The sequence below is a fragment of the Myxine glutinosa genome, chromosome 5 (assembly GCF_964187855.1).
Source record: "Myxine glutinosa chromosome 5, kmMyxGlut1.1, whole genome shotgun sequence".
Taxonomy (NCBI): Eukaryota; Metazoa; Chordata; class Myxini; order Myxiniformes; family Myxinidae; genus Myxine; species Myxine glutinosa.
Genome location: NC_136265.1, coordinates 150,099,754 through 150,171,842, shown reverse-complemented (window position 1 = coordinate 150,171,842; position 72,089 = coordinate 150,099,754). Strand labels below are relative to the sequence as shown.

General features: G+C 42.8%; 5 protein-coding genes across 8 annotated transcripts in view; 2 read left to right on the top strand and 3 right to left on the bottom strand.

Moving 5' to 3' along the window:
- The window catches only part of TTL (tubulin tyrosine ligase), a 30,465-nt gene extending 7,560 nt beyond the window's left edge, over nt 1–22,905 (bottom strand). The window contains exons 1-3 of the mRNA XM_068115971.2: nt 22,291–22,905; nt 3,095–3,173; nt 1,940–2,172 (exon numbers count right to left, since the gene is read on the bottom strand). Of these exons, the coding sequence (XP_067972072.1) occupies nt 1,940–2,172; nt 3,095–3,173; nt 22,291–22,447 (469 nt within the window). The 5' untranslated portion in view covers nt 22,448–22,905. The remainder of the gene's footprint in view (nt 1–1,939; nt 2,173–3,094; nt 3,174–22,290) is intronic.
- Nucleotides 22,906–24,476: 1,571 nt separating this feature from the next.
- On the top strand, nt 24,477–27,341 carry GTF2H5 (general transcription factor IIH subunit 5). Its single transcript, XM_068115941.2, has 2 exons — nt 24,477–24,581; nt 26,997–27,341. Exons 1-2 carry the CDS (start codon nt 24,547–24,549, stop codon nt 27,175–27,177), a joined length of 216 nt encoding a protein of 71 aa, XP_067972042.1. The 5' UTR covers nt 24,477–24,546; the 3' UTR covers nt 27,178–27,341.
- A 7,531-nt stretch (nt 27,342–34,872) lies between these two features.
- LOC137426925 (cytochrome c oxidase subunit 7A2, mitochondrial) lies at nt 34,873–43,574 on the bottom strand. The gene is made up of 4 exons (XM_068115945.2): nt 43,444–43,574; nt 43,143–43,232; nt 35,396–35,480; nt 34,873–35,094 (listed from the first exon to the last, which is right to left on the bottom strand). The coding sequence occupies exons 1-4, from the start codon at nt 43,456–43,458 to the stop codon at nt 35,054–35,056; spliced, it is 231 nt and encodes a 76-aa protein (XP_067972046.2). The 5' UTR covers nt 43,459–43,574; the 3' UTR covers nt 34,873–35,053.
- Nucleotides 43,575–43,733: 159 nt separating this feature from the next.
- On the top strand, nt 43,734–62,626 carry LOC137426924 (uncharacterized). Of its 4 annotated transcripts, none has more exons than XM_078778856.1 (2): nt 43,734–44,127; nt 59,419–62,626. In XM_078778856.1, exon 2 carries the CDS (start codon nt 59,730–59,732, stop codon nt 60,681–60,683), a length of 954 nt encoding a protein of 317 aa, XP_078634982.1. In that variant the 5' UTR covers nt 43,734–44,127; nt 59,419–59,729; the 3' UTR covers nt 60,684–62,626. The 4 variants fall into 4 exon arrangements, with proteins under 4 accessions (XP_078634982.1, XP_078634983.1, XP_067972043.1 ...); XM_078778857.1 differs by lacking the exon at nt 59,419–62,626 and adding an exon at nt 44,908–46,273 and having other exon boundaries at nt 43,782–43,852; XM_068115942.2 differs by lacking the exon at nt 59,419–62,626 and adding an exon at nt 44,908–46,273 and having other exon boundaries at nt 43,791–44,127.
- Nucleotides 52,109–71,371, bottom strand: LOC137426926 (cytochrome c oxidase subunit 7A2, mitochondrial-like). The gene is made up of 4 exons (XM_068115946.2): nt 71,212–71,371; nt 70,904–70,993; nt 53,265–53,349; nt 52,109–52,981 (listed from the first exon to the last, which is right to left on the bottom strand). The coding sequence occupies exons 1-4, from the start codon at nt 71,224–71,226 to the stop codon at nt 52,941–52,943; spliced, it is 231 nt and encodes a 76-aa protein (XP_067972047.2). The 5' UTR covers nt 71,227–71,371; the 3' UTR covers nt 52,109–52,940.
- Nucleotides 71,372–72,089: the final 718 nt, after the last annotated feature.

The window sequence follows — 72,089 nt, the reverse complement described above, 5'->3', positions numbered from 1 at the left end:
ACTTTGTAATTACTGTCTAATATGCGGAATAAATAAAAACCAAGATAATGACTCTAGAATGGCAGCTTTTCACATCGGAACAAACAATTTCAATTTATGTAATTCAAACAGAAATCAAAGCCATAATGCAAAGCAAATTATTTCTAAGTATCGGTATGTTTGCCAATGACAGCATGTTCCTTCAGTACATCGACACTCACACTTGCTTTGTTGTTGTTTTTTTTATCCCTCCGCCGATGAAGTCACCGGAGGCATTATGTTTTCGGGTTGTCTGTCTGTCTGTCTGTCTGTCCGTCCATGATAGGTTTTCGTTACCACAATAACTTAAGAACGGCTGAAGGGATCAAAGTGAAAATTGGTACAAATATGTAGAATGATGTTTAGCTGAACCGATTATATTTTAGGGTCAAGAGGTCAAAGGTCAAAGTTCCCATTAAGTAAAAATTCTGTTATCAAGATAATTTGTAATGTTATCAAGATTACACATCTCCATTTATTTTCCGTGCTCAGTCACTTCCCCCTTAAGGCTGAAATGAACCACCACCCACAACCTCGAACCTACACCGTTCGACATGCCTCCATAAACTTCCTCCATATCCAAAGTGAGCCTTTCAAGGCAACCTGGGCCACCTTGTCACACATCCTCCTTCTTTCTCTTCCACACACTCCAAGCCGAGCAAGAAATGCAGAAAAGGAATTGCCAATATACCCTCCACACCCCACCTCAAATGGCTGAAAAGAAACTCGTCAACCCTTCTCCCAACACTCTGCCTCCAGCTCACTGTACTTTCCTCTCTTCCTCTCATGCACCTCCTCCATGTTCTCTTCCCAAGGTACAGACAATTCCCTTAAGATGACCTGTCTTGTTGCACCTGACCAGATGACAATGTCAGGCCGCAACCTTGTCACACAGATCTCCTCTGGGAATACCAATTGTGGCTTTAGGTCTGCCACCATCTGCCAATCGCAAGCATTTGACAGCCCTCTTGCCTTCCACCTACTCCTCCTCCTCTTTCCACCTCTTACCACTTGGCCCTCTGACAAACAACACCTCTCCCCCATTGGTCTCCTTCTCCACTCTTCTCTCTTCTCTCTCTCTCTCAGCACCTCTTGTTGCACCATCTGCACTACCACCACCAGCACCTGATCATGCTGCCACTTGTATTGTCCTGCTGCCAATGCTACTGAGCATGCACTCGGTGCATGCTGCACCGTTCCCAAACCTCCACACAAATAACATCTCTCCTCCTGCAACAACCCCCACAATCTCAAGTTTACTGGTGACGGAAGCACATCATACGTTGCCCACAACAGGAAACTCAACAATATTGGCTCCATCGTCCAAATCTCTTGCCACTTCAATGTCCTCACCCGCAATACATATATATATATATATATATATATGTACACACACACACACACACACACACACACACACACACAGGCATGGACACTGACACACAGGCATTGCAATAGTGTCTCACAACCCCTTGGGGCAAGACTGATAATGCAAAAATCGGGCCTCGTGCCCTGATTTTTGTATGGTTCCGATACAAAAATAATTTGGCAAGCTTATGCCCTGACATTATTGCATTTATGTGCCAAATATGAAAGAAATTTGTCGAGTCATTTTTGAGTAGAAGCTCCGGGCGGAAGCACGGACACAAGGACTGACAGCACTGACAGCACCCAAGCCCTCAGCCAGGCTGATGCTCGGACGGCGACTATGTAAGGGAGATGGCACAGTCACAAGGGCAATTGTGTGGTCACAAGAATAATAATAAAAAATAATAATAATAAAAACAGACCTACATATTTAGCACCTTCCATTAAAAATACTCAAACATGTACACTTCTTCTAAGTCAGTCAGTCTTGCTCAGCTTAGTTTATCGAGTTAAGTTAGAAATATGCAAAACAAATAAGTAACAAGCCACACACCCTTGGCTCCGCTCGAAGATTTGGCAATCCAGGCATTGCCACTGTCATCATGCTCAAGACGACGAAATGCTGTTAAAAAGGCCTCTCGTTCGTCTGGCAACCCCTCAGCCGTGGCTCCGTGCAGTTCTGCAGGTAATGAAGGTGGTGGCTGGCGCAGACCCGACGGGCATAAAACATACGATTCAGGCAGCCATGGAGAAGATGTTGATAGTTCCGGGAATGCTTTTGCCAATCTGTGTTGTGCAGGAGAGATTGACAAGACCCAGGCAAACAAGATACAGTACGGTGTTGACAATTAGATCAACAATAGTTGATGTTCTGAACAGGACTGGATCTTGCAACCTTTGAATTTAATAATAATATAACTGTCGACATTACATGGTTCAGGCGTTAGCTATTCAAGTTGTCAATTTCCATCAAACTCCATGTTCTTGCACAGCATTGACACAAAGTCAAAACCCTAAGGTTTCTAATTCAATCGATCTGAACCCAGCAGATGGATGAACTCCAAACTTGTTTATTTGAAAGTAAAATAAAAGCATAAACACAAAACTCCAGTGTGGGGTGGTACACAACAAAGCAACTTTTTACTGCCTGTTCTCCTTTTGGCACTGCTTCCCGTTTATACATCATCAGAGAAAGAACATTCACGAAAGACCCTCCCTCTAGAAACTGCTTGTACTTACTATACGAATCTATAACCGCAAATCTCTCACATCCTGGAGATCTGTCCACACAAGTTAAAGATAACTTCACAGTTACAACTTGTTACCCTGTTATGCAAATCAACCTTCAGAATAACCATCCTATCTCAACAAGCAATACACAGTCAAATATAAGCAATTTTTTTTTTTTAATCAAATCTCAAGTGTACGTGCGTCAATGTCATACTGCACCAATATATCGCCTAATATACATGAGTTAAAAAATAAAAATAATTGACAAGCACAATATCAGGCTGTAGAAACCGTTTTGCGGTTGCCCAGATCAAGATCAATACAAATCAAATTGTGGGTTCCTGCCTGCACCAACAGCATGTAGAAAGCCATCAACAATGGAGGAAACCATTTCATCCTATTACCACAATAAATAATAGAGAAACACACAAACTTGATATTGCACTTTGAAACTTTTTGCACGCTGCATGCCACTTACTTTACAAGTGATGCTTTGCGGCAAAGTTTATCCGATCCCCTGAAATAGTTCACCAGCTGCAGAAAACCTGGCTCATGGCCTGGAAGGAAAGAAGGCAAATAATGCAGGTGTACCTTCACAAAAATCATATAACAGCAAATAATTGTCAGGGCTCAAGTACACATTATGATAATACTACATAATTTTCCATGAGGGAACGTTTTGTTACCTCCATCCACCTTTTTCACCCCTGTTTGTGTGTCTGTCTGTTTGTTTGTGAACAGGATATCACAAAAAGTTGTGGACGGATTCGGACGAAACTTGATGGGCAGGTTTAGTGTGTGACGAGAAAGAGTCGGTGGAATTTTGGTGCAGATCAGAATACGGAAACGAGAATCTTATGAATAAAAACAAGAAAAAAACAACAACTGTTCGTGATGAAATCCAGATCCCGAGAGAGATGTATATGCGGCCGTTCGTAAAGCCTGCCCCAGTGCAAAAGCGATAATGAATCCGACCGCGCATGATGAAATCCCAACGCAAGAGAGTCGTATCTGTGACCGTTCGTCACCAAGCCAGACCCAAGAGGGCAAAATGTCGGGACTCCAGTCTTTTGTTCCTTGTGTTCTTACGTCATCCGACGACATCCCCACGCATGCTCCTATCAGCGAGTCCCATCTCATCGTTCCATGACCGTCCTAACCAATCACTGCTCTTCGGGGTGTGGCCTCACGGACCTGCCTGCTTTTGTGATGGTGTTCGGTGGTATCATTGGTGGTGCTCAAGTCCTGTTCCGGTTACTTTTATTTAGTGTTTATTTTAGGTGTGCAGTGCATGGCGGGTGTGGTGTGTGTCATAAGGAACAAGGTCAAAAGTACAGAGGCAATTTACATACAGGGAATTTACCATTAATCCCAAACTAATTAACATAACCCCACCCCTCGTCATGGACACAAAGATACACTCTTACGCGACATCCGGTCTAATGGATCCCCTACTTATGGTACATAGGGGTGCTTCTTCTTCATCGCGACATTCGGAGCACACTATACGATACAATTCTACCTGGACTAAGGTATTGCATTGCGTACCCCCCATAAATGTAACAATATGTATACTCTCTCGTATTGTCATTGTGCCAAGTTTGACCAAAATCAGTCCATGCTTGTCCGAGAAATGGTTGGGGGCAAGTTTAAGTAACAAAATGGCCACCAGTAACAGAATGGCCGCCAGTTGGCCATCTTGATTCTGATTTCGAGAAAAAAAATGACGTGCATATATAACCTATCATTCATTTTCTGTATGTCAAGTTTAAACAACATCGGTAAATGCATGTCTGAGAAATGGTTGAGGACGTGTTCAACATGGGTTTTTTTTTTTTACAACCAACATCTTTTTGCATCGCAAAACAAAATGATGTGCATATGTATACCGTCATGCATTGTCTTTTTGCCAAATATGAACAAAATCTGTCCATAAATATCTGAGATATAGTTGCGGTATGAGACTAAATCAACAACCACAACATTTTCTGGGGGGCAGAACCACCTGAGGAGATCACTGAGAGGTACCTAAAAGGGACTAAGGTCACATGCTTCTGCGCCTTTCATGCCAGATGGGGAATGCGAGGGCCTTACTGGTTTGAGAATGACAATAGCAGGACGGTGACGATCAATGGTGAGAGCTACAAGGGCCGTGCTCCAGAAGTTCCATAATGATCTAGCCCAAAAGGTCACCCCAAACCAGCTCAGCATGACCTGTTTCATGCAGAATGGTCCACCCCCACAAACAACTGGTGACACCATCAATTTCCTGCAGCAGCTCTTCAGAAACCGCTTCATTGCCCTGGGTACCGCTCTGTCTACGGCAACTGCTCTGCCACACTGGATGATCTGAAGCAGGTGTCAGACTACCTCCAGGCAGTGCCACATGAGACCTACAGGAAAGTTGGACAGGACTTTGGAGTCAGGATCAATGCCTGTCTGAACCATGGAGGGACACACATCGAGAACGTCAATTACAGGGATTTTGCGTAAATGACAATTTCAGACGTTTGCCTCTCACTAACTCGAGCAGTGACTTACTGCAATAGCAATCAGTGATAGAAAATACCATGTCATAAGCTTTCAAGAAATGTTTGGTTCACATTCCTGTGGTTTCTGTTTCTTTGTAAATAAACATTTAAAGTTGTATCACTCTTTTTGAAACACCCTGTATAAAGCCGAGTTTGTATCTGTGGGTCATAAGCGCCGCCCGTTCTACAGGAACTCCTAGTGAGGGGGACAAATTAAGTCGCTACAACCTTTTCCGTATGGCCCATAGTACCCTTGGCAAGTTTAGTTGGTTGAGATTGCATAATGACAAGTAACAAATGAATACATCAATACAACAACACAACAACATGCATTTTAAAGGCCATTTTCCCTGCTAGAGCGGGGGTTAGCCTTGCGGTCGCCATGACAATCTTCTCCATTTTGCCCTATTTTCTGCATCTCTCCTTGTTAACCCCCTTGCCCGCATTTCTTCTTCCACCATCTTTAGCCAAGTCTTTCTCGGTCTTCCCCGTCCTCTGCTTCCTTCTACATTCATTTCCATCACTCTTCTCAACCAGTCACTTTCATCCTTCCTCAACACATGACCAAACCATCTCAACCTGTTCATCTTCACAGCATCAATCACAGGCTCTATTCCCATCATCTTTCGCAATTCATCATTTGTCTTCCTCTCTCTCAACGATACTCCGCACATCCGTCGAACCATTCGCATTTCCACCCTTTCCAACCTTCGTTGCTGCTCTACGTTCATTACCCATGTCTCGCTCCCATAAATCATAACACTTCTCACACATGCAGCATACACCTTTCCCTTCAGCTTCAACGACACTCCCCTCACCATCAGCACGCCACTCAGTTCCCGAAACTTCTTCCATGCACATCTCACTCGAGCAACCGTTGCCGAGTCTGATCCACCTTCTCCATTCAGCACGTCTCCGAGGTAGCAAAATGTTTTCACACCTTCCAGCTTCACGCCGCCTCCAAGATCCAACTCAACATTTCCTCCATCTGCAGCTCCCTCTGTGCACACCTTACATTTGAATGTAGCTGCCACACTGGTTAATGACCCTCTCAGACCACTACATTTTTGATGAACCCACTCAGCGCACATTGTACATTGAATGGAGTTCACTCCGACACCCTTCCTACACACAGCACAGGGCCACTTCCCAGTTCTTTCCACCTCACCACATGCTTTATCACTTGCCATCACCTTCGTCTTTCCGATATTCACCTTCAGACCTTTTGTCTCCATACATTCCTTCCACGTGTTCATCTTTTCCTTCAGTCCATCCATACTTTCCGCAATCAACACCAGATCATCTGCATACAACAACTCCCACGGTAAACCCTCCTTTACGTTCTGAGCCAGCACCTCCATCACAGCTACAAATAGTAGTGGACTTAGTACCGACCCCTGATGCACTCCCACCTTCACCTCAAACTCACCACTGTTCCCGTCCTTCGTCCTTACAGCTGTGCGCGCTCTTTTGTACATTGCCATCACTACTCTGATCAACCATTCCTCCACTCCTAACTTCCTCAATGCCCATGTCAATACTTTGCGTGGTACCCTATCGAATGCTTTCTCCAGATCAACAAACCCAAGAAACAACTTCTTCCTCTTCTCCATGTACTTCTCCTGCAACTGCCTCACAATGAAAAGCGCGTCTGTCGTTCCTCTTCCTGGCATGAATCCAAACTGCATTTCGTCGATCTTCACTTTCTTCCTTATCCTCCTCTCCAACACCCTTTCCAATACCTTCATTCCATGCTCCAATAACTTTATCGCTCGGTACGAGCCACACTCCAGAGGGTCACCTTTCCCCTTGTATAGAGGGCCGAGGGTACTCAGTTCCCAATCCACTGGAATGCGGCCTTCTTTCACCACCAGATTACAGATCTCTGTCATTCTCTTCACACCCCAACTTCCTGCTGCTTTCAACATATCTCCCACAACTCCCGTTGGCCCTCCCGCTTTTCTACCCTTCATTGCTTTTATCGCTTCCTCAACTTCCTTCTCAGTTATCTTCTCTGCCGGTCCTAAAACTGGTTTACTCTCTATGTTGCCATCCCATTCATTCTCTGTATTCAACAGCATTTCCATATATCTTTTCCATCTTCCTTTAATTCCATCTGGGTCGACAACGATTTGTCCCACTTCATCCTTCAAGCAACTCACCCCCATCACATCACACCTCTCTTTCGCTATCTGCTTTACAATCCTGAATACTGCTTTCTGACCCTCTTCCGAATCCAAGCGTTCTCCGAACATTTTCCTACATGCCTCCTGCGCCTTTGCTACCTCTTTCTTTGCAGCCTTCCTGGCTGCCTTATAATTTTCATGCTCTGCTGTTTCTGCTCCCGTACCCTTCGCCTTCTGCCACTCCTTGAACTTCTTCCTCTTCTCGTCAATCCTCTTTCCAACTTCATCATCCCACCACCATGTTTCCGAGTGCCTCGGTGGTCCTTTTGTCCATCCACATACCTCACCAACGGCTCCCAACAGACTAGCTTTCATCGACATCCAACCACTTTCAAGCTCAACCACATCATCCTCGACCCTACTCAGCCTCTCTTTTAATGCCTCCCTTACTGTCACCTCTTTCAACCTCCACACCTTCACTCTCGGTTGGTACTTCATCCGCCGAGCTCTCCTCGCACCTTTCACCCTTACGTCACAGACAACCAAGTGGTGCTGTGAAACAGCATCTCGGAAACAGCAACTCGGAATACATTAATGAAGAAGATATTGTTACGGTTGCGGTTTAGATGTTACTTTGGGCCGAGCGGATGGTCCACCACAACCGTTACAGGATCCCCAATTGGCCCGACTCCCCCAACGTTGACCAGATCGCACCACAGATATTCAATTTGGAAACCTCTAAAGCGACCGAAAGAGAAGGAAAAGAGAAGAAGACAGAGTACGGAGGAAGAACAGATTTATTATACACACACAAGCAAAAAGAAGGAGCGACCAAAGTTATTTACAAGCAATGGATGGAAGAAGCAGTCACACAGTGAATCGTTAGCTTATACTATTCAATTTACTTAACCCCAGGACAACGATTAGGACAGACGACGTTCACACTTACACGGGGGAAATTGCAGGCAGGAATGGCGGAGGTGGGTTGCTGGAGAGGGAGGCAGGGTCAGGTCCCTGCAACCGGCAGGGCTGGAGGTAGCAGCTCCCAATTCTTCGCGTTTTTGGCGGGGAAACCCTCGGTCGCGTCGACGCTGCTGATGCTGTGGACGTCACGCGCTGGCTCGGTCACACCTGCTCCTCTCCTTCTGGTGGAGCCGTCTCCCTCCTCTCAGCGCGTCTCTCCAAAGCTTGTTTCCTCTCCAAGTACCTCTCCTTTTTGGTTTGGAGCGTCTCTCATCTCACAGCTCACAGCTCAGCTCATCTCTCCTCTCATCTCTCATGTCATCTCCCGAAGCAGTCCCTTCCAGTCGCTTTTATTACTCGGGGCGGAATCAAGCCGCCGGCTGCGAGGGCACGCCTACCGGGTCGCTAACCGCGGTGCTGGTTGGCTGTTAGGGCTGTCCGATTCCTCCTTTGATCATGACGACGTGCCACGCCTGTGAGTTGGCGGCTCCTACCCCCCTCTTCTCCGAGATGAGCACATGGGCAATGGCGGCTTGCGGGATTGAACACCACTCGCACCGCTTTTGAAAGGAACTTTGGAGAGCGGAGATGATTGGGGAAATTGAAAGGGGCCTACGCTTTATTTCGTTTGATGCAATGCAGAGTCAATCTAGTGGGAAACACATATTTAGCCTACATAGAATAAGGAAATAAACTATTTAAAAAGATATATCGTGGCCTGTGTGTAAGTTTCATGGAATTAACTAGGAGGACGGCTGCGACCATTATTTACATTACGAGGGTGTTACACACAACAAAACCATACTTTTCACATTCGTTACACTTTCTCCAAAATTGTTACACTTCTCAAAAACCGTTACACTTCTCAAATTCGTTACACTTCTCAAAACCGTTACAATATATTGAAGAATTTGACACAAGTGGCCACGAGGGCCACCCAGGACAAGGTTTTGCTGACCCGATAGTTTTGGTGGCATTTGGCACCGTTTATTTAGAACCCTGTATAACCTCTCCCTTTATTTATTTCTGTGCCATTTTAACTCCCCTGTTGCTTCCGTGTTTGTTTTAATCACTGCTTTTAATTCCACCTGCTCCTTCCTAAGTTATTCTACCCCTGTTTTTAACCCAGCTACTTCTCTTTTCAACCCACCTATTTTCCCTCCTAATTTAGCCTGACTGGTCACCATCTGTCGCACAATCGCCACATCCACTACCCTTCACCATGCACAGCTCCTCTTTTACTGTGACAACACTCGCCTCTGGCCGGATCTTGGCAACCAGGGTCGGTTTACCATAATTACGAGATGAAATAAGCAGATGGGTAACCATGCCAGCGACAATGTGGCGGCTACTTAATTTGGCGAGCGAACCTACGCCACATGTTGCATTTGATGGGCTACCATTACAATTATGTATTCATACCAATCTTCCCAGTAGTGCTATTCCAAATCAAACCAAACAGGATAAGTCAGGACATGGTATAGAACTTTCATACATTTTATTATAACACAAGCAATTAAGCAGGAAATAACAGGAAGAATGGCGGTTGGGAGAATTAGAATGGGCAAAATGGCAAGGGGGGCAAAGTACAGCATATTCAAATATCTACAGCACGTATACATTCCCACATTGGCGATGTACAAGCACAACCTCATTCGCTTCCTTTTTTTTTTTTTGTTAAATGCAGTCGGTGCATAGGCACATAACGCTGGCTTGATTGCTTGATTCTTCGATAAAATAACAAGATGGGTTATGTTATGAAGCCAAAACATTGCTATTGCATATGTGCTTATATAACACATCGTGTTTATATAGCTTAGAATGATTCCAATTCCACTGAGCCATAAAGGAATTATCCTATAGACAGGAAGGCTTAAAGCAGACGTAAAATGTGGGCCTCTGAACACGTGGCACCAATGAGCTGCAACCTTTCGACATTTGATGCTGCTTTTAATAGTTGTTTTTGGTATTTTTCACATTGATGAGAAAAGTTATGGGGAACTCATGGCGATTGTGAATATATAACACTTCTGTTTGGAGTTGTTTAACTTCATGTACCATGGAGCGTATCATTTATTTATATATTGCGCTTTAAAAAATTGTTTTTCCGAATTATTTTCCCGATTTCTAGATTGTAACATAATGTCGTGCGATTACCCTCTCGGTTAAGACCGGACAATCGGATGGAAACGAGCTTAATGAGGTGACGATCAATGGCGGATTTCACTATACATATGCGTGGGGGAGGAAATAAAGAGGAAGAAGAAGCGGCGAGATTTATCTCACAGTCCGCACGTGCCAGCGTCTTCACCCTGTGGAAATTAACTCACACAAACACGGAATTTAGAAACGAAAAGAAAATAATAAAAGGGTTTATTTACAATAACTATCGGGACAAGGAACAGGACGATAAAAACTAAACCTAGGTTGGGATCCCACTCACAGACTTCAAATACAAGACAATGGAAGGATGAATAAAATAAATCGTTGTGTGCGCGTTTGTGCTGACTTATCTGTCTGGATTTCAGGAATCGTTCGGCCATTCAGGCTCCATCAGGCTCCGGTGTTGGCGGGAAGCAGGCCATCCCCGTGCCCCCGTTCACCAGGCCTCGAAGTGCCCTCGTTCGTGCCAGTCTCACCCGCTCAGCGGCAAACCTCGCTCGCACGTGACCGCCAGGGAGGAGAATCATTAGCGCTCCGTCTCTCCACAGTCTTTCGAACTCCTCGTTCCTCCACCAAAGTCCGAAGGCAAGAGAAGGTCCAACGCAAAGGGACAGTCCAAAGCAAGAGGGCAAAGGGAAGAGTCAAACGCCGGCGAGCAAGAGGTTTTACTGTCCGTCTTGTGACGTCAGCTCTCTTCCCCTCCAACCAGCGCATCGCCCCTTGACCTCTCAAATGTTCCGATCGCGTCCGTCCCCTTTCATTGGCCAAGCGCCTATGCCCTTCGTGTCATGCCATCGGTCGGTGGCCAATCAGTGTGTCACTCCTTCCACCAATCACGGGGAGGCTTTCTGCCCCTCCCCTGACCAATCACACGTCCTTCGCTACTCTCCAATCAGCAACCTGCTGATCCCCTCCTCCCCCCCCCCCCCACCCCCCACCCGTCAATCAAGAGTCTTTCTGGGCGTGGCTATTGCCTGCCTGGTCGATGTGTGTTTGCCATGGTGCCGTAGTGCATGGTTGCTTCCTGTTGGTTCTTCCGGTCAGTCCTTGTGAGAGGGGAGTATTTATTAATGTGTGCACTAATGGGGGTAACTAATGTATGTGATGTATTGCCATAAAGGACACCGGAATGATCACAGAGGGGTCGATACACTGGGGAATTAGCATAAACCCTAGAACTATTTAACATGCCCCATTCCTCGTAATGGGGACGAAGATACACCTTAATCCGAACAAACCGCCAAAACAGGTCCCTGACTTACTGTACATCGAGATGGTTCTTCTTCTTCCCGACACTGGAGCACCTACCTATGCAGATCTACCTAAATCTATATATGCCCCTAACCAAAATTCATAACAATAATTATAAGGGCCATGAGTTCCGATCGTAAAAATATTGAATCAGATTTCAAATATCAGCTTTTTTAATAAACCGATACGACAATCTTGTCAGGAGCCAATCAAAGTGCACCTAGCCTCACACATCCACTCAGCACTACCGTGAGCGGATGAACAGACAACCATCCTCGTCTTGTAATTATAGATGGTAAACTCGAGTAATTTACACAATTGTACCCTCTCTAGTCATTTACCCGATTGTACCCTTTCTAGTCATTTTCCCGATTGTACCCTTTCTAGTCATTTACACGATTGTTCTCTCTCTAGTCATTTATACGATTGTTCCCTCTCTAGTCATTAATACGATTGTTCCCTCTCTCGTCATTTACACGATTGTTCGCTCTCTAGTCATTTATACGATTGTTCCCTCTCTAGTCATTAATACGATTGTTCCCTCTCTAGTCATTTACACAATTGTACCCTCTCGAGTCATTTATACTATTGTTCCCTCTCGTCATTTATACGATTGTACCCTCTCTAGTCATTTATACGATTGTTCCCTCTCTAGTCATTTATACGATTGTTCTCTCTCTAGTCATTTACACGATTGTACCCTCTCTAGTCATTTACACGATTGTACCCTCTCTAGTCATTTACACGATTGTTCTCTCTCTAGTCATTTATACGATTGTACCCTCTCTAGTCATTTATACGATTGTTCCCTCTCTTGTCATTCATACGATTGTTCCCTCTCTAGTCATTTACACGATTGTTCCCTCTCTAGTCATTTATACGATTGTTCCCTCTCCAGTCATTTACACGATTGTTCCCTCTCTAGTCATTTATATTACTAGGACGTGCCCGTACGTGGGTGCCCGTTCCTTGCCAAAAAAAAAAAAAAAAAAGTCTTCGCCCATGCATGCATGGGCGTGCCCATGGGCCCATGGGCGTGCCCGTAAGTGCGTGATGTGACCGTACAATGAATGTATCGTCCCGACGCCGCAGCTCGGATGGCGCTGCAGTTAATCGGGCCTGTATCGGCAGAGTTATTATAAACGTGTACTACAATCGATCGTACCTTACAGCGTCTGCTCGCCACGTTCAGCATCAGTACGTCGTCACTATGACTATCCGTAAGTCCGGAAGTGACGTCCTCATTTGACTGTCCGGAAGGTCGCATATCGCAGTTACGATGAATCGCAAATTAGTTTTAATTAGTTTTAAAACATAGTTAAACGCCAACATAGCGCCAACATAGTTTGCCAATGTGAAATAAATGAATACGCTCTCAAATGTGCCGTCCGAGGCAGAGTCTGTTCGCCACGTTCGGCACACGTGATAGCTCGCTGCTCTCTGATTGGTTGAATCGTTTTTTGGACATAGCTCGGTAACTACTTCTCCGATTAATATGAAACCTTGAAAAGGCACATCCTCAGGTCCCCAGCAATATACCTGGCAAGTTTCAAGTATATCGGACCCGTGGTTGTCGAGAAACAGCGGTCACAGACACACATACACACACACATACACACACACATACACACACACATACACACAGAGATTACTGGAATTATAGATAGATACGATTGTTCCCTCTCTAGTCATTTCCATGATTGTTCCCTCTCTTGTCATTCATACGATTGTTCCCTCTCTAGTCATTTACACGATTGTTCCCTCTCTAGTCATTTATACAATTGTTCCCTCTCTAGTCATTTATACAATTGTTCCCTCTCCAGTCATTTACACGATTGTTCCCTCTCTAGTCATTTATACGATTGTTCCCTCTCGAGTCGTTTATACGATTGTTCCCTCTCTAGTCGTTTATACGATTGTTCCCTCTCTAGTCCTTTACACGATTGTTCCTTCTCTAGTCATTTATACGATTGTTCCCTCTCTAGTCATTTATACGATTGTTCCCTCTCTAGTCATTTATATGATTGTTCCCTCTCTAGTCATTTATACGATTGTTCCCTCTCTAGTCATTTACACGATTGTACCCTCTCTAGTCATTTATACGATTGTTCGCTCTCTAGTCATTTACATGATTGTTCCCTCTCTAGTCATTTACATGATTGTTCCCTCTCTAGTCATTTACATGATTATTCCCTCTCTAGTCATTTACATGATTGTTCCCTCTCTAGTCATTTATAGGATTGTTCCCTCTCTAGTCATTTATACGATTGTTCCCTCTCTAGTCATTTATACGATTGTACCCTCTCTAGTCATTTATACGATTGTACCCTCTCTCGTCATTTATAGGATTGTTCCCTCTCGTCATTTGCACGATTGTTCCCTCTCTAGTCATTTACACGATTGTTCCCTCTCTAGTCATTTCTACAATTGTTCCCTCTCTAGTCATTTCTACGATTGTTCCCTCTCTAGTCATTTATACGATTGGACCCTCTCTAGTCATTTATACGATTGTTCCCTCTCTAGTCATTCACACGATTGTACCCTCTCTAGTCATTTATAGGATTGTTCCCTCTCTAGTCATTTATACGATTGTACCCTCTCTCGTCATTTATACGATTGTACCCTCTCTAGTCATTTATAGGATTGTTCCCTCTCTAGTCATTTATACGATTGTACCCTCTCTCGTCATTTATAGGATTGTTCCCTCTCTTGTCATTTATACGATTGTTCCCTCTCTAGTCATTTACACGATTGTACCCTCTCTAGTCATTTATAGGATTGTTCCCTCTCTAGTCATTTATACGATTGTACCCTCTCTAGTCATTTATACGATTGTTCCCTCTCTAGTCATTTATACGATTGTACCCTCTCTCGTCATTTATAGGATTGTTCCCTCTCGTCATTTGCACGATTGTTCCCTCTCTAGTCATTTACACGATTGTTCCCTCTCTAGTCATTTATACGATTGTTCCCTCTCTAGTCATTTATACGATTGTTCCCTCTCTAGTCATTTATACGATTGGACCCTCTCTAGTCATTTATACGATTGTTCCCTCTCTAGTCATTTACACGATTGTACCCTCTCTAGTCATTTATAGGATTGTTCCCTCTCTAATCATTTATACGATTGTACCCTCTCTCGTCATTTATACGATTGTACCCTCTCTAGTCATTTATAGGATTGTTCCCTCTCTAGTCATTTATACGATTGTACCCTCTCTCGTCATTTATAGGATTGTTCCCTCTCTAGTCATTTATACGATTGTTCCCTCTCTAGTCATTTATACGATTGTTCCCTCTCTAGTCATTTATACGATTGTTCCCTCTCTAGTCATTTATACGATTGTTCCCTCTCTAGTCATTTATACGATTGTTCCCTCTCTAGTCATTTATACGATTGTTCCCTCTCTAGTCATTTACACGATTGTACCCTCTCTAGTCATTTATAGGATTGTTCCCTCTCTAGTCATTTATACGATTGTACCCTCTCTCGTCATTTACACGATTGTTCCCTCTCTAGTCATTTATAGGATTGTTCCCTCTCTAGTCATTTACATGATTGTTCCCTCTCTAGTCATTTACATGATTGTTCCCTCTCTAGTCATTTATACGATTGTTCCCTCTCTAGTCATTTATACGATTGTTCCCTCTCTAGTCATTTATACGATTGTTCCCTCTCTAGTCATTTATACGATTGTTCCCTCTCTAGTCATTTATACGATTGTTCCCTCTCTAGTCATTTACACGATTGTACCCTCTCTAGTCATTTATAGGATTGTTCCCTCTCTAGTCATTTATACGATTGTACCCTCTCTCGTCATTTACACGATTGTTCCCTCTCTAGTCATTTATAGGATTGTTCCCTCTCTAGTCATTTATACGATTGTACCCTCTCTCGTCATTTACACGATTGTTCCCTCTCTAGTCATTTATACGATTGTACCCTCTCTCGTCATTTATAGGATTGTTCCCTCTCCAGTCATTTATACGATTGTTCCCTCTCTAGTCATTTATACGATTGTTCCCTCTCTAGTCATTTATACGATTGTTCCCTCTCTAGTCATTTATACGATTGTTCCCTCTCTAGTCATTTATACGATTGTACCCTCTCTCGTCATTTATAGGATTGTTCCCTCTCTAGTCATTTATACGATTGTTCCCTCTCTAGTCATTTATACGATTGTACCCTCTCTCGTCATTTATAGGATTGTTCCCTCTCTAGTCATTTGTACGATTGTTCCCTCTCTAGTCATTTATACGATTGTTCCCTCTCTAGTCATTTATACGATTGTTCCCTCTCTAGTCATTTATACGATTGTTCCCTCTCTAGTCATTTATACGATTGTTCCCTCTCTAGTCATTTATACGATTGTTCCCTCTCTAGTCATTTATACGATTGTTCCCTCTCTAGTCATTTACACGATTGTTTCCTGTCTAGTCATTTACACGATTGTTTCCTGTCTAGTCATTTACACGATTGTTTCCTCTCTAGTCATTTACACGATTGTTTCCTCTCTAGTCATTTACACGATTGTTTCCTCTCTAGTCATTTATACGATTGTTCCCTCTCTAGTCATTTACACGATTGTTTCCTGTCTAGTCATTTACACGATTGTTCCCTCTCTAGTCATTTATACGATTGTTTCCTCTCTAGTCATTTATACGATTGTTTCCTCTCTAGTCATTTACACGATTGTTTCCTCTCTAGTCATTTACACGATTGTTTCCTCTCTAGTCATTTACACGATTGTTTCCTGTCTAGTCATTTACACGATTATTTCCTGTCTAGTCATTTACACGATTGTTCCCTCTCTAGTCATTTATACGATTGTTCCCTCTCTAGTCATTTATACGATTGTACCCTCTCTAGTCATTTATAGGATTGTTCCCTCTCTAGTCATTTATACGATTGTACCCTCTCTCGTCATTTATAGGATTGTTCCCTCTCTAGTCATTTACACGATTGTACCCTCTCTAGTCATTTATAGGATTGTTCCCTCTCTAGTCATTTGCACGATTGTTCCCTCTCTAGTCATTTACACGATTGTTCCCTCTCTAGTCATTTATACGATTGTTCCCTCTCTAGTCATTTATACGATTGTTCCCTCTCTAGTCATTTATACGATTGGACCCTCTCTAGTCATTTATACGATTATTCCCTCTCTAGTCATTTACACGATTGTACCCTCTCTAGTCATTTATAGGATTGTTCCCTCTCTAGTCATTTATACGATTGTACCCTCTCTCGTCATTTATACGATTGTACCCTCTCTAGTCATTTATAGGATTGTTCCCTCTCTCGTCATTTATACGATTGTACCCTCTCTCGTCATTTATAGGATTGTTCCCTCTCTAGTCATTAATACGATTGTTCCCTCTCTAGTCATTTATACGATTGTTCCCTCTCTAGTCATTTATACGATTGTTCCCTCTCTAGTCATTTATACGATTGTTCCCTCTCTAGTCATTTATACGATTGTTCCCTCTCTAGTCATTTACACGATTGTACCCTCTCTAGTCATTTATAGGATTGTTCCCTCTCTAGTCATTTATACGATTGTACCCTCTCTCGTCATTTACACGATTGTTCCCTCTCTAGTCATTTATAGGATTGTTCCCTCTCTAGTCATTTATACGATTGTTCCCTCTCTAGTCATTTATACGATTGTTCCCTCTCTAGTCATTTATACGATTGTTCCCTCTCTAGTCATTTACACGATTGTTTCCTGTCTAGTCATTTACACGATTGTTTCCTGTCTAGTCATTTACACGATTGTTTCCTCTCTAGTCATTTACACGATTGTTTCCTCTCTAGTCATTTACACGATTGTTTCCTCTCTAGTCATTTATACGATTGTTTCCTGTCTAGTCATTTACACGATTGTTCCCTCTCTAGTCATTTATACGATTGTTTCCTCTCTAGTCATTTATACGATTGTTTCCTCTCTAGTCATTTACACGATTGTTTCCTCTCTAGTCATTTACACGATTGTTTCCTGTCTAGTCATTTACAGGATTGTTTCCTCTCTAGTCATTTACACGATTGTTTCCTCTCTAGTCATTTATACGATTGTTTCCTCTCTAGTCATTTACACGATTGTTTCCTGTCTAGTCATTTACACGATTGTTTCCTGTCTAGTCATTTACACGATTGTTCCCTCTCTAGTCATTTACATGATTGTTTCCTCTCCAGTCATTTACACGATTGTTTCCTCTCTAGTCATTTACACGATTGTTTCCTGTCTAGTCATTTACACGATTGTTTCCTGTCTAGTCATTTACACGATTGTTTCCTGTCTAGTCATTTACACGATTGTTCCCTCTCTAGTCATTTACACGATTGTTCCCTCTCTAGTCATTTACACGATTGTTTCCTGTCTTGTCATTTATACGATTGTTTCCTCTCAAGTCATTTACACGATTGTTTCCTGTCTAGTCATTTACACGATTGTTTCCTCTCTAGTCATTTACACGATTGTTTCCTCTCTAGTCATTTATACGATTGTTCCCTCTCTAGTCATTTATACGATTGTTCCCTCTCTAGTCATTTATACGATTGTTCCCTCTCTAGTCATTTATACGATTGTTCCCTCTCTAGTCATTTACATGATTGTACCCTCTCTAGTCATTTATAGGATTGTTCCCTCTCTAGTCATTTATACGATTGTACCCTCTCTCGTCATTTACACGATTGTTCCCTCTCTAGTCATTTATACGATTGTTCCCTCTCTAGTCATTTACACGATTGTTTCCTGTCTAGTCATTGACACGATTGTTTCCTGTCTAGTCATTTACACGATTGTTTCCTCTCTAGTCATTTACACGATTGTTTCCTCTCTAGTCATTTACACGATTGTTTCCTCTCTAGTCATTTATACGATTGTTCCCTCTCTAGTCATTTACACGATTGTTTCCTGTCTCGTCATTTACACGATTGTTCCCTCTCTAGTCATTTAAACGATTGTTTCCTCTCTAGTCATTTATACGATTGTTTCCTCTCTAGTCACTTACACGATTGTTTCCTCTCTAGTCATTTACACGATTGTTTCCTGTCTAGTCATTTACACGATTGTTTCCTGTCTAGTCATTTATACGATTGTTTCCTCTCTAGTCACTTACACGATTGTTTCCTCTCTAGTCATTTTCACGATTGTTTCCTCTCTAGTCATTTATACGATTGTTTCCTCTCTAGTCATTTACACGATTGTTTCCTGTCTAGTCATTTACACGATTGTTTCCTGTCTAGTCATTTATACGATTGTTTCCTCTCTAGTCACTTACACGATTGTTTCCTCTCTAGTCATTTTCACGATTGTTTCCTCTCTAGTCATTTATACGATTGTTTCCTCTCTAGTCATTTACACGATTGTTTCCTCTCTAGTCATTTATACGATTGTTTCCTCTCTAGTCACTTACACGATTGTTTCCTCTCTAATCATTTTCACGATTGTTTCCTCTCTAGTCATTTATACGATTGTTTCCTCTCTAGTCATTTACACGATTGTTTCCTGTCTAGTCATTTACACGATTGTTTCCTGTCTAGTCATTTACACGATTGTTCCCTCTCTAGTCATTTACACGATTGTTTCCTCTCTAGTCATTTACACGATTGTTTCCTCTCTAGTCATTTACACGATTGTTTCCTCTCTAGTCATTTATACGATTGTTCCCTCTCTAGTCATTTACACGATTGTTTCCTGTCTAGTCATTTACACGATTGTTTCCTGTCTAGTCATTTACACGATTGTTTCCTGTCTAGTCATTTACACGATTGTTCCCTCTCTAGTCATTTACACGATTGTTCCCTCTCTAGTCATTTACACGATTGTTTCCTGTCTAGTCATTTATACGATTGTTTCCTCTCTAGTCATTTACACGATTGTTTCCTGTCTAGTCATTTACACGATTGTTTCCTCTCTAGTCATTTACACGATTGTTTCCTCTCTAGTCATTTATACGATTGTTCCCTCTCTAGTCATTTATACGATTGTTCCCTCTCTAGTCATTTATACGATTGTTTCCTCTCTAGTCATTTACACGATTGTTCCCTCTCTAGTCATTTATACGATTGTTTCCTCTCTAGTCATTTACACGATTGTTTCCTGTCTAGTCATTTACACGATTGTTCCCTCTCTCGTCATTTATACGATTGTTTCCTCTCTAGTCATTTATACGATTGTTCCCTCTCTAGTCATTTACACGATTGTTTCCTCTCTAGTCATTTACACGATTGTTTCCTGTCTAGTCATTTACACGATTGTTTCCTCTCTAGTCATTTACACGATTGTTTCCTCTCTAGTCATTTACACGATTGTTCCCTCTATAGTCATTTATACGATTGTTCCCTCTCTAGTCATTTATACGATTGTTCCCTCTCTAGTCATTTATACGATTGTTCCCTCTCTAGTCGTTTATACGATTGTTCCCTCTCTAGTCATTTATACGATTGTTCCCTCTCTAGTCATTTATACGATTGTTTCCTCTCTAGTCATTTACACGATTGTTTCCTGTCTAGTCATTTATACGATTGTTTCCTCTCTAGTCATTTACACGATTGTTTCCTCTCTAGTCATTTATACGATTGTTTCCTCTCTAGTCATTTACACGATTGTTTCCTCTCTAGTCATTTATACGATCGTTTCCTCTCTAGTCATTTACACGATTGTTTCCTCTCTAGTCATTTACACGATTGTTTCCTCTCTAGTCATTTACACGATTGTTTCCTCTCTAGTCATTTATACGATTGTTTCCTCTCTAGTCATTTATACGATTGTTCCCTCTCTAGTCATTTACACGATTGTTTCCTCTCTAGTCATTTACACGATTGTTTCCTCTCTAGTCATTTACACGATTGTTTCCTCTCTAGTCATTTACACGATTGTTTCCTCTCTAGTCATTTACACGATTGTTTCCTCTCTAGTCATTTACACGATTGTTTCCTCTCTAGTCATTTATACGATTGTTTCCTGTCTAGTCATTTACACGATTGTTTCCTCTCTAGTCATTTACACGATTGTTTCCTCTCTAGTCATTTACACGATTGTTCCCTCTCTAGTCATTTATACGATTGTTCCCTCTCTAGTCATTTATACGATTGTTTCCTCTCTAGTCATTTACACGATTGTTCCCTCTCTAGTCATTTACACGATTGTTCCCTCTCTAGTCATTTATACGATTGTTTCCTCTCTAGTCATTTACACGATTGTTCCCTCTCTAGTCATTTACACGATTGTTTCCTCTCTAGTCATTTATACGATTGTTTCCTCTCTAGTCATTTACACGATTGTTCCCTCTCTAGTCATTTACACGATTGTTTCCTCTCTAGTCATTTACACGATTGTTTCCTGTCTAGTCATTTACACGATTGTTTCCTCTCTAGTCATTTACACGATTGTTCCCTCTCTAGTCATTTACACGATTGTTCCCTCTCTAGTCATTTACACGATTGTTCCCTCTTTAGTCATTTACATGATTGTTCCCTCTCTAGTCATTTATACGATTGTTCCCTCTCTAGTCATTTATAGGATTGTTCCCTCTCTAGTCATTTATACGATTGTTCCCTCTCTAGTCATTTACACGATTGTTCCCTCTCTAGTCATTTATAGGATTGTTCCCTCTCTAGTCATTTATACGATTGTTTCCTCTCTAGTCATTTACACGATTGTTTCCTCTCTAGTCATTTACACGATTGTTTCCTGTCTAGTCATTTATACGATTGTTTCCTGTCTAGTCATTTACACGATTGTTTCCTCTCTAGTCATTTACACGATTGTTTCCTGTCTAGTCATTTATACGATTGTTTCCTCTCTAGTCATTTACACGATTGTTCCCTCTCTAGTCATTTATACGATTGTTCCCTCTCTAGTCATTTATACGATTGTTCCCTCTCTAGTCATTTACACGATTGTTCCCTCTCTAGTCATTTACACGATTGTTCCCTCTCTAGTCATTTACACGATTGTTCCCTCTCTAGTCATTTATACGATTGTTTCCTCTCTAGTCATTTACACGATTGTTCCCTCTCTAGTCATTTACACGATTGTTTCCTCTCTAGTCATTTATACGATTGTTTCCTCTCTAGTCATTTACACGATTGTTCCCCCTCTAGTCATTTACACGATTGTTCCCTCTCTAGTCATTTACACGATTGTTCCCTCTCTAGTCATTTATACGATTGTTTCCTCTCTAGTCATTTACACGATTGTTCCCTCTCTCGTCATTTACACGATTGTTTCCTCTCTAGTCATTTATACGATTGTTCCCTCTCTAGTCATTTACACGATTGTTCCCTCTCTAGTCATTTACACGATTGTTCCCTCTCTAGTCATTTACACGATTGTTCCCTCTCTAGTCATTTATACGATTGTTTCCTCTCTAGTCATTTACACGATTGTTCCCTCTCTAGTCATTTACACGATTGTTTCCTCTCTAGTCATTTATACGATTGTTCCCTCTCTAGTCATTTACACGATTGTTCCCTCTCTAGTCATTTACTATGTATAGTAAACTTTTTGAATCCGATAATCGTATTCGGTGGTTTCATTGATTATTTCCGCCAGTGAACACAAGATTACCGACGAGGACACACACGTGGTATGAAATCTCGGCTGTGACCGCTCGGGTGGGGTCGCACTCGTTACCCAAACGACTGTAAGGTAAGCGGTTCCTCTCGCCCAGCATGAGGTTGAAGCGAGTGGAATCCCTCTTGAGTCGCTTCCAGTGGCCGGTTCGCTGCAGCAATCGGGCCACGACCGCGTAAACGGAGCTCCGCTCGTCACGAACCACGAACGTGTACATGCTTCCAGGTTTCACCGAATCCAGTAGCGACTGCGATAAGCTATGCGTGTGGTGTAAATGGTCTTCGGGAGGGGTCTACTCAATCTTTCGGACCTCCTGTTTTGGGGCCGGCGGAATGAGCTTCCCCCCCTCCATTACCGCACACCTCGTCCCAATTGCTACTGCTTTGCCGCAATGACTGCGGTTCTTGGACCTGGATAGCTAAAGCTGGGGAGGGGTGGGTTGGGTTGAGGTTTGGGTAGGAGGAGGGGGAGGATCGGCATTGCAGTTACTGCGTCATGTAAGAAAACTACTTTGGCTTCGCGAGTTTTTCTAGTTCTTTTTCTCCCCGCTCTCTTTTCCGTGCAACTCCTGAAGCACCTCCAACACCCTTTAACTGCGTCAAGACATCGCTTCGACTCTCATTTTACTCAGGTGTTCCGAAGTCGAACAAAAATATTGCTTGAATTTTAAATTATAAAGCATTGAGGTATTCATGATCATCCACCATGGATGCTGCCAAACATTAATCAAAAAAACAAATAAATTAATTACTGTGAATCGAATCCGACAATTCGTGCACGCAATGATTTTGTTTATACACTTTCCAAAAGGTTTATTGCTAAAACTGCGATCTAAGCATGCTCAGCTTTAGCATTTTTGGTCACAATCAGTTGTTCCGAAAACAACCGCAGCAACAACGATGTTAAGATGCATGAATACAAAAAAAAACGAATTATTTTCTCATAAGGAAGAAAAACCACCGGAAGTTATTAATTTTAACGCAATAGCCATTCATCAATTATATACTTATACAGCAACCTATAAGTTTGTTTTTTTTAAATAATTCAAGAAAGGAAATAATAGGAGAAAACCAATACAATTGAGGGGAAGTTATTGGGCGATGCTTTATACGCTTTATTCATTCATCTGAATAGAAATAGTGATTAATTCCTGTGGAGATATGTATTGAAATTTGCTCCAAATGACAAGGTCCGATGTTTAGAGCTCACGGTGAACATGAAAAGGAGCATAAAGATTAACGGAACTGGTCAACCTGTGGCTCAAGGTAAACTGAAAACGGATGGGTGGATGTAACTTTGAGTTACTTCCGGTTAGCAACGGCCGTTCGCCATTTTAGCGCGGTGAAAACAATTCCCTAGCAACGATTTCAACGCGATTGGTTATGTGATCCTGTTCGTAATTTTTGTTGTGTAGTCCGCCCAAATGTCCTTCAATTAACTGGAATAATCTTCGTAACGATGCTAAACATAATTATGAGGTGAAATGGAATGTGATTGGGCTGGAAAAGTGTCCTTTTAACTACAAGCATCCTGTGTCACGTGGTAATTGAAAGACGCAGCGCGTACAGGACCGTACCTAACTCCGCGTCAACACTGCACTCCGTGGACACTTTTTATATGTGTATATAAGGACACTTTTTATATGTGTATATAAGGACACTTTTTATATCTGTATATATAAAGGACACTTTTTTTCTCATAACGCTGCTTCGACCAATCACATTAAATTTCATGTCGTAACGATGTTTAACATCATTACTAAGATTTTTAAGGTAATTGAACGACATTTGGGCAGACTACACAACAACAATTACGAACAGAATCACATAAACAATGACATTCGATGTGTTGCTGGGAGTTGTTTTCACCGCGGTAAAATGGCGGCGGTCGTTGCTAACCGGAAGTAACCCAACGGTGCGTCACGCATAGCATGATTCAGTAAATTGTCACCTTCCCCGTATTCGTTAATTCCTTTTTATGTCTGGTTTATGCAATTAACTCCAATAATAAAATTTGCAATTTTTATATTATAACATTGTTCAGGTTCTCTCGTGATAAAAGGTAAATGAATGTGATGATATTTTGTGGTGTACATCAACATAATATTTAAGCGGCGTTGGTTTCTTCTTTTTTTAATGCGTGGTGTTTCAAATAAAGTGAAATCTAAATACAGTTATAGTTTTTATTTCATAGGTTGTTGCTGAGATAAATTACTATGGATAAAATTAATTTTAATAGGCAAACGACGCTGCTTTGGGATTTTGTCACGAGCTTCGAAAAGGAAGGAACAGTCCAGTCCAGAACTGAAGCGCAAACATGGTGAATGTAATGAAAGGCACCATAGTGGAGTGGTAAGCTGTTACATTTGTTAATTTCAAAAATCATGATCATTTAACGCTTTTATGCCTTTACCACTTTACTTTTACTACGTGGAGGATGTAGATTGTAGGGGGTGAACAAGATGGATACAGAAGCAAGCTGTCAAAGGAAAAACTGGAAAAGATCATGCCTCATGGTTTTGGATTGGGGATGATCTGAGATGGTGAACAGCTGTCTTAAAGACTTGGAGGGAAGAACGAGATTGACGAGAGAAGTTTGTTCCACATGTGGGGAAAAGAGGAATGAATTAGTGGAAGTGAGCTGGAATTCTGAATTTAGGTAGTTTCACCGGGAGGGGGTTGTTGGAGGACCATGTGATTCCTGCAGAAACCTGGGAGTGGGTGGGGGGAGGAGAGGGACAAAGCACGGAAAGACGAGAGGATGCAAGACCGGAAAGGAGGCAGTAGAAGACAGAGAGACCACCAACCTGTCTGCAATGGTGAAGTGATAGACCCATAGACGCAGCTTCATCACGAAAAATTCCGATAATCCTAAAGACCTTGGTTTCTCTGGAATCAAGCTGAGCAAGATCCGAGACAAGAGAGCCAGCCATGAAGGGAAAGCAGTACTCCATCAATTTGTGGATGAAAGCCTCGTCGGTGATCAGGAGGAGGTCCTCGTATGAGGGCAGGTGTGCCAAGGAATGACTTTGCATGACAGAGGACTCCCAGTCGGCGACTGGCTTTGCACTGCAAAAGAGGCCATTAGGTCATTTGCATTTTTGCCGTCTCCATCTCGATCCCGTTTAGAATCCCGTGCGGGCGTGGACAACTTTCTGGTAGAGTTATTGCAGTATTGAGGCAAATGTGGAACCTCGGTATATTCAAGTTAACATGTTTGAATGAACGACACATGTTTTTCTCACTGAATCTCTGATTTAAAGTCTTCTCAAATTTGTGTCAAGCTTGCCTTGTTCATTTTGTGTGCAGTATGTGGCTGTTGATTGAATGATTTCTGGAAGTGTTGCTGTGCTGCTGACTCAGTGCCCCCTGTAGGTCAAAGCAGGAATTTGTCGTTCATTCAGGGTTCTGGTGGTGGGTGGTTCGTGTGCAGCCACCCGGCTGCTGGTTGCATCATTTTCAGTGGGCGCGTCTGCCGCTGATGCAATGCCTCTCTATAACCAGTATGTGGTGCTCATTTCGCCGACATCGGAAGGATGACAGGCTGAGTCAACCCCACCTGGCGTTAATTAAACGGGATTCAAACTCAGGACCTGAGGATCCCAAGCCCGCCACCCTAACCATTAGGCCAACACCAGGTATAGGGTTCTGGTGAAGCATGTAAAATATCCTTCATTAAAGACCGTGGGATCTTTAACGTCTACCGAGTGCTGGCAGACAACTCATCCGGTTGAATGTCCATCTGAGCGACGACACACACATTGATGAATCATCCTACCCTGTGAAACACCGATACGACAGTTTATATGAACCACCTTTAGAGGCCATTTTTCCCTGCAGAGCAGGGGTTGGCCTTTTTTGGGCACCGTGGTCCCCTTTTTGATGCAATGTTTTATGGCCAGATGCCATTCCTGCCGCCAACCCTGTTAGTCACCTCTTGCGACACACAGGGAATTACCAGTGAACTGGTACTCAATTTGCCGACCTCAGAAAGATGACAGGCAGAGTTAACCCCCCTGGCATTAATTCAGCGATCGACCGGGATTCGAACCCAGGATCCTAAGATCCCAAGCCGGCACCCTAACCACTAAGCCAACACCAGGGTCAAAATCAAATTTTATTAATTAATTTAATTTAATTTAATTTAATTTAAATCAAATTTATAGCTGGGTCAAAATTCAAACCCAGACTAGATAGCTCGAAAATGAGTGTGCGTACCTCCAGGTTATCCTGCTTATCCAACATGATCACAATGCGTGATGGCTTAACAGTTAACGTGGCTGCCTTAAGATATTGAGTTTGAGCCCCTGTCGTGCCGCTAAATAACACTAGGTGGGTTGACTCAGCCTGTCATCCTTCCGAGGTTGGCAAAATGAGTACCAGCTTATAGGTAAAAAGGGGCACTGCATCAGTGGTGCAGCCACATCCCCAGCAATGAAGCACCAGAGGCTGCTTACAAATCTATATTATAACATAATCAATCACATCAATGATTTCCCATGGTCCTGGGCACTGATTTGTGATCAGTCCTCTCTTTGAATAGCCCAATTCTTCTGATCTAGATCTAGTTATCTCTGACCATGAACTTACCTCATGTAGATGAGCACATCTGAAGGTAAAACAATCCGTGTCACTGTATCAAATGAGTCCCTCCCGACACCAAAACAAACCTAAAGGTCACCTGAGACATTTCACCCAATGAAAAGTGCTATTGCTTGATGTTGCTCGACGAACATTACAATCACTGTATTTTCCTCTTGTTTGCAGTGATCCAGCGATGAAGCAGTTCCTGCTTTTTCTGGACGAGACAAACGCTTTGGGAAGGAAGTTTGTCATTCAAGATTTGGACGACACCCACCTGTTTGTAGCTGCTGATGTCGTGCAAATTTTGCATGACAAGGTTGGAGAGCTCATGGAACTCAACTCGTTTCCCATCACGCACAAATGAGTGCTGGATGAAATGAAATGCCGGATCATGTTCCCGTTTGTGCTGTTCAAGCTGGGAGGAACGAAGTTAAAAGAGTTTCTGATGAACGCTGGGCCAGGATCTGAGTTTTGTACATTGATATTAGTGTATTTGCTTTCAATTGGAATAAAACAGCACAACAACAATGTAAATATTTTGGGTACTCTTTTTAAACTGATAGTCTGGAGGAGCAAGGGGGCTGGCAGGATGACCTAGAGGTAAGCACCCTCACCAGGGTGATTCATCAGTGTGTGCCGATGGACGGACGTTAAGCCTGCGTACTGTCTGCCGGCATTAGTTGGTGGACGCTAAAGATGCCACCTTGACTTTCACGAAGAGTGGGTGAGCTACTGCTGGTACCATGGCCAATTTAAAAATTCCTGCCATAACCTTAATCAAACGTCAGGCCTAACCAGCCAGTTCGTGAAAGACTTGGGAATGTTGGAATAATTATGGCAGTTAAGAGGTGTGTAGGAGCCAGGTAAATTTGAGATAACCACAAGGCTTCCCATACCTCCTCACCCTAAAAAGCAGATGGTTATTATAACATTCTGACCTTACTCTACCTAGTTACAAAAGGTAATATCTGTGCACGGCTATGTCTGCTGTTGGATTAGCAGCAACATTGTTGTAGAAAGTTCTCCTTGGAGCTACTTTCCCAAATCAATATGCTTAACTCTGTGGACCTCCTCTAGATTATATTGCAAATCAACCTCCAATAGACAGTTGTACTAACACTTCATTGGCTCTCAGCTGATATCGATGTTATGTTGGGAGGTGGGGTCATATTTGACCTCTGTACCATGGATGGAGGTGGAGCTATGCTAATTAGTTAGGGTATAATAACAATTCTCTGTATGTAGTTGCCTCTGTGGTTTTTCCCTTGTTCCTTATGACACACCACACCAGCCATGCACTCCGCACCTAAATTAATAGTACTAAGTAAACTAACTGGAACCAGGACATTCAAATACCACTGACCCCACCAGCCGAGTCATCGCAACACCAAGCAAGCAGGGCTGTGGGGCCCGCACCGAGAGGTGATGATTGATCGGGGCGATTGACTGCGACGATGGACTCTTTGATTGGAGCGTGCGGACGTCATCAGATGACGTTCAAGACCGGGGAACAAAAAGGCTGAGGACTGCCATTTTCTCTCTGGCCTGGCTGGCCTTCATAACGTGCAGTCGCACATTTTCTCCCTCTTGGCCGACATACAGTACAAACGGTCACATTTTATTTTTCCTCTCTTGGTTTTGACGTTTGTGGCAGGCGGTCGCAACTCGTGGACTTTGACGCTCTTGGTTCGTGGCTGGGACACTGGGTGGAAGCATCCTTCTCCTGGCTCACCTCGGTGCTTTGTAGAGCGAACGACGAGGAAGGAACGAGGGCCTGCTCGCTTCCTGTTCGGCGGCTGGGGTGAACACAGCTGCGCAACAAGGCGTGTGAGGCGACAAGACAAGGCGAACACAGCTGCGCGACACTCCCACTGACTCGAGGGCCGACGGGGTTTGAGGGCTGCTCAAAACCAAGTACACACAAACACTACGCATTTATTTTCATTTATCTCTCGCTGTGTCTGTTTTATGAGTCCGTGGGGGGAGGGCGCCCCCACTTAGGAATTAGTTTTACCGTGCCTTTCTTGTTGCCTGCATTTATTTTCATTAAATCTGTTTATTTGTTGAATTTCAATTTCTTGTCCTGTCCCGTTTATTTGTTGGTGGTTCGGAAAACCCGCTTCGCGCCCACCCGTCCAGGTAAGCTTCGCTACCCTCCACTACACCCTCACGCGTATAAGCAAGATCCGACATTATTTGATTGAACGCCTCAGAGTGTAAAGCTCGATTGGCCATTCGTCACCAGGGGTGTTAATCCCCGGGAACACGGCAATATTATGATGCAAAGATGAACGGATTAGATTTTAGCATGAAGAGGTCAGAGGTCATGACACGTAAAAATGTTAGAGGTTGGGATTTGAACGAAACCAAGTACATGTACAACCAGGCTTAACAGTTTGTTTTGTATCCCACTGATAGGCCAGATCTGGATTCGGACATGAACCAACATCTACTCGGCTTCTTCTTGTCACCAAAGCCAAGTTTAGTCATAACTCGTGCACAACTTTTATAAATATCATGTTATATATCACTTTTCGCCTGATCTCTGAATGATGAAAAATCACTTAGAAATTAAATAATTATCGTATACAACAACAACAACATGCATTTTAAGGCCATTTTCCCTGCAAGAGCGGGGGTTAGCCTTGCGGTCCCCATGACAATCTTCTCCATTTTGCCCTATTTTCTGCATCTCCCCTTGTTAACCCCCTTACCCGCATTTCTTCTTCGACCATCTTTAGCCAAGTCTTTCTCGGTCTTCCCCGTCCTCTACTTCCTTCTACATTCATTTCCATCACTATTCTCAACCAGTCACCTTCATCCTTCCTCAACACATGACCAAACCATCTCAAACTGTTCCTCTTCACAGCATCCATCACAGGCTCTATTCCCATCATCTTTCGCAATTCATCATTTGTCTTCCTCTCTCTCAATGATACTCCACACATCCACCGAACCATTCGCATTTCCACCCTTTCCAACTTTCGTTGCTGCTCAACATTCATTACCCATGTCTCGCTCCCATAAATCATAACACTTCTCACACATGCTGCAAACACCTTTCCCTTCAGCTTCAACGACACTCCCCTCCTTGTCAGCACGCTACTCAGTTCCCGAAACTTCTTCCATGCACATCTCACTCCAGCAACCGTTGCCGAGTCTGATCCACCTTCTCCATTCAGCATGTCTCCTAGGTAACAAAATGTTTTCACACCTTCCAGCTTCACGCCATCTCCAAGATCCAACTCAACATTTCCTCCATCTGCAGCTCCCTCTGTGCACACCTTACACTTGAATGTAGCTGCCACACTAGTTAATGACCCTCTCAAACCACTACATTTTTGATGAACCCACTCTGCGCACATTGTACATTGAATGGAATTCACTCCGACACCCTTCCTGCACAGCACACGGCCACTTCCCAGTTCTTTCCACCTCACCACATGCTTTACCACTTGCCATCACCTTCGTTTTTCTGATATTCACCTTCAGACCTTTTGTCTCCATACATTCCTTCCACTTGTTCATCTTCTCCTTCAGTCCATCCATACTTTCTGCAATCAACACCAGATCATCTGCAAACAACAACTCCCACAGTAAACCCTCCTTTACGTTCCGAGCCAGCACCTCCATCACAGCTACAAATAGCAGTGGACTTAGTACCGACCCCTGATGCACTCACACCTTCACCTCAAACTCACCACTGTTCCCGTCCTTCGTCCTTACAGCTGTGTGCGCTCTTTTGTACATTGCCATCACTACTTTGATCAACCATTCCTCCACTCCTAACTTCCTCAATGCCCACGTCACTACTTCACGTGGAACCCTATCGAATGCTTTCTCCAGATCAACAAACCCAAGAAACAACTTCTTCCTCTTCTCCATGTACTTCTCCTCCAACTGCCTCACAATAAAAAGCGCGTCTGTCGTTCCTCTTCCTGGCATAAATCCAAACTGCACTTCGTCAATCTTCACTTTCTTCCTTATCCTCCTCTCCAACACCCTTTCCAATACCTTCATTCCATGCTCCAATAACTTTATCGCTCGATACGAGCCACAGTCCAGAGGGTCAACTTTCCCCTTGTATAGAGGGATGAGGGTACTCGGTTCCCAATCCACTGGAACGCGGCCTTCTTTCACCACCAGATTGCAGATCTCTGTCATTCTCTTCACACCCCAATTTCCCACTGCCTTGAACATATCTCCCACAACTCCCATCGGCCATCCCGCTTTTGTACACCGCTCCTTTCCTATGCCATCTCCAGGCATTGCAAATCGTCATTGCTGGGCACCGAAGGGGGCTCGGCAGTGACGCACGCTGAAAGAGAGTACTCAGTTTTCACTCTGGTTGTTTGTTTGTTTGTTTGTTTTCTTTCTTGTTTTCTTTCTTTCTTGTTTGTTTGTTTGTTACTTTGTTTGTCCGGGCGATATCTCAGCCATCCTTTGAGCTAGGAAGCTGAAATTTCGGCACAATAGTGAGCAAGTCCTTTGTCAAAAACGCTATTTTTTTTTTTGATTAATCAATAAATTGAGGAGTTATTTAATTATTAGCGATGAATTAAGTACTTATTTAATTAATCAAATTTCCTTTCTCTTCTGACCATTAACTCAGGCACCTTTTGAGTTAGGAAGCTGATATTTGGACATGCCAATGACCAGGTGGTTTGGCTGCAAAGGATATTTTTGATTTATTAATTAATCAATTAATCGATTAATTATTTAATTATTCGATTAATGACAAAAAAATTTTTTTTTTTAAAGTTACAGATTCTGATGAAATAGTGGTAGTTTGTGTTCTCTGACCAAATTGATTAATAATTTAATTTTTTTATGATTATTATTTATTTATTTTCATTATTAATCATTTATTTATTTTCTTTCTCATTTGGCCAATATCTCAGGCACCTTTTGAGCTGGGAAGCTAATATTTGGACATGAGTGACCAAGTGATGTGGCTATCAAGGATATTTTTGATTTATTGATTAATCATTTCATCTATTAATTATTTATTGATTAATCGATTAATTATTTATTGAGTAATCAATTAATAATTTAATTTTTTATAAATGACTTATTTAATTAAATTTCTAAAAGATACATCTTCGGATGAAGCACTAGTGGTTTAGTTATGCGATTAGCCAATTGATTATGAAAATATTTTGTGATAATCTTTTATTGATTTTAATTATACAATTAATCAATCAATTAGTGTACACCTCTCCCTCCCAATGCAGCCTCAATGAGCTGCACTGCGGTATTGCCAGGCGCCGGAGGCGCCCCGGCAATGCCGCGCTGCAGCATATTTAATTAATTGGCATGGGGCGGTGTACTTTGAATGTATGTGTACTTGTTCTACTTTTCATTGCTTTTATCGCTTCCTCAACTTCCTTCTCAGTTATCAGATCTTCTCTGCCAGTCCTAAAACTGGGTTACTCTCGATGTTGCCATCCCATTCGTTCTCTGTATTCAACAGCATTTTCATATATCTTTTCCATCTTCCTTTAATTCCATTTGGGTCCACAACGATGTCCCACTTCATCCTTCAAGCAACTCACCCCCATCACATCACACCTCTCTTCCGCTATCTGCTTTGCAATCCTGAATACCGCTCTCTGAACCTCTTCCGAATCTAAGCGTTCTCCGAACATTTTCCTACATGCCTCCTGCGTCTTTGCTACCTCTTTCTTTGCAGCCTTCTTGGCTGCCTTACAACTTTCATGCTCTGCTTTTTCTGCTCCCGTACCCTTCGCCTTCTGCCACTCCTTGAACTTGTTCCTCTTCTCGTCAATCCTCTTTCCAACTTCATCATCCCACCACCATGTTTCCGAGTGCCTCAGTGGTCCTTTTGTCCATCCACATACCTCACCAACGGCTCCCAACAGACTAGCTTTCATTGACATCCAACCAGTTTCAAGCTCAACCACATCATCCTCTACCCTACTCAGCCTCTCTTTTAATGCCTCCCTTACTGTCACTTCTTTCAACCTCCACACCTTCATTCTCGGTTGGTACTTCAACCGCCGAGCTCTCCTCGCACCTTTCACCCTTATGTCTCAGACAACCAAGTGGTGCTGTGAAACAGCCTCCTCCCCCGGGATCACCTTTATGTCCCGGAGGTGCCCCCTATCTCGCCTACGCACCATCAGGTAGTCAACGGTCGTCGTCGACCCACCTGACGTGTGGGCTTGTTTTCCCACCTGACACGCTTGTTATCCCCTTTCTGGAACTGAGTATTACAAATCAACAAATCAGCTCTATCAGCAAATTCCAAAATCCTTTCACCTTCTCCATTTCTCACACCATATCCGTAACCCCCATGAACTCCCTCAAAACCGTCCATACTCCTTCCCACATGTCCATTTAGGTCTCCTCCTACCACAACAACTTCCTCATCTTTCACGTTTTCCATCAGCTTCTCTATCGCACACCAGAACTTGTCCTTCTCTTCATCACTCCGACCAACCTGCGGAGCATATCCCGAGATGACGTTCACCAAGAGCTTTCCAATCATCATTTTCACCATCAACCCATCACACTCTCCTCACACTCACCACACTGTCTACAAACTCAGAAATCAGGACACCAACACCATTCACACCCTCCGGGCACCCTTGCCACACAAACTTGTATTTCTGTCCCTGCCTACCCTTCACCATTCTCACAACACTTCCCTTCCATCTCCTCTCTTGCACACAACATATGTCCACTCTTCTTCTGACCAATACTTCCACCACTTCTCCTGATCTCCCTGTCATTGTCCCTACATTCCATGTCCCAAACCTCAAACTTCGGAAACCTCAGAAACTTCGATCTCCACTTCGGGCTGTACCCTGCCCCTATGTAGTTGTAATTGACATGGTACTCTTTTTGAGGCGATGTTTTTATGGCTGGATGCCCTTCCTGTCGCCAACCCTCTTAGTCACCTCTTACGACACGCAGGGACGCGGTGTACCTATTCTAACCAGGGTACACACCGGGATAAAGCTTTGAATAAAACCAAACGGGTTTTATTGACCCTAAACATACCAGTAAATCCACCAAGGAATGGCTGAAAAGAAAGAAATGGAGGGTTCTGGAATGGCCAAGTCAAAGCCCGGATCTAAATCCCATCGAGATGTTGTGGGGGGATTTGAAACGAGCTGTGCATGCAAGAGACCCCTCAAACATCGCACAGCTGAAAGAATTCTGCATGGAGGAGTGGGCAAAAATTTCTCCCAGTCGATGTCAGAGACTGGTGGACAGTTATAAGAAACGCCTACTTGAGGTTGTTTCTGCCAAAGGGAGCAATACCACCTATTAGAGCAAAGGGTGTACTTACTTTTTCCACATGCCAAATTTGCATTTTTTATTTTTTTTTGTATACAAGATCGAGGCTCATGAAATTATACAATTTAAACTGTTTATTTAAATTAGACAATGGACTACAAAATGTTAATGTTTCATGATATTTGTCATATTATATCACCTTTATCTGTCAATATTGTTGAAATGAAGATCAAATAGCTGTATGTTGAAATATGTTGAAAAAGTCAAAACTTTACATGGGGTGTACTTACTTTTTCACGTGACTGTAGCTGCACATGTTTGATGGACCTAATGGCCTCCTGCGTTGAGGTTGCCTTTTTGTGCACCCTGCCCACTCCCTCAGTCTCTCTCATCAGTTCACATAAATGGAAGCATAATCGACGGCCACATTCGCTCACCTCTGCTATAAACAGCGGCAATGAAAATACCCAATAGGTACTTTTCAAATTCCCCTCTAAAACACAAGACAGCATATTGTAATTTTTAGAGTTTCTTCACCATTGAGTGATAGGGCCACAAATGATATGCAGTATAGCACGATATCTCAAAAAGTCATGGACGGATTCGGATGAAACTTGGTGGACAGGTTGGGTGTGGGACAAGTACAAATTGATTAAATTTTGGTGAAGATCTGAATCCGGATCCGGAGGGGAGAATTTTTTGCCTCAAGACAGAAGGCCTACATCAAAACCAGAACCATGTTATTATGTAATCAGACATACTTGTCCACAAGCTATGCAGGCTGGCGAGAATATATGGTCATTTCAGAACTTTTATTGGATTATGTGGAAGACAAAAATGGGGAAAAAAGAAAATATAACAACGGATCCAGTTGCCACGGCCCTTGCTGTGTTAAAGGATCATCCGCAAAGGAGATCAGAGACGACCCAGGAGGTATTGAGATGACATTTCATTTTGAATAAACTTGTTTGACGTCACAACAACTGGTAAATGGCGTAAAAGACCCAGCCCACACCTGGAAAAGAACAAATAAATGGAGAATAAAAAAAATTAGTAAGTTTGAGCAATACCGCAAACTTCATGGGTAAACCTATTAAATAATTAAATATTAAAAGTACAGAACATATAATGAAACTACATCACGGGTTTAAAAACATTGCATTGCTGCCATATAGTCGCGAGGATCAATCAATCATTCCTCCAGTGGAGTGATCAGCATGGACGTTATATTCAAGCGAATCAATTTATGGCTACAGGGTCGTGATAGATGAGGCTCATCAAGCCGAAGGGGGTTCATTAAACTTCCCAACACTTACCCAGTACAGAGACACTCATCGTGGTGCCGTAGAGCAGGACGTCCTTTGGACCACCTTTGAGATGTACAGGGACATCATTATCTTTCTGCACACATGAATGTATCGATCAAACAGGTATCAATATAACAATGGTCACACTATGAAGAACCAGTTCAGCACCACAACAACTCAACTCGGGGTCAAATTGGTCAGAACCGAGAGATCCCAATGTCTTACACGATACAAGCAGCTACGTGTAAATGGAGTATAATTTGTTTTTAAGAGTTCAGGCTTTCATTTCTAATTTCCACCCTCCAAAAGGGGATCAATCACGGTGGGCGAGCACCATACCGTGGGCCAGCACGATGCCCAAGAGGTTTGCGCCATCTAGCCCGAGTTCAATCCCAGTTAAACTGTAAATGGTCACCCCGGTGTTTTGCAGGCCGGGAGAAGCATCAGTGCGCACGGTTCCACATATTGATGAGCCAGTTCCAGAAAGACTTGGGTCAGTATCATTCCTGGACAACCCAAAAACGTGGGAACATTTAGGGTGTTCAAGAAGAAGAGGCGGTGGTTTTCTCTGCCCGAAACTTCACTTGTGTTTTGATAAATTATTCATTTTGCCCTTTTAAAGGGATTTGAGTGGGGTGTTTAACCCTGATTACCCCACCCCTGCTTAAACATAATCCCTCCCCCTTCCAAATTTCCAGTTTTCCCTCCCGAGTTTCCTTCCCCCCCCTCTCTGCTGTTGCATCCTGATGTGTTCAGTGTACCAATACTCGCTGTTCCATGAGCCTCGACTATGTATCCAAAACATTAAAAAACCTAATACACGTCTCAATCCACTTAATCACGAGTATCGATTCTACATATTGCCTCGTGTCGCGTTTACATGATATATCAGGGCAGCCCATGAAGTGTTAGGTGAAACCAAAACGATGCAATTTGGTGCTGAATTTACAGGAATAAATACCTTGCATCTCTTTCCACACCTGCATTATTACTTCTCTCTGTGCTATTTGCTTTGCATCAACCATTTTGTCTTCCTGGCAACAACTTTGTCATTTTGGTATCCAGTTGTTGAGCGAACGCAGGAATGAGCTTCTCTTGCGTTTTGGACTTGGTCTTTTAAAATGTGATCGTCACCGTGACATTCTCCGACCCGACAATCTGTGTCTCGATATAATATGCAACTCAGGAATGCTCAACATCTTGACCTACCTCGGTGTAAGACTCAGAGATACAAGAATTCAACAATTCCTTTTTTGATTGAAATGCTTAATTCTGTTATGTAGGTGAATAAAATCAATTACATGCATTATATGTTTGTTGATCTTCTGAAGTTTTCTGCTATTTTAGGTTATTTTGTTGGTAGAATTATATATTTTTTATTGTTGTTTGATTATGTATGTTTGTTCATTCCTTTTTCTTGTTTTGATAATTTGATTTATGTAATTTTATATGATTATTATTATATACATTTTATATGATTATTATTATATTATTATATACAAGTTTTATGAAATACTTTTATTATTGTAAACTTGACAAATTTCAGTCTTCGAACTGCCTTGTCCAGTGTTTAATTGTTTCGATAAACCGAAATGAATGAATGAATATATGCTGATGAGAACAAGTCTGAAGGATGGAGTGCAAGACTGGCATTGAAGCATTATTTTACATACTCTTACTCACACTGTTACATTTGGTTGGTAGCTCCTTGTACTACCTGCCGGATTTATCCACTGTGCCTGCTCATCTCTCCATATCTTCCAATAAAAATCTTATTAGGGGCCAGAGATTTAGAAGGAGAAGCTATGGTCATCAGTCCGTGTCTGAGTGAGTGAATCCACATATCTACTGTAATCTACATTTCCCACTGAGGTTCTGCATTCTTAAATGGCAGCGTCTTATTTATTTATTATTAATACGTATGCCATTATAGCAGGAATTGACCAATCACCCTCTCCCACAAATCCTATAGGTTCTGGATCAAACTATCCCCTCCCTCAAAGGAAGCATCTATGATAGTGACTTGTACTTCTATATCCAACCCCCATCCCTTCCAGTAAACACCTTTGGACACGTTGCAAAAGATAACTCCCCCACCCTTCATTTAAGGAAAATACATTCTTGCTTTAAAATTACACACATGTTTGGAAGAAACTAGCTTATTCCCATGGTAAAAATATCACGATAGAAAAATAAAAATAGAAGGAAGCCTTTTATTTTTGTGCTGGTTGAAACAGAAAAATTGAGGCAGCATTGTAATTTTCCTGTAGGTTTGGATTAAATTGAAGCAACTTTTTGTGAATGTTATTTGTGATTCTGGGTGGGACAGACAGATGGCATCACCTTTACATTTTATATATATATATATATATATATATATATATATATATATATATATATATATATTGTTGCGGATATGGGATTTGCCCTCCATATCCGCTTGTAAATATTCCCCTATTTCCCCAATACTCCCCAACTATCCCCAATCCCCCATTCCCTAGTCCCATTGTCTGTAAACAACACTCTGTAGAACCGACCTTCCCCTTTTTCCCCCATTAAATGTCGTGCCCAGGTTCACCGCATCTCACGTAGACAACTATAGGACCTCTTGCTAGTTATTCTTAGTCTATGTCAGTTAAGGACTCGTTTCCATTAATTCTGACTCTTCGTTGCACCAGAATGTGATTGTATGGCACCAGTAGTGAGTTTAGGACCTCCCCATACCTCCTCCCATCTTCCCCATGAAACAACAACAACAACAACTACTACTACTACTACTACTACTACAACAACAACAACAACAACAACAACAACAACAACAACAACAACAACAACAGCGCGCGGGGAGTGTGCGTCCTCACTCCGGCTCGGTTAGTCGCCATTGCCCATGTGCGCCGACGGGGTTACCACGAAGGGGCTGCCTGTCAGCTCCTCGTCAAGGGCGGAGCCCGGTAACCCCCCCGCACCCAATAAGAAGCGGCGGGCCGATTCCATCTGGGGCGGACCTAACGAGCCGAGGGCGTGTCACTCCCCGCTGGATATACGCAGCCACTTACCGGACGTGACGTCAGATGCGCCCCGAGCTTGAAGTGAAGAGAACCAGACGCCACCTCCGAGCGCTGAGAGACCTCCCTGCATCTTTTGGGCCGCGCTATCCTGTCCCTCAGCACAAGGTGCACCTTGTGCTGTCCACCGACTACCTGCCCTTGCTTGCCATCAATCCCGGTGTGAGTCAGTCTTGTCCCGTTTATCTGTCGTCTGTCGGGGCTACTATAAGACCGTATTTAAGTGCCTACCTTCCTATGCTGTCTCTCTCGTCCTTGTAATCTAACGTTCCGAAATATTATAACCTCCTCCGGAGGTCTTGAGAACTGTACCCCTGGTGTCGTGTCATTTTAACCCAGCCGTTGTGTCCTTTCCTCAATTGATTTAGCGTAGCGCGACTCGGCCAACGTTCGAGTATAATCGGGTAAACTGTGCAGACGCGGTCATACCAAACCGCTCGGTAAACCAACATCCACAACCGCGTCTGTAACAATATATATATATATATATATATATATATATATATATATATATATATATATATATATATATATATATATATATATATATATATATATATATATATATATAAAGGAGAATCACCTGCTTGAAATCTAATTATTTCAAACAACTTCTAAAAGGAACCAATAATATTATCCGGGCCATTTTATGATTTCTGTGTGGAATAAGCTAAGATTTCGTATTTTTTCAGCTTTTTTGTTTTGTTCCACTGCAAACCAAAGAAATACGTGTGGATACCAAAATATTAATTAATTTCAACCATTTTCTGGCAGAAATGGTGCATTCGTTGAAAAAAGTGCAAGGGTGCCAATATTTTTGGCCATGACTGCACATACTATAGCTTTGCAAAATTGCCAATAGTCAGTCAACATCAAAAACTGACCCCTTCAAATCCAACTACATAGGTCAGGTTGATGGCAAGAACTTTCAATCTAACGAGCAAATTTTACTCCAAAGGTAAGATGGCATCATCATCCAGTTCCATCAGGTAGTTTCCGACTTCTGGTGACATTCATGATCAGATTTCTCCAAACATCCTGATGCTGCACCGCTTCCCAAAGCTCAGGAAGAAACGGCTTAGTTGCAGCCTTTACCCCATCCATCCAGCATATGCAAGGTCTGCCTCTTCCTCTTCTTCCCTCACCCAAACCCAGCATGGTTGATTTCTCCAGACTTTTGTTTTCTGTATGCATGGTGTGTCCAAAGTACGACAGTTTGTTTTAGCATCACCGCTTATACAGGTCCAATGTGGTCTAATCTCTTCAATCACAGGTTTGTTTGTTCTTGTAATCCATGGAATTTTTATTATCAGTCTCCAACACCACATTTCAAATCTGTCAATCTTCCTTTCTTTTTCAATGACCCTGATTCACATCCACAGCTAAGATCTCAAACACCAAATGGGAAAGGAAACAAGACAATACTCAGTATGAAAATCCTTAATGAGCATTAAAAGTCCCAACTCGAATGACACTCAGTAGAGAGCATACCTCCACCAGGCTGCCGTCAATAACTCACCTATTCTTCGTGAAAGACCCATGTTTCTCTGGCTTAATGTCCCTCTGGCAGATAGTATATACCTTGATGTGTCACCTGTATATGAAACAACAGGGTGAAAGTTTATAGCTGGGTCAAGATAGAACCCAGGTAGACAGCTCAATGCCTGGCGTTCGCTTTGTGGTTCAGGTGGCTGGCTTAAGATCTTCGGATCCTGAGTTTGAGCCCCTGTCTGCCGTTAAAATAACATCAGGTGGGTTGACTCAGCCTGTCATCCTTCCGATGTCAGTAAAATGAATACCAGATTGCTGGGAACAACGAGCCATTCAAGCATCCTGCACCGGCATGGCGACCCCTCCAGGATTGGGTGCCCTAGCTAGCCAATGGAAAACGGCTTTGGGTTTTTTCATCTTTGAGACAGCTCAGAGGAAAGAGCAAATTTATAACAACAAATGTAGACGAAGTTTCTAAGGTAGAAAAACAATTACTTCGAGCGTAACATAATGCACTGGGTTGTGATTCAAGCAAACTTTTTCATTTCATTTACATGAAATGATCAACTTCTGTATATTTTTTCCCCCCAAATATGGAACAAGAACATCACCCGGTCGAGCACATACCTCCACTAGGCTGCACAGTTTACATTTTGTGTCCCACCGATAAGCCGGATCTGGACCTGAAACAAATGTCAATCGGCTTGTTCTCATCACCTACCCAACTCATCCACCTAGTTTTGTCATAATCCGTAAATAACTTTTTGAAATATCATGCTATATGTCGTTTTTGGCAATATCTCTCAATGGTGAAGGATCACTAAAAAAAATTCTCCCCTCTGGATCCCGATTTGGATCTTCACCAAAATTTAATCAATTTGTCCTCGTCACACACCCAACCTGTGCACTAAGTTTCATCCGAATCCGTCCATGACTTTTTGAGATATCATGCTATACTCCATATCATTTGTGGCCCTATCACTCAATGGTGAAGACCCACTAAAAATTACAATATCCGGATCCAGATCTTCACCAAAATCGAATCATTCCGTCCTTGTCACACACCCAACCTCTCCACCAATTATCTAATACAAGACAAATAGACATGGATAAAAACATAACCTTTGTCCACCTTTGGTGATGGAGGTAATAAAATGGTCCTTTTCAAGATGACGCAAAATACTACAGGCTAAAAAAGGTTCTTTTTAAGGTTCACTGGTTTTCATCTACACATATTGCGCACAAAAATACTCTAACCCCTCACTTTTCCACTTCTTCCCCATTTCTGCTGTAATGGTACAAGTAATAACCAGACCGAGGGTCCAATAATGCAGAGCCTCTCCAGAGTATATAGATTACAGTTGAAGTGAGAATGGACTATCTATATAAACCCGTTTATATGCAACATGTAGACATTTTCAACAGAATGGATTGCGACAGAACGAGCGGTCACAGCCTGCGAGTAAAGAAGAGCAAGAATGGTAGCAAAGTAACGGTCTTTCACCCAGAGTAGTTATTACCTCCTCCACCAAAGGTGAATGGAGGTTATGTTTTCACCCCTATCTGTCTGTTTGTCTGTCCATCCGTTTGTGAACATGATATCTCAAAAAGTTGTGGACAGATTCGGACGAAATTTGGCAGAGAGGTAGCGTATGTGACAAGGACGAAATTATTAGATTTTGGTGACGATTCGGATTCGGCTACTCGAATTTTTAAAGTGATTCTTCACCATTGGGAGATAAGGCCAAAAACTATACATTGCAGGATATCTTTAAAATGTTGTGGACGGATTTGGATGAAACTTTGTGGACAAATTGTGTGTCTGACGAGGACAAATAGATTCGATTTTGGTGAAGATCTGGATTCGGATCCAGATAGTAGAATTTTTAAAGCAATTCTTCACCATTGGGAGATAGGGCCAAAAACGATATATAGCAGGATATGTCAAAGTGTGGACGGATGATTTTGATTCAATGTGATTCTGTATTGTGATTTTCTGGTCTACTCTGGGATACAAAACGTAAACCGTCCACCTGGCAAAGGTATGCTCTATCTACAGAGTGCCGTTCTAGTTAACGAGTGGAATGGTCTTCCTGAACGGTCTTGACAGCAGAAACGGTAGATAATATGGGATCGCAGAATGGACACACTAGATAAGATCTGATCATGGGATCGTCAAACGTACACACTGCTCTATATGGGATTGATCGTGGGATCGCTGAATGTACACACACTATATGGTATCTTATTGTGGGATTGCCAAACATACACACACTGCTCTATATGGGATCTGATGGTGGGATTGCTGAACGTACACACACTCCTCTATATGGGATCTGATGGTGGGATTGCTGAACGTGCACACACTCCTCTATATGGGATCTGATGGTGGGATTGCCAAACATACACACACTGCTCTATATGGGATCTGATGGTGGGATTGCTGAACGTACACACACTGCTCTATATGGGATCTGATGGTGGGATTGCTGAACGTGCACACACTCCTCTATATGGGATCTGATTGTGGGAATGCTGAACGTACACACTATATGGGATGATTGTAGGATTGCTGAACGGACACACAAGATGGGATCTGATCGTGGGATAAAATCACTGAACATCCACTCAGGAATTGGGCTGTGCTATGGCGGTGCTATGCAGAGAGGGAGGTGCTATACAGAGAGGGCGGTGCTATGCGGAGAGGGCGGTGCTATGCGGAGAGGTCGGTGCTATGTGGAGAGCATAGCACCGCCCAGGTTTATACCGGAACAAAGTAAGCATTGGGGATATAGGGATAATTTGGGCATTGGCAGGAATGGTTGGTAGGTAGCTTAGTTAGATAGGTGATTTGCATGATTACGATGTCTGTGAGAGGGTCTCAGCCAAAAGGTGAAAGTGCCGTCAGCGTTCATTCCTTATCCAACACCTGTACACCCCACCCCAAGCTTTTTTTTTTCTTCTTTAATCAATATATAATTATATATATCCATAATCACCATGATGTCATTATTTTATACACCTTTTACACCATTCTTTTACAAACATTATTTTGCACACCTTCTTTTTTTAAACATTCTTTTGCACACCATCCTGCACCTGAAAACACAGATATTTTACATTCAATCTCCTTTCCTCCACAACCCTTTCCTCGACAAGAGTGCGAAGACACCTGGCAGCGAAGACAGGCCCGGGCTCACCTGGAAAAGCTTTTGCAATTCAGGAACTTTGTTCCTCAGCGCCCTCCGTTGTGTGGTGCAGATACCACGGTGAGCAACTCGGCCCAGCATCTGATCAAATGGAAACAAGCACAATCCATCGCTACACGTGACGATCCAATCTCAAAGCAATACAGTACGAGTACAGATTCAACTCCTCTTGCATGATGACCTGGGGATCACCTTCACCCAGTTTAAAACACACACCTTACACTTACTAAGAGTACTCGACATTGTAAGAAAATACGTCGTTACTCTGTCAGGTTAAGGAGGGATATCTTACCATTAGAGCCCTCATGATCCCGCTAAACAGAGCTGCGACTTCCTGGAGGAGTTAACCGACAGAGGATATCAAGGACAAGCAAGGCCGACCCGGAAATGAGGAATTTGCTTCTTCTTCTTCTTGCTATTTAAATATAATGGCGTCGTCAGAGCCGCGCGACTCTACATACGCCACATTCTAAATAACATTTGTCAATAGGTAGGAAGCCAACCTCGGAAAACTTAGTAACTCTACACTTTGCTCCCAATTTAATTCATAAAATTAATCACGACTTTTCAGTCAAGGGCGCCGTCGTCCAATTGAAATGTAATATCCGGCAGGTTTGGCCAGCCAATCCCTGGTCTGGTAATCGTCAGTTGCGTCATCCTTTGTTTAAGATGGGTATTTAAGATGGGCCTACAGTGTATGGGTTTAGTCGGTACGTGACTATCAGCTGCTGAGTACCGCGGCGCTGTGGCACCACTACCTGTTCCGCCAGGGATCTCGGCTGTCTGCACAGCCCTCTATTACTATCGCTGCAGAGATCGTATTTGTTTTTCCAAGATGAACCGGAAATACTTATGACGTAGTTCAGATTTTCCCCTTTGACCTCGTCTTCCAACCTTTATTTTCCGACTTCGAGAAGTAGGTGAATTTATTGCCGCAAGTTTGGGTAGTCAAAACCATACACTGATTTTGACGAAGGTAAGTTTATATCGTTCTGAAACCAATTTATTTTGTTGGGTTATATATTAATCCACATCTAGTTTTAATATTTAGTTAATTTGAGCACCGAAACCTTGTTTTTGACCATAATAATAAAACGTGTCGTGGATGGAAATTCCAAAATATGTCGTCGCGGTGCATCGTGCGCTCGCAGCTCATGACATGCATGCAATCACACGTCTGTGTTGTTAATTAATTGAAGGCAAGTTTATATCGTTCTGAAACCAATTTAATGGATTAGTTAATATATTTATCCACACCTGGTTTTAATATTTAGTTAATTTGAGCACCGAAATCTTGTGTTTGACCATAATAAAAATCATAGTCGAAGCCAGAAGGGATGCTTCAGTTGGAATTCGCCGAGTTATGATAAGGCAGCTATCATCAATGAATGTTTATCATGTTAACATTGATAGCTCAGTGATAGTGATAGATTGTTGCCCTTGTAATTGTATGCTTTCAAATGCTTTTTATTTCATTGAGCTATGTCTAAAAACAAAGAAGTTACAACATGTAAATGTGCATTTCTCAAGAAAAAGTTGACAAAAGGTCACACATTTTTCCTTTGTTTCCATTTATTACAAAGGACCAAAATTGCGCGTAATTGGTAAATGTCAAAATGCTTTAACTCTCTTAATATTAGACCTAGGTCTGAGGCCAATGATCTGGGTATCATTTTAATGGTATTTTCATGCTCTTTCCAATGGTACCAGTGGCAAAGGAGTTCCTCGTTTTTGAAAATTTTTGTCACGTACCTAGGTTTAGAGACAGTCGGAGTCATTGAAAAGATGGTTCAACTTACGACTGAACAGCGGACCTTCGTGGTTACAACCTTTCACCAAACTGGAAGTTTGCAGCGAACTCGTGATGCGTTCAGGGAACGTTTCCCAGAACGGGAGCCTCCAGCAGCCAAAACCATCTGGGCGAATGTTAGAAAATACCAAGAGCATGGCACGAGCGTCAACCGCAACAAGGAGAATTCTGGTAGGAGGCGCACTGGGCGATCGGAAATAAACATTGCAGCAGTAAAGCAGCAACTTTTGGAGCATCCTCGGGATACCAGCGCAAGACGAAATGGGACGGGATTGCCTTCGGCAACATTCAACCGAATCACAAGACTGGACCTCCACCAACATCCATATCGGATTCACATCCGGCATCAACTTTCGCCAAGGCATTTTGCCAGGAGGCTGGTGCTTGCCAAATGGTTGATAGCACGTTGCGAAGCAGATGTCAATTTCCTGCGGTATCTCGTTATCGGTGACGAAGCCGATTTCGCCATTGACGGCAAGGTCAAAACCCATAATGTTCTTGAACATGCACCGACAGGACAATCCCCGGAATTTAATTTTGACACCAACATGAATCGACAAAAGTGGACTGTTTGGTTGGGACTTTGTGGAAGTGGTCAGGTGATCGGACCATTTTTCTTTCAAAGGAATGTCAATGGTAACAGGTATCTGCAGATGATCAATGATGACGTTTTACCACAGCTGGAGGAGAACTTTGAGCGACAGGTTGGTGGTGTCTTCAAATATCTCTGGTGGGCCCAAGACGGCGCCCCAGCACATCGTCTTACCGCTGTCCGAGATCGACTGAGGGAACTCTTTGGAGACCGAGTCATCGCCCTCAACCATGCAGTGGAATGGCCGCCAAGATCACCTGACCTCACACCATGTGGTTATTTCCTTTGGGGACATTTAAAGAACAAGGTGTTCGTAACTCCTCCCCGTGATCTTGACGAACTGCAGGGCCGTATTCGACATGAAGTGGATGCTTTGCGCAATGACCCGGCTCTGGTGAGACTGGCAGTTCAGGGCATGCTCCGCCGCTGTGAGCTTTGTGTTGAAAGGGGAGGTGGACATGTTGAAGGTGAGGGTGCATAAAGGCCAATCATTCCTGAGAAAAGTTCACATCTGACGGTCATTTTGCACCAATTATCCTGACTTGCATCGATTAGCCAAACTTGTAAAAATGCGATTTGAACTTGTCATTTTCAATGAACATGTACTCGGTCATGTGTGACAGCAATGATGCATGGAAAGTATTAATGGAAAGCAGTGGATCTCCTCTTAATTAGTAAACCACATGTAAATTGTCAAAATAAATAACCTTTGCATATTAACCCCTTGAATTTGGATTACCTTTTTTTTTTGATACGCACTGTATATATATATTATATATACACATACATACATACATACAAACATACACACACATTTGGGAGAAGTTTTCAGGAGCAGCACCTGGTTTTGGGAGTTTCAATTGCACACCAATTGTCATAGTTACGGGAAGTATAGCTTGGAGGTATGCACACTTGTCTTTGCACCATCTTGCCTGCCATTTTCAACACGCTTTCATCTCAACCAGCCTAGACTGTAATCCTGGTGTTTGGCAGGCTGGGTGACACGTAGGGCTGTGTGTGGTCCGTCAGAATGCCATGAAGCTGTTTGTCAACAATGCTCATTGGTGAACTTTAAATGTATTGGTGTCTATTTTGAAGAGTAGGCAAGTCGTCACTGGCGTGCTGAACAAATTGCTGCATTTGTAGTTTGATGTCAGGCCTGGCCAGCCTGTTGTATGAAGAATTAAATCAAAACTTTCCCTGGCACAACTACATTAGATGGGAACAGTTAGGACTGCTAAAGATTTAGTTAGGAGGCTTTCACAAAGTATGATGCACTATTCTGGATTTGGCCTTTCCAGGAATCGCAGGTTAAAATCCCAAATACTGCTAAGTCTATCTATTGTCTACTCATGTCCTTGTAATGAATACAAAAATTACACCAAGATCCCCTATTCTTGTCCTGCGTATGATTTGTGCCTATGTTCCTTTGATCAATGTAATACTAATGCAAGTGTATAGCTGTGCATGTTTAAATGTGAAAACAAACAGCTTTATATCTACTGCACTATTTATATTTGTGCAGTATTTATTTATTTATTTTTTGCTGGACTTGGTGGTAAATGTAATTCTGAGGCAGAAATTGCAGTTTAAAGTACCGGTCGGTACCTTGCATGATGCTGAATGCTTCTCGGATTAGGTGCAAAGGAAGGTGTTCTCAGCCGAAATAGGTGTGTTAACAACAGCACTGATTTGCAAGACATCCTGCTTGAGCAGAGCGAGAACAAGCCAGATATTTGAATCTAGATGGAGGGAATATGCATGTATTTGACGAGGATTAGATTAAAATACAGTCGACTGGTATGCTGTTGATCCAGTGTCCCCAAAGATTAGAGCAAATATGGAGATGTGATGTTCATTTCAAAACATCTCCCACATTGTGTTATCCATCAGGCACTCCGAATGATGGCTACCACACCCTCAAGGAAAGCCACATTTTCTGGATGAAACCATCGCGTGTATCACATTTTGATGAAATAATATTCTTATATAGATATCTACTGCTATTGAACAGCCCACCTTCCGCTCACTCACAAAACGAGGAATAGGTGTTTACCACTTTTTTTTTTTAAATCAAACACTACATGTATGTGTACATATGATGGCATAAAAAATGCTGAGTTTCCAGGAACTCGAAAATCTTGCCAACCTGGTTTTTTTTTTTTTTGAGGTTTTTTTTTTTTTTATGTCCTGTCGTGATTTTGTTAGTTTTTGGAATCGGTTTTTTTTTTGTATACAAAATCGAGGCTCGCGAAAGATAACATTTTTCACACAAAAAGTCAAACCGACACATAAAACAAAAAATAAGGGGAGCATAAGACAAGATGGGGAGAGAGGGGGAAGGACACAAACACAGGGACATCAGGAGAAATGTCGGAGGGGGAGGGCTAGGAGAGAGGTATCAAACAAATGAACACTGCAAGGACTTCCAGGAAAGAAGTTGGAATTTCAAAAAAAAAAAAAAAAAAAAAGTATCTGGGGTGAGTTAGCGGGGGTAGAAGAGATCAAGGTTTTGGATGGGGGAAGACAAGAGATGGTGGTGAACAGCTGTTTTAAAGACCTGGAGGGAGGAGTGGGATTGAAGGGAGTGGGGGAGTTTGTTCCAGAGGCGGGAGAAAAGGGGAATGAAAGAGTGAAGGTGAGCAGAGAGCCTAGATTTTGGCAGTTTAACCACAAGAGGGTTGCAGGCAGATCTTGTGCGACCTGAAGGAATATTGGGGGGGACAGAGCACAGAGAGAGCTGGGGGAGCAAGGCCGGAGAGGAGTCGGTAGAAGACAAAGACCACCAACCTGCCTGCGGTGAGTGAGTGAACGGCCCTCTGAGGTAACTTCATCGCAGGATATTCCAAAGATTCTGAAAGCTTTGGCCTCAACAGCGTGAAGCCGAGCTAGGTGTGAGGCAGGAGCACCGGCCCAGACGGGGGAACAGTATTCCATTGAGCTGCGGATGAAAGCCTTGTATGTGGTGAGGAGCTCAGGTGTGCCAAGGAAGGACTTCGCACGACTGAGGATGCCGAGTCTGCGACTGGCTTTGGAGGCCAGCTTGGAAATGTGGTTTTCCCAAGAAAGATCATGGCAGATAGTGAGACCCAAAAGCTTGAGCGACAGAACTTCTTGGAGAGGATTGTTGAGAAAGTAGGTGGGAGGGTTTTCCAGTCGGTCCTTTCGGAGAGACATTGTAAGAGTGTGAGATTTGTCAGGATTGAAAGACATGTTCCACTTGTTTGACCAGTCTGATTTTGTCCAGGTCTGCAGAGAGTGAGGAGGCTGCAGACTGCCGATCTGAGGGATGAGGAATGGAACGGCAGATAGTGGAATCAGCAAAGAGATAGAGGATTTTCCAGAGAGTCGGAGAGATCATTGATGAAGACCAGAAATAGCACAGGGCCCAGAACACTACCTTGAGGAACTCCAGCCAGCACAGGAAGGGGAGATGAGAGAAATCCATTCAGGGCCACACGTTGCCTATGACCAGAGAGGAAATCCGCAAGCCATGAGTGAAGATTTCCATGGATACCATAGGAGGAGAGTTTGGTGAGCAGAGCTGGTTGCCAGACCGTATCGAAGGCACGTGATATGTCAAGTGAGACCGCTCTGATTTCCTGTTTGGCATTGAGGACCTCCATCCATTTATTTTTTTTGTATACTGAATCGAGGCTCGTGAAAGAACTAACATTTATTTCACAAACAAATCAACCAGACAAACAAGATATATAAAAAGAGGGAGTGGAAGACAAGATGGGGAGAGAAGGGGAAGCACACAAACATAACATTTGAGGGCAGGGAGATGTGTGGGAGGGAGAGGGCTTGGGGGGAGGAGGCATGGGAAGGGGGGGGGGGGGGGGAGAAGTATAAAACACAAGGACACCAAGGACTTCCAGGACAGAAGTTGGTATTTCAAAAAAGTGGATTTGGGGTGAAATTAGTGGGGTAGAAAAGATCAAGGTTTTGGATGGGGGAAGATAAGAGATGGTGGTGAACAGCTGTTTTAAAGACCTGGAGGGTGGAGTGGAATTGAAGAGAGTGAGGGAGTTTGTTCCAGAGGTGGGAGAAAAGAGGAATGAAGGAGTGAAGGTGAGCAGAGAGTCTTGATTTTGGCAGTTTTAACCATAAGAGGTTTGCAGGCAGATCTTGTGCGACCTGTAGATCCATTGCTGAGACAGCAGAAGCAACATATCCAGAGTAGAATGACCTGGTCTGAATCCAAATTGATGATCAGAGATCAAGCCATTGGAGAAGAGAATGGATGGATCCCATGACTTTGCTGATAATTGGAAGCAGGCTGATTGGTCTGTAGTTGCAAGGATCTGTTTTTGCACCTTTTTTGTGTAAAGCGGTAATGTTTGCTGATTTCCAAGATGCTGGCAGATGACCTTGAGCAAAAGAGAGGGTGAAAAGAACAGAGAGAGGGTGAGATAGAGCGGCAGAGCAGGATTTTAGGACCCGTGGGCTGATGCCGTCTGGTCCAGTTGCAGAATCAGAGTCGAGGTTTGATAAAAACTTCTCCACCTTGTCAGGAGAGAAGGACACAGAGTCCAGGAGCAGTTGGGTTCGACTGGGAAAGGTGGGAACAGAGAGAGATGGGTTTGGGACACAATATTTTGAGGCAAACACAGAGTTGAGGCATTCGGCTTTGTCACGTGTGGTGTCAACTGTGTAGCCATTTGAGGTAAGGGAGGGGATGGAGGGGGAACAAACACCAGAAACGGATTTGACCAGACGCCACCAGGATTTGGAGGAAGGACACAGGTTTGAGAGTTCAATCTTGAGTGTGGAGAGATCGTGCTTCCTGGCACTCCTGAGGATAGACACACACTTGTTTCGAGCTTGGTGGAAGGAACTGAGATTGCCTTCAGTTGGATTTGCCTTCCAAGAGGCAAAGGCAAGTTGTTTCAGGGCAACTGCCTCATCACAAGATTCAGTGTACCATGGACGGGAGGAAGGGTAAGACAACTGAAGACGAGATGGGATAAATCTGTGCATGAGAGAGAGCAGTTTGCTTTGGAAGAATTGATGTCAGAGGCAGTAGAGATGGGAGCCCAGTCCAGATGATTGCTGGCTGCTTGCAGACCGTGCCAGTCGGCCTGAGTGAAATGCCAGACTCGTCGGCGCTGAGGAGGCTCTCTGTGAATGGCCAGAGAGATGTACACTTTAACAAGCACATGATCAGAAGAACCGATTGGAGCAGAAGAAGAGCAGCAGACATTTGCAGGGAAGTTAGTCATAACCAAGTCCAGAAGAGAAGATACTCCATTGACTGAGATCCGGGTCGGGAAATTGACAGATTGTGTCAGTCCCAATGAGTCACAGAAGTCCTTTGCTGAGATGCCATGGCTGGTGAGAGATGAACCCACACCCAGCCAGCTGGCATGATGACAGCTGAAGTCGCCACATATGAGGAAAAGAGAGTTTGGATGAGTTGATAGAAGTTGGTCCATGTTGTCCGACAGCGAAATGTAAATGGAGTCATCACTGTTTGGAGGACGGTACAGAACACATATGAACAAAATGTGGGAGCGGAGAGGAAGCCGTAGCCAGAGGTACTCCTGGGGGTGGGGTGGAGAGAGGGCAGTGCAGGGAGAGTGAGGAAGAGTTTTTGATAAAGATAGCCACCCCACCACCAGGACGAGGCTCAGGTCTATCGTACCGGAGGAGGGAGTATCCAGAAAGAGATATTAAGGAATCAGAGACATCTTGAAGGAGGAAAGTTTCTGTTAAGCAGATCAAGTCTGGATTGTCAGAAGCAACCTGAATGGAGAGATCAATCAGGTTTGAGCGAAGGCCCCAGATGTTTGAGATCCATACCGTTAATGAGGAGAGAGGGGGAGCATCGGGTGCAGGACAGGGGAGGGGAGGGGGAGGGTCAGATGAAGGGTGAGGGGGAGGTAGGAAGAGCAGTTGATATTGTGTCAGAGATTACAGAAGAGTTACAAGAAAGGGAAGGATGAGGAGGACGAAAGGATTGATGGTGATGGGATGAGGCACAGTGAGGGGTTGTTTGAGGGGGGGCAGAGGAAAGTAGAAGGTTGGGGGAGGTGGAGGTATGAGATAGAAGGGAGACGAAGTGGGGAGGAGGCAGCTTTGAGAAGGAGGTGGGAAGAGGGAGAATTTGTGAGGGATGGTTGGGGGGGAGATTTGAAGGGGAGGGGTTGGGGGAGAGTTTTGAATGGGAGGGGCAAGGGGGGAGTTTAGGAGGGGAGGTGCAAGGGGGGAGTTTAGGAGGGGAGGGGCAAGGGGGGAGATTTGGAGGGGAGGGGCAAGGGGGGAGATTTGGAGGGGAGGGGCAAGGGGGAGATTTGGAGGGGATGGGCAAGGGGGGAGATTTGGAGGGGAGGGGCAAGGAGGGAGTTTAGAAAGTGGATGATTAATGAAAGATGAACATTTATAACAAATTGGGTTTGTTGTGATTTTCAAGTTAGCGATCCGTTTAAGAATGATGGAGGAGGGGTGGAATGAATGAGAATTTAGAGCATGGAGTGATTTGGAATCATAAGAGATTGAATATTTTTTTGAAATGAAATGAGTTGAAGAGGAAATTGAAAGGAGCCTTTTAAATAGGAAGAAAAACAGCGTGTTGTAATATACGACTGAATAAAACATTCCAGGTGAAAGTTTAAACATATTTAAACAGAACCGTGAAGAACAATCTTATATTCACAAAAATACCAATGGGGAGAGGGAGCCTCGAGGGACGACCACGAGTCACTTGAACAGGGCAAAAGGTGGAAGGCAAGGGGAAAATGGGAGCGGGGCGAGACAGCGCACGTGGGCAGAGGCAAAAGCACACGATGGCCGACTTTAATAAAGGCCTCTCTCTCTCTCAACAATACTCCACACATCCACCAAACCATTCCCATTTCCACCCTTTCCAGCCTTCGTTGCTGCTCTACGTTCATTACCCATGTCTCGCTCCCATAAATCGTAACACTTCTCACACATGCAGCATACACCTTTCCCTTCAGCTTCAACGACACCCCTCCTCGTCAGCACGCCACTCAGTTCCCGAAACTTCTTCCATGCACATCTCACTCCAGCAACCGTTGCTGAGTCTGATCCACCTTCTCCATTCAGCATGTCTCCTGGGTAGCAAAATGTTTTCACACCTTCCAGCTTCACGCCATCTCCAAGATCCAACTCAACATTTCCTCCATCTGTGCACACCTTACACTTGAATGTAGCTGCCACACTGATTAATGACCCTATCAGACCACTAGACATTTTTGATGAACCCACTGAGTGCACATTGCACATCGAATGGAGTTCACTCCGGAATCTGGGTTGAATAGCCACGGCCATTGGGTGTGTTAAAGGATCATCCACAAAGGAGATCAGAGACGACCCAGGAGGTATTGAGATGACAGTTCATTTTGAATAAACTTGTTTGACGTCACAACAACTGGTAAATGGCGTAAAAGACCCAGCCCACACCTGGAAAAGAACAAATAAATGGAGAATAAAAAAATTAGTAAGTTTGAGCAATACTGCAAACTTAATGGGTAAACCTATTAAATAATTAAATCTTAAAAGTACAGAACATATAATGAAAGTACATCACGGGTTTAAAAACCCATTGCATTGCTGCCATATAGTCGCGAGGATCAATCAATCATTCCTCCAGTGGAGTGATCAGCATGGACGTTATCTTCAAGCGAATCAATTTATGGCTACAGGGTCGTGAAAGATGGGGTTCATTAAACTTCCCAACACTTACCCAGTGCAGAGATACTCATCGTGGTGCCGTAGAGCAGGACGTCCTTTGGACCACCTTTGAGATGTACAGGGACATCATTATCTTTCTGCACACATGAATGTATCGATCAAACAGATATCAATACAACAATGGTCACACTATGAAGAACCAGTTCAGCACCACAACAACAACTCGGGGTCAAATTGGTCAGAACCGAGAGATCCCAATGTCTTATACGATACAAGCAGCTACGTGTAAATGGAGTATAATTTGTTTTTAAGAGTTCAGGCTTTCATTTCTAATTTCCACCCTTCAAAAGGGGTTCAATCACGGTGGGCGAGCACCATACCGTGGGCCAGCACAATACCCAAGAGGTTTGCGCCATCTAGCCCGGGTTCAATCCCAGTTAAGCTGCAAATGGTCACCCTGGTGTTTCGCAGGCCGGGAGAAGCATGAGTGCACACCGTCCCACATATGGATGTTAAGCCGGAGGATGTGTCGGCAAATGATAGTGATTGGTGGACATCAAAGATCCCTCTCTGTCTGTCATCAGTAAGCAAGTTATCGCCGGCACCCTGAATCAATTACAAGTGCCTGCCACAGTCGACAGACAGGCCTGATGAGCCAGTTCCAGAAAGACTTGTGTCAGTATCATTCCTCCTGGCCAACCCAAAAACGTGGGAACATTTAGGGTGTTCAAGAAGAAGAGGCGGTGGTTTTCTCTGCCCGAAACTTCACTTGTGTGAATGAATTAATGAATTAATGATCGTTTTAAGGCCATTTTCCCCGCTAAAGCGGGGGTTAGCCTTGCGGGCCCCGTGACAATCATGGTTCCCTGTTGGAGGCAATGTTTTTATGGCTGGATGCCGTTCCTGGCGCCAACCCTTAGTCGCCTCTTACGATGCGCAGGGATACGGTGTACCTATTCTAAACCGGGGTACACACCGGGATCATTCATCCCAGCAAGCTGGTACTCAATTTGCCGACCTCAGAAGGATGACAGGCTGAGTCAACCCCCCTGGTGTTAGTTTAGCAATCGACCGGGATTCGAACCCAGGATCCTAGGATCCAAAGCCGGCACCCTAACCGCTAAGCCAACATTTGATAAATTATTTATTTTGCCCTTTTAAAGGGATTTGAGTGGGGTGTTTAACCCTGATTACTCCCCCACCCCCACCCCTGCTTAAACATAGCCCCCCCCCCTTCCAAATTTCCAGTTTTCCCTCCCGAGTTTCCTTCCCCCCTCTCCACTGTTGCATCCTGTGTTCAGTGTACTAATACTAGCTGTTCCATGAGCCTCGACTATGTATCCAAAACATTTTTTTTTTAACCTAATACACGTCTCAATCCACTTAATCACGAGTATCGATTCTACATATTGCCTCGTGTCACGTTTGCATGATATATCAGGGCAGCCCATGAAGTGTTAGGTTAAACCAAAACGATGCAATTTGGTGCTGAATTTACAGGAATAAATCCCTTGCATCTCTTTCCACACCTGCATTATTACTTCTCTCTGAGCTATTTGCTTTGCATCAACCATTTTGTCTTGCTGGCAACAACTTTGTCATTTTGGTCTACAGTTGTTGAGCGAACGCAGGAATGAGCTTCTCTTGCGTTTTGGACTTGGTCTTTTAAAATGTGATCGTCACCGTGACATTCTCCGACCCGACAATCTGTGTCTCGATATAATATGCAACTCAGGAATGCTCAACATCTTGACCTACCTCGGTGTAAGACTCAGATACAAGAATTCAACAATTCCTTTTTTGATTGAAATGCTTAATTCTGTTATGTAGATGAATAAAATCAATTACACGCATTATATGTTTGTTGATCTTCTTAAGTTTTCTGCTATTTTAAGTTATTTTGTTGGTGGAATTTGTTATATTTTTTATTGTTGTTTGATTATGTATGTTTGTTCATTCCTTTTACTTGTTTTGATATTTTGATTCATGTAATTTTATATGATTCTTATTATATACATTTGTAAGTTTTATGAAATACTTTTATTATTGTGAACTTATAGACCGTGGGCCAAGCCTCCAAAATCGTCTAGTTTTTGACTTTCGTGACCCACCTCTGGTATCTACCTGAAATTTTGCAAAGATTTAGATTTTAAAAATCACTTTAAAAAAATTCACAACTCGTCAGTGCAAAATGTTGTACATTAATTCGTTATGCTAATTAGCAAAATCTATAGCGCCATCATGTGTCCATTATTATATAGCTGTGTACAACTGAATGGGAATTCTAAATATAAAGTATGTAGTCTATGTCGAGATGGGGAAACTGTCCAGGAGTTTGGGTGATTGAGGTCCTACACCCCCTCACACACACCTACACACACACAGTATACACACCTACACACCTACACACCTACACACACACACACACACACACACACACACACACACACACACACACACACACACGAAATGATACAAATTTTTTTTTACCAGAAGATAGCCATTCTAATTTTAATACCAAACTTAGTGATATATTGGTTCACGAGTTATCAAACAGTGACCACTATATTCGGCATGGGTCTGTGTGTCTGTCCACAGCATAACTACCCGATGATATCATCCGATCTTGATGAAACTTGGGTGGGAGGTTGATATGATCTAGTTGTGTCCTGCCAAGAGTGGGCGTATTGCGCCTATTGTGGGCGGAGCCACGCCCGAAAAAGATGTCTTTTTAGGGGGAAATCGAGTTCAAGCGACATCTTCTCTGAGGGAGTTGGTGGAATCTGACAGGGTTTCGGTATTTGGTTAGGCCAATGTCATGTGTCGAGCCCCACGGAGCTCGATTTTTCATTTTCGCCCCAAGGTCACGAAATTTAGAAAAGTCGATTTTTGATGGTTTTATTACATTGTTCGCTTTGTGATAGGGTGAAATGTCATACATGATCTTATATTATCACATACATAATGAAATACAAGTTTTCCAACAAATTTCAGAATCTTCGACCTTTCACCTCTGAAGGTGACAAAGGTCAAAGTTTCAAAGTTGTCAGAATCGAACCGAATTTTCGGTATTGTGCAGCTAACTAACCTCATAACTGATTATACATTATTTTCTATCTCATTTCAAGGTCAGTAACCTTCGTTTTGACATTTCCGGGCCTGGCCTGTCCGGGCCTGTTTCGGTTATAGTCCGTCCTTTGTTATTGAATACCGCTCGCTCATGAACCATCGTCGTCTACTGAATTGTCTTATTTAAAATTATTAAATAATGGAATCACTCTGCTGTGCGTATTGACGACATGCATGAAGCAAAACCCCAAAGAACCAACATCAGAATCTTCGCCTTCCATAGCTGCATCTGACGTGTAAGTCGCCATGACAGCTGTGCCAGCACTGTATGTACAGTCTGAAACGAAGCGCGCGATTGGTTGATTAGCGCTCACGGCCACTCGTGGCCGATGTTACATGTGCTATGATTGGACAATATTTATTAAAAAGATAGTCAACATTTTGGGTGTTTTTTTCCACATTTTGAAAATAAGTGCAAGTTTTGTGCTTGATGAGTTTCAGATATTAATTCTAATATTTTTACACAATATATTATAAATGCAGGTAGATATGCGAGGGGGGTCACGAAAGTAAACAAAACAGGGGCTCGGCCCACGGTCTATTAACAAATTTCAGTCTTTGAACTGCCTTGTCCAGTGTTTAATTATTTTTTAATAAACCGAAATGAATGAATGAATATATGCTGATGAGAACAAGTCTGAAGGATGGAGTGCAAGACTGGCATTGAAGCATTATTTTACATACTCTTACTCCCACTGTTACATTTGGTTGGTAGCTCCTTGTACTACCTGCCGGATTTATCCACTGTGCCTGCTCATCTCTCCATATCTTCCAATAAAAATCTTATTAGGGGCCAGAGATTTAGAACGAGAAGCTATGGTTATCAGTCCGTGTCTGAGTGAGTGAATTCACGTGTCTACTGTAATCTGCATTTCCCACTGAGGTTCTGCATTATGAAATGGTCGGTCTAATTTATTAATTATTAATACGTATGCCATTATAGCAGAAATTGACCAATCACCCTCTCCCACAAATCCTTTAGGTACTGGATCAAACTTTCCCACGTTGCAAAGGATAACTCCCCCACCCTTCATTTAAGGAAAATACATTCTTGCTTTAAAATTACACACATGTTTAGAAGAAACTATCTTTATTCCCATGGTAAAAAATATCACGACAGAAAAATAAAAATAGAAGCCTTTTATTTTTGTGCTGGTTGAAACAGCAAAATTGAGGCAGCATTGTAATTTTCCTGTAGGTTTGGATTAATTTGAAGCAACTTTTGGTGAATGTTATTTGTGATTCAGGGTGGAACAGACAGATGGCATCAGCCTTACATTAATATATATATATATATATATATATATATATATATATATATATATATATATATATATATATATATATATATATATATATATATATATATATATATCTATAATGCCAGTAATCTCTGTGTGTCTGTCTGTGACCGCTGTTTCTCGACAACCACGGGTCCGATATACTTGAAACTTGCCAGGTATATTGCTGGGGACCCGAGGATGTGCCTTTTCAAGGTTTCATATTAATCGGACAAGTAGTTAGCGAGCTATGTCCAAAAAACGATTCAACCAATCAGAGAGCAGCGAGCTATCACGTGTGCCGAACGTGGCGAACAGACTCTGCCTCGGACGGCACATTTGAGAGCGTATTCATTTATTTCACGTTGGCAAACTATGTTGGCGTTAAACTATGTTTTAAAACTAATTAAAACTAATTTGCGATTCTTTCGCTTTCCTGCGCGTTTGTGCACGCTATGGCGATTTCTTTACCAAACTCCGCAAGCCGTTCGCTTTGGACCAAACCATTTCATGTAAATAGAGGGGGGGGGGATTGTCACCGTACTCGCAAGCCGTTCGCTTTGGACCAAACCATTTCATGTAAATAGAGGGGGGGGATTGTCACCGTACTCGCAAGCCGTTCGCTTTGGACCAAACCATTTCATGTAAATAGAGGGGGGGGGATATAATTTTAGATATATATATAGTACGGGCATGCCCTAGTATGGACAATTCCATGAAGGGGACATGGCATCAAAATTTAGAATTGTAATTTTGGGGTAGAAACTGGATTTATATGATAGCATATACACCAAAGTTCATGGAAAAGGTGTTTAGGATGTCCTCTCAAATGATGAAATATGTTTTTTTTAATCAATTTTGTGCTGTTGATGTGTTAACATGAAATTGTGTACTAAAAAATTAAACAAATTTAAATCTTCCTTTAGTGATGAAGAAATTAGTATTTCAAGTAAACCTGAACATAATTATTTACAGTTGTGGGTTATTTACAAGCTGCAATAGTAAAACAAAAAATAATTATGGACTTAGTCCACAGATTTTAAAGGCTCTGACTCCTATCAACTCAATGTAACATAACTAACCAAAACATCTAATTGTTTTTCTGTGAAGAAAAACCAAAGTCCTCAAATGTTGATATCTTCAAATTTCCTCCTATGCACAATTACTAATTTAAAAAAGGAGGTAAGATTCCTGAACATTGTAACATATTGAATCCACAACGTCAAAATCTGTAACGTAACTAACCATGTAACGTAACTAACCACACTAACGTAACTAACCAACATTAAGTGATTGCAAATGCTCTTGAGTTGATATATGACAAATATTGGGTGAATGGAGTGATGTTGAAACACAAGAGGGCATTGTGGCACACCTAATTACCCATAATGCATCTGAAAGCACAATCTTCACCTCTTGCATGGCTGCACATGTGCAACATCCATGAGGTGTGTTAAATCCATCAGCATCAACAAATGTTTCATCCAATTTTCAGCCGGCAACCAAAGTTGAGTACCGGTAACTCCTTACATGTTTTATCTTCCTGATAATTGAGTTTTTCACAAAATGAAATATGATATTAAATGAAAAGTGACCTAGATGTATTACTAGCATTAACTGCACTGTAAATAGTCAATGATTAAAACCACCCATATATGGGGTGACGGGCACATGCTATGTTGAGAAATAATTAGTTGAAAACATTGAGTGTATGAGTGTTTTATTTTTTTCACTTGTACCTACATTTGAATTTGTTCAAACTCATATTTCCAATCTTATTCCTTGTTCTCTCCACAGACAATGCCTTTGACAAACAAAGAAAAACAGAAACGGTTTGTAGAGGCAGAAGGCAATGGCGAGGTATGAAGATTACAAGAAGAAAAATGCATCTGCTGTCATGAAATGTCGTGATAAGAAAAAGCATCAAGAGAGCTTGATGCCAAAACAGGAGAAGAATAAACTAGATAAACAGCGGAGAGAAGCTACTCGAAAGTGAGTGTCTAAGCACCGTCAGCTAAAGAGAGAAAAAAGCTGCTTCTTCGAAGGAAGATCTGCCTTTCCGTAGTGCTCAGGCATTTGCAAAAGCCACAGCAAGGGCCTGTCGTGTGATGAGATCAGCACTTCCTGATACACCAAGACGCCGGAAAGTCATTTGTCGCAAGTTGTATGACAATGAAATAAGAGGAACACCTTCAACACCACCTAAGCCTGCAGAGACTGCCAGTGTCAATCCTCGAGCCCTCTGTACAGACACTGCAAGAATTGTCCAAGATTTCTATGAGAGGGATGACATAAGTCGCCAGGCCCCGGGGCGAAAAGACGTAGTCACAATTCGGGAAAAAGAAGGTAAAAGAAAAATGCAAGCTCGGCACCTAACTTCGTCTATAAAGGAGACATATGCTCTCTTTCGTGAGGAATATCCCAATGTACAAGTTGGCAAGTCAAAGTTTGCTGAACTCCGTCCAAGTCATGTTCTCCTCAGCTCCAAACTTCCACACAATATGTGCCTGTGTAAGCACCATGAAAACGCAATCTATGCCATCAATGCACTCCACAAGGCTGATGCAGAATTTCCATCATATTCACACAGTCTCCCAGCTACCTTTCTTTGTCAGCAGCCGTCAAGGAGATGTTGGATGAATGAGTGCCCAGATTGCAAGGATGCTGCTGGATTCAAGAAGGCCTACAGCTTTGAAGACTCCTTGCATGATCCATGTACCTGGCTTATCTGGAAAACAGATGCGGATGGGAGGATGATGAAGGTAGAGGAAGATGGAACAGTGGGAGATCTGGTGCAGCACATATGCAAAATCCTTCCTCAATTCCTCGTACACTGTCTGGTGAAGCGAGAGCAGGCAGCAGCTTACAGTGCCGAGCGTGAGAGAGCTGGTTCAGAATCCAATGATGGCAAGACAGCATTGCTGCAAGTGGATTTTTCTGAAAATTACACTTGGACAAGATCCAGAGTGCCCACTGGAACCAGCGACAAGTCAGCCTCTTTACAGCAACAATGTGGCACTCAGGATCTCTGCACTCTCGTGTCATTGCTTCCGATGACCTGACACACTGTAAGGACACCATCGTTGCCTACATGGACATGCTGCTAGAAGAACTACCAAAGAGTGTGATGTCCCTTTCTGTATGGTCTGATGGACCAGCTTCTCAGTTTAAGAATCAATTCATTGCATCTAGCATTGCAGTTCTTGAAGAGAAACAAGATCAAAATTCACTGGAATTTCTTCTGCACTTCCCATGGAAAGGGTCCAGTGGATGGCGTTGGTGCTTCTGTCAAGCGACACGTTTTTAACAAAGTACTTTCCAGGCAATGCCTTGTCAAAAATGCAGAGAGCTTTGTAGCTGCTGGGAGTGGGATGAGCAGTGTGGTTGTCAATGAAATGAAGTCAAGTGAGATTGCAGAGAGGAATGCAGCTCTGAAAATAAGTGATACATTCACCCAGGCAAGAGTTATCAGTGGAATTGCGAAGATGCATTTCTTGAAGGTTGTTAACAACATTGTGGCACACATCCTGACAAAGGATAACAGCAACTGCATTGTGGATGATGATGCACCATCTACCAGCTACCCACATGATCCTTACAATGATGAATCCATTGGTGCAGGAGACTGGTACATTGTAGAATATGACGGGCAAAGATTTCCCGGGGAAGTGGTTGCTGTTGGAGGAGGAGAATACCAGGTTTCTGTGATGGAGCATGCTGGAAACTTTTGGAAATGGCCAACCCAAAATGATGTCATCTTCTACATGAAGGACAAAATGATTACCAAGTTGGATGTGCCTGAAGTCACCAACAATCGGGGACACTTCAAATTCTCAATCCAAATCTAAGAAACAAGCATAATCATGTTTGTGTTCAGGGCATACATGCATTCATGAAGGCTACTTTGTGTGCATTGCGATTCTCTTAAATTTATAGGAAAAAGCTATTCACCATAATTTTCTCTTTGTTTTTCTGGAGAGCTTTAATCATAGTTACATACTTGTGTGATTATGTTCAACAAGTTTTAAAGTGTAAAGTGTTTGTGCAGAAGAACCATTATACTTACACATGTATTCAAATTGGACCAAGATGGTGTAGTAGATTATATCAAGATCGAGATGATGTTTGTAGAAAAAGTAATTGTGTATTATTTCTTTTTCAATCATTGTGTGTTCATCATTATTACAATATTTGTACTATCATTCATTTTTATTCAAAACCAGTAGATGCCAACACAAACAGGTACATGTATTTTTCCACTGTTGCTTGAAGGATATAACATTACGTCAGCAGTGAATGAAACTGATTACATACATTTAGCTTCGTATTTTTTGCAGCTATTCTCATGAAACGTGACTGTGAAATAAAGATTTTAATTATGTTATAAAAATATGGTACATTTCCCGCTGTTCAACTTTTCAAGAAACCTACAATTTTGCCTACATGTAGGTCATGTTTTTCAGATGATTAGTTAACTTGAATACAAACAACAGCATTTACAGTACATGTATACAGTTCATCTCCTTGACAGGTAACATTAGTGTTTTAGTTAATGTTCATTAAAGTAAGCTGTTTAAAATAGTGTTGGTGTTGTAGGTAGTACTTATAGAACCTCTTTAGCAATGTTTTAGTGCAGATTTCATATATTGGATACTGTAATTACTCTTTCATTATTCAGAAAACATATTACTTCTACATTTACTTCAAAATGTGAATAAAGTGGGATTTTTCACAACTAATCCCAAGGTTCCCAAACTGTAACGTAACTAACCGTAACGTAACTAACCATGATTTTTTGGGCCATACTTAAAACTAAACGGAATAAATGTAATAAATCATATGTCAAAACATGTTCCAGGATGCCAGAAATACCATAAATATTAAATTTTGTCTGAGGCTTATTCCATTTGAGCAATCTCTTTTGCCAAAAACTTACGTTTTTTCGCCATGTCCTTTTCGTGTAACGTAACTAACCGAAATTAAAGCTTCAATTTCAACACCCAAATGATGTGTCAAAATGTTTTGATTATTATGGTGTAATAGGTCTAGGTACAATGTACAAACAATACCAAAATGAACAAGTCAGTCATAAACATTTTCTTCCAGTGGCCAAAATGAGAGTGCAGCGAAGCTAAAAGTGTAACGAAACTAACCGTGGAATTGCCCATATATATATATATATATATATATATACAGTAATAACCCAGCCTACGTCATTAATTGGTTCCACAAGCCGTGACGTAACTCGGTTTTTGACGTAAATCGGGCGTAATGTCTTAAAAATGCCTTAAAATGAAGACAAACACCGTAATTCGTAAAACTAGAGTAAATAACTGGAGGAGGCTGCGGCTTCGCCCTGAATCTTTGCCACTCCCCGTCGGAAGTCCCTCCGTTGTTTTCTATCAGTCAGGTCTTCTCCTCGAACAGGGTGACCGGCACGGACGTGTCGACTGTGTGCTGGCTTGTGTGCCGAGTGGCTCTGCGGCCCACTTCACCACGGCGTGCTTTACCCAACGTGTCCGAGCAGTTTCACCGGTGGTCGTGTCGTGTCGTCTGTGACGAACGAACGAGCTCAGGGTTCCGTCCCGGGGATCGACGCTCGCCTCCGAGTCGGGCGTGCCCCGTCTTTCCTCGAGCGGCCGAAGTTGCTTGCTTCTTTATTTTTGGACGATGCGATATACGCAGAAACGACGACGTACAGGCAGGCATTTGCAAATCCATGCACATGTGCACATGCACACGTCGATCGGTTCTTTACAAGGATATGCATCAACAACAACTTGCTACTCCCTGCACCACAGATGTCAATTTCCAAACAATTTACCTACTCCCTCTACCTAACTTTAAACTACCCTCCCCGGGTATTCGTGAAGGGGTCCATCCTCCCCCATCCACTCCTTCGCACCATGCACTCCACACCACTCAATCCACACACCATTTATTCCCACACACCAAGTATTCTCTCCATTTATCCACTTGCACCCCATGCAAGTCAATCACTCAACACCATTACACATGTCCTCAAAACACTTTCTCCGGTCATCCCAGACCATTGCCTCATTTCACCAAGTTCATTCCAAAGATACTCATTCAATTCCTCATTTGCACCTAAAGCTCATCCTCATACTCACACGATACACCAAGATACACCAAGAGCGGCTTCAGCTTGAAGTCGCCGGTGCAATTACCCCCAAGCATGAGCGTTAGCCGCTCCTTCGCGACTTTGTAGCCTGGCATGGTCTTCTCCTCCTTCGAGATAAAGGAGATGATGATGTAGGAGTGACGTAAAGTCGCACATAATGACGTTCGCTGAACTGAAATTTACTCTAGAAGAGTGGCGTAAAGTCAGATTTGACGTAGGTCGAAATGGCGTAAAACGGGGTTTGACATACATATTGTTACGGTCCGCGGTTAAGGATGTTATGTTTGTCGAGCGGATGGCACCGCGACCTAACAGTTTCCCCGATTCACCCGAACGTTGGCCGTATCGCGCCACAGATATTCAATATGGAAAACTCTAAAGCGACCGAATGTAAAGAGGAAGAAGAAGACGTACAGAAGAGTAACGGGATTTATTATTTACACACACAAGCAAAAGGAGCAGTCACGGTTATGTACAGGGAACATTGAAAAAGCAGGTGACAGTGAAAATTACTAGCTTATCCTATGCAGTCTTAATTTATTCCCAGGGACAAAACAAACAGAACAAACTCACGTACACGAATGGGGAAATTGCAGGCAGGATTGGCTGGAAGGAGGTGTGTGGCTGGAGCTTGATCCCGCACGGGACGTCGGGTTGGACCTCGACGGCCGCTGATGCCACCGATCCTGTCGTGTGTGCGGGATCACGGGTCGGAGCTGCTTGGTGGAGCCGACGCGCTGGTGGGGGGTCTGGCGTGACGGGTTCTCTCCTCTCTCTTTCTTGGTCCAACCACTCTCTCTCTCTCTTGGTCCAACTCTTCCTCTTGGTTCAATCACTCCTCACCACCGACAACTCAACGCAACCAATGACCACTCAACGCAACCACTGACCACCACTGACGACCAACCCAGCTCTTTCCCAAAACCACACAACTCAGCTCTGCTCTTGTCACCTCCTCGCAACTTCTTGCGCGCGCGCCTTTATAGCGCCTCCGGCGATTAAGCCGCTGGCTTTTCGGACACGCCCATCGATGTGCTCACCTCGGCCCTGGTTGGTCGCGCGACCCTCTGGCTCCGCCCTTGATGACGACGGGCGGGCACGCCTTTCTTCCCCAACCCGAGCACATGTTCAATGGCGGCTTTGGGGGCGAAAACGACCCACAGCTGTAACAAACTGGCTTGGCCATGACGAAAGGGGAAATGGAGGTTTTGGGAATGGGAATGAAGGGAATCTATCTATTTCACTTGGTGCAATGGAGTGTCATTTTAATGGAAGACAAGGCCTTACCCTAAAACACATAATAAGGATATAAACTACTGAACAGGGATATTATAGTGTCATTCAATGTATGCTTTATGGAATTAACTACCGGGACGCCCTTTTGACCTTTATACACACTGGAGCAAGGAGGGCTCAGAATAAAGCAATAATAATAATACACACAATAAAAAAACACAATCCTCATTTCCACAACAATATATATATACATACATATACGTACACACAAATATTGGGACCCTTGCACTTTTTCCAAAGAACTCACAATTTTCTCTAAAAATAAGTTGAAATTGACAAAAGTATTTGGTCTCCACAATTGTTTATTTCACTGTTAATATTACAGAACCTTTGTTTTTGATTCAGAACTTAATATATCCTTTTAAATCAGAAAAGAAAAAGAAATGGCATTGACAATTATTGACACCCGAGACTTAATATTTTGTAGCACGGCCTTTGGACAAAATAACTGCAGTCAAGTGCTTCCTATAGCCATGAATGAGCTTCCTACACCTCTCTGCTGGCAGGTTCACCCACTCTTCTTGTGCAAACTGCTCCAGTTCTCCCAGATTTGAAGGATGCCTTCTCCCAACTGCTGTTTTCAGATCTCCCCACAGATGTTCAATGGAATTTAGATCAGGACTCATTGCTGGCCACTTCAGAACAGTCCAGCGTTTTGTCTTGAACCATTCCTGGGTGCTTTTTGTAGTGCGTTTGGGGTCATTGTCCTGCTGCAAGACCCATGACCTTTGCCCTTTGACGGAGACAGCTTTCTTGCAATGGGTTGAACATTGTGCTCCAAAATGCCTTGGTAATCTCCTGATTTCATGATGCCATGCAGACATTCAAGGCACCCAGAGGCAGCACAGCAACCCCAAAACATCACCACCTCCTCCATGTTTGACTGTAGGGAAGGTGTTCTTTTCTTTGAAGGCTTCATTTTGTTTTCTGTGAACATAGAGATGATGTGCTTTACCAAAAAGGTCCAATTTGGTCTCATCTGTCCACAGGACATTCTCCCAGAAGGATTTTGGCTTGTCCAGGTGTGTTTTGGCAAACTCCAAGTCAGGCTTTCTTATGTCTCTCTCTCAGCAGCAGTGGAGTCCTCGTGGGTCTCCTTTCAGAGTTGTGACGGATGCTTGGAGTTAAAACTGTCGTACATTGTGTCTGAAACTTATCTTGAATCTGTTTGTCAGTTGATCGAGGTGCTTTCTCCACCATTCGAACAATCCTTCGCTGCAATCTTCGATCAAGTTTTCTCTGGCAGCCACGTCCAGGGATGTTGGCTCCAGTGCCATGGGCCTTAAACTTCCTGATAACATTGCGTATGGTGGATACAGGAACATCAAGGTCTCTGGAGATGGACTTGTAGCTTTGAGATTGTCCATTCTTGGCTACAATCTTGTGTCTGACCTCCTCAGATAATTCTCTGGTTTTCTCTTTTCTCCATGCTCATTGCAGTACACAGTGACACAAAACAGCAGAATGACTCCTTTTCTCTATTCAAACTGTTGAATGAGTGATTTTTATATTGCAAGCACCTGCAACTCACTACAGGTGAGTTCAATTTCAAAGTAAAGGAGAATCACCTGCTTGAAATCTAATTATTTCAAACAACTTCTAAAAGGAACCAATAATATTATCCGGGCCATTTTATGATTTCTGTGTGGAATAAGCTAAGATTTCGTATTTTTTCAGCTTTTTTGTTTGTTCCACTGCAAACCAAAGAAATACGTGTGGATACCAAAATATTAATTAATTTCAACAATTTTCTGGCAGAAATGGTGCATTCGTTGAAAAAAGTGCAAGGGTGCCAATATTTTTGGCCATGACTGCACATACTATAGTTTTGCAAAATTGCCAATAGTCAGTCAACATCAAAAACTGACCCCTTCAAATCCAACTAAATAGGTCAGGTTGATGGCAAGAACTTTTAATCCAACGAGCAAATTTTACTCCAAAGGTAAGATGGCATCATCATCCAGTTCCATCAAGTAGTTTCCGACTTCTGGTGACATTCATGATCAGATTTCTCCAAACATCCTGATGCTGCACCGCTTCCCAAAGCTCGGGAAGAAACGGCTTAGTTGCAGCCTTTACCCCATCCATCCAGCATATGCAAGGTCTGCCTCTTCCTCTTCTTCCCTCACCCATACCCAGCATGGTTGATTTCTCCAGACTTTTGTTTTCTGTATGCATGATGTGTCCAAAGTACGACAGTTTGTTTTAGCATCACCGCTTATACAGGTCCAATGTGGTCTAATCTCTTCAATCACAGGTTTGTTTGTTCTTGTAATCCATGGAATTTTTATTATCAGTCTCCAACACCACATTCCAAATCTGTCAATCTTCCTTTCTTTTTCAATGACCCTGATTCACAACCACAGCTAAGATCTCAAACACCAAATGGGAAATGTAACAAGACAATACTCAGTATGAAAATCCTTAATGAGCATTAAAAGTCCCAACTCGAATGACACTCAGTAGAGAGCATACCTCCACCAGGCTGCCGTCAATAACTCACCTATTCTTCGTGAAAGACCCATGTTCCTCTGGTTTAATGTCCCTCTGGTAGATAGTATGTACGTTGATGTGTCACCTGTATATGAAACAACAGGGTGACAGTTTATAGCTGGGTCAAGATAGAACCCAGGTAGACAGCTCAATGCCTGGCGTTCGCTTTATGTTTCAGGTGGATAACTTAAGATCTTCGGATTCTGAGTTTGAGCCCCTGTCTGCCGTTAAAATAACATAAGGTGGGTCGACTCAGCCTGTCATCCTTCTGAGGTCAGTAAAATGAGTACCAGATTGCTGGGAACGAGCCATTAAAGCATCCTGCACCAGCGTGGCGACCCCTCCAGGATTGGGTGCCCTAGCTAGCCAATGGAAAACAGCCTCGGTCGTCTTCATCATTGAGACAGCTCAGAGGAAAGAGCAAATTTATAACACCAAATGTAGAAGTTTCTAAGGTAGAAAAACATTTACTTCGAGCGTAACATAATGCACTGGGTTGTGATTCAAGCAAACTTTTTCATTTCATTTACATGAAATGATCAGATGTTCATCAAATATGGAACTCGGCTTGTTCTTGTCACCTACCCAACTCATCCACCTAGTTTTGTCATAATCTGTGCATAACGTTTTGAAATATCATGCTCTATGTCGTTTTTGGCAATATCTCTCAATGGTGAAGAATCACTTAAAAAAAAAAAAAAAATTCTCCTCTCCGGATTCGGATCTGCACCAAAATTTAATCAATTTGTCCTCGTCACACACCCAACCTGTCCACCAAGTTTCATCCGAATCCGTCCATGACTTTTTGAGATATCGTGCTATACTGCATATCATTTGTGCTATACTGCATATCATACCCTGGTGTTGGGCTAGCGGCTAGGGTGCCGGCTTCGGATCGTAGGATCCTGGGTACGAATCCCGGTCGATCGCTGAATTAACGCTAGGGGGGTTGACTCAGCCTGTCATCCTTCCGAGGTCGGCAAATTGAGTACCAGTTCACTGGTAATTACCTGGTTGTCGTTAAAGGCAGCAAAAAGGGTTGGCGTCAGGAAGGGCATCCGGCCGTAAAACATTGCTTCAAAAAGGGGACCGAAAAACAACAACAACCACGGTTCCCGAAAAAGGCCAACCCCCGCGAAAATGGCCTCTAAAGGTGTTTTTTTTTTGTTTTTTTTACTGCATATCATTTGTGGCCCTATCACTCAATGGTGAAGACCCACTAAAAATTACAATATCCAGATCCAGATCTTCACCAAAATCGAATCATTCCGTCCTTGTCACACACCCAACCTCTCCACCAAAGGACATCCGAATCCATGCACAACTTTTTGAGATATCTTGTTCACAAATAGACATGGGTAAAAACATAACCTTTGTCCACCTTTGGTTATGGAGGTAATAAAATGGTCCTTTTCAAGACGACGCAAAATACTACAGGTTAAAAAAAGGTTATTTTTAAGGTTCACTGGGAGACATTGTGCACAAAAATACTCTATTTTAACCCTCACCTTCCCACTTCTTCCCCATTTCTGCTGAAATGGTACAAGTAATAACCAGACCGAGGATCCAATAATGCAGAGCCTCTCCAGAGTATAATGAACTATCCATATGAACCCGTTTATATGTAACATGTAGACATTTTCAACAGAATGGATCGCGACAGAACGAGCGGTCACAGCCTGAGAGTAAAGAAGAGCAAGAATGGTAGTAAAGTAACGGTCTTTCACCCAGAGTAGTTATTATCTCCGCCACCAACGGTGGATGGAGGTTATGTTTTCACCCCTGTCTGCCTGTCCGTTTGTGAACAAGATATCTGAAAAAAGTTGTGGACGGATTCGGACGAAATTTGGCAGAGAGGTAGCGTATATGACAAGGACGAAATTATTAGATTTTGTTGAAGATCCGGATTCGGATACTAGATTTTTTTAAAGTGATTCTTCACCATTGGGAGATAAGATAGGGACAAAAACGATACATAGCAGGATATCTCAAAAAGTTGTGGATGGATTTGGATGGAATTTTGTGGACAGGTTGTGTGTCTGACAAGGACAAATATATTAGATTTTGGTGAAGATTCGGATCGGGCTAGTATAATTTTTTTAAGTAATTGGAGCCTGATGTTGGCTTAGTGGTTAGGGCACATGCTTGGGATGCTGGGATCTTGAGTTTGAATCCCGGTCGATCACTGAATTAATGCGAGGGGGGTTGACTCAGCCTGTCATCCTTCTGAGGTCGGCAAATTGAGTACCAGCTTGCTGGGATGAATGATCCCGGTGTGTACCCCGATTTAGAATAGGTACCGGTACACGGTATCCCTGCGCATTTTAAGAGGCGACTTAGGGTTGGCGTCAGGAAGGGCATCCGGCCATAAAAACATTGCCTCAAAACAGGGAACCATGATTGTCATGTGGCCCGCAAGGCTAACCCCCATTCTAGCGGGGAAAAGTGGCCTTAAAACGATCATTCATTCATTCTTCACCACTGGGAGATCAGGCCAAAAATGATGTATAGCAGGATATCTCAAAAAGTTGTGGACGAATGATTTTGATTAAAGGTGATTGTTTTGCGATTTTCTAGTCTACTCTGGGATACAAAACGTAAACTGCCCACCTGGCAGAGGCATGCTCCCGACTGAGTGCCGTTCTAGTTAATGAGTGAATGGGCTTCCTGAAAGGTCGTGACAGCAGAAACAGCAGATAATATGGGATCTGATCATGGGATTGTTGAATGGACACACTATATAAGATCTGATCATGGGATCATCAAACATACACACTGCTCTATAGGGGATTGATCGTGGGATCGCTGAACGTACACACACTATATGGGATCTAATTGTGGGAATGCTGAACGTACACAAGATGGGATCTGATCGTGGGATAACATCACTGAACATCCACTCAGGAATTGGGCTGTATCCAGGTTTTAACCAGAAAGTAAGCATTGGGGATATAGGGATAATTTGGGCATTGGCAGGAATGGTTGGTAGGAAGCTTAGTTAGAGAGGTGATTTACATGATTGCGATGTCTGTGAGAGGGTCTCAGCCAAAAGGTGAAAGTGCTGTCAACGTTCATCCCTTATCCTACACCTGTACACCCCACCCCAAGCTTTTTTTTTCTTTTCTTTAATCAATATATAATTATATATCCATATCACCATGATGTCATTATTTTACACACCATTATTTTGCACACCTTTTTTTTGCACACCATTTTTAACACATCTTTTACACACCATCCTGCACCTGAAAACATCTTTTACATTCAATCTCCTTTCCTCCACAACCCTTTCCTCGACAAGAGTGCGAAGACACCTGGCAGCGAAAACAGGTAAGACGGGCCCGGGCTCACCTGGAAGAGCGTTTGCAATTTAGGAACTTTGTTCCTCAACGCCCTCCGTTGTGTGGTGCAGATACCACGGTGAGTAACTCGGCCCAGCATCTGATCAAATGGAAACAAGCACAATCCATCGCTACACGTGACGATCCAATCTCAAAGCAATACAGTACGAGTACAGATTCAACTCCTCTTGTATGATGACCTGGGGATCACCTTCACCCAGTTTAAAACACACACCTTACACCTCATACTTACTAGGAGTACTCGACATTGTAAGAAAATACGTCGTTACTCTGTTAGGTTAAGGAGGGATATCTTACCATTAGAGCCCTCATGATCCCGCTAAACAGAGCTGCGACTTCCTGAAAGAGTTAACCGATAGAGGATATCAAGGACAAGCAAGGCCGACCCGGAAATTACGAATTTGATTCTTTTTCTTGCTATTTAAATATAATGGCGTCTTCAGAACCGCGCGGCTCTAGATACGCCACATTCTAAATAACAATTTGTCAATAGGTAGGAAGCCAACCTCGGAAAACTTGGTTACTCCACACTTTGCTCCCAATTTATTTCACAAAATGAATCACGACTTTTCAGTCAAGGGTACCGTCGTCCAATTGAATGTAATATCCGGCAGGTTTGGCCAGCCAATCCCTGGGACTCGTCTGATACTGCTGGAGTTAGTCACGCTCTTGATGCCACAATTAGCAATGAAAAAGTGTTATAAATTATCAGATTTCTTCCATGGTAGCATGACGTCATATCCTATATTTGACGTCATATGAAAATTTGATGACAAAACTCAAATCGTAAAATGTTACGGCCCGGACACGCACACACACACACAATTGCAAAACCCAGTCTCTCGCTGCGCGGGGTACGAGCTCGTAGGGGATACCCCATCGAGGCTGGGTTGTTCATAATTCACTGTCACGTTACCAATTGGATTATTGACGGTTTGGGTGTTGCGTGCGCTGGGTTATTGGAGCCACGCCCCTTTAAGAGGATCGGGCGGAAGTGACGGGGGGGTTATTTCGCCGAGTTCCGGTTGGGGAAAAGGTTTTTTGGGAATAAAGGAGCCGGGATCTATTCAAGAAGTTTCAGCCTTTTGTTGCCTGTAACTCCTACAAGCTAATCTAAATATCCATAAAGCTCAGTTGACGTTTTGCTCCACCAAATAACAGCGAAACGGAGTTGA

Excerpts from the sequence above, each read along its gene's own strand:
- LOC137426925 (XM_068115945.2), bottom strand. Across the intron at positions 35,481-43,142 it reads AATTGCAAAAGCTTTTCCAG|AAAGATAATGATGTCCCTGT; the intron begins GTGAGCCCGGGC and ends TCATGTGTGCAG. Across the intron at positions 35,095-35,395 it reads GATGAGTGTCTCTGTACTGG|GTGTGGGCTGGGTCTTTTAC; the intron begins GTAAGTGTTGGG and ends GTTCTTTTCCAG.
- LOC137426926 (XM_068115946.2), bottom strand. Across the intron at positions 53,350-70,903 it reads AATTGCAAACGCTCTTCCAG|AAAGATAATGATGTCCCTGT; the intron begins GTGAGCCCGGGC and ends TCATGTGTGCAG. Across the intron at positions 52,982-53,264 it reads GATGAGTATCTCTGCACTGG|GTGTGGGCTGGGTCTTTTAC; the intron begins GTAAGTGTTGGG and ends GTTCTTTTCCAG.
- GTF2H5 (XM_068115941.2), top strand. The coding sequence starts at position 24,547 with ATGGTGAATGTAATGAAAGGCACCATAGTGGAGTG. Across the intron at positions 24,582-26,996 it reads AAAGGCACCATAGTGGAGTG|TGATCCAGCGATGAAGCAGT; the intron begins GTAAGCTGTTAC and ends TCTTGTTTGCAG.